Source organism: Erythranthe guttata, chromosome 14 (assembly GCF_056151865.1).
Source record: "Erythranthe guttata isolate IM_541 chromosome 14, IM_541, whole genome shotgun sequence".
In the NCBI taxonomy this organism is placed as follows: Eukaryota; Viridiplantae; Streptophyta; class Magnoliopsida; order Lamiales; family Phrymaceae; genus Erythranthe; species Erythranthe guttata.
In genome coordinates, this window is record NC_142546.1 from 4222863 (window position 1) to 4294304 (window position 71442).

The 71442-nt window shown below is 33.6% G+C and overlaps 8 protein-coding genes across 8 annotated transcripts; 4 read left to right on the top strand and 4 right to left on the bottom strand.

The window, feature by feature from the left end:
• The first annotated feature begins 1055 nt into the window (after nucleotides 1–1055).
• On the top strand, nucleotides 1056–2372 carry LOC105960334 (Glutaredoxin family protein). Its single transcript, XM_012984498.2, has one exon. It carries the CDS (start codon nucleotides 1365–1367, stop codon nucleotides 2079–2081), a length of 717 nt encoding a protein of 238 aa, XP_012839952.1. The 5' UTR covers nucleotides 1056–1364; the 3' UTR covers nucleotides 2082–2372.
• Nucleotides 2373–6493: 4121 nt separating this feature from the next.
• Nucleotides 6494–7631, bottom strand: LOC105960084 (uncharacterized). The gene has a single exon (XM_088813649.1). The coding sequence runs from the start codon at nucleotides 7571–7573 to the stop codon at nucleotides 6659–6661; it is 915 nt and encodes a 304-aa protein (XP_088669775.1). The 5' UTR covers nucleotides 7574–7631; the 3' UTR covers nucleotides 6494–6658.
• Nucleotides 7632–13502: 5871 nt separating this feature from the next.
• On the bottom strand, nucleotides 13503–16232 carry LOC105960095 (Protein kinase superfamily protein). The gene is made up of 3 exons (XM_012984269.2): nucleotides 15687–16232; nucleotides 14509–15595; nucleotides 13503–14031 (listed from the first exon to the last, which is right to left on the bottom strand). Exons 1-3 carry the CDS (start codon nucleotides 16082–16084, stop codon nucleotides 13726–13728), a joined length of 1791 nt encoding a protein of 596 aa, XP_012839723.2. The 5' UTR covers nucleotides 16085–16232; the 3' UTR covers nucleotides 13503–13725.
• A 2970-nt stretch (nucleotides 16233–19202) lies between these two features.
• Nucleotides 19203–23206, top strand: LOC105959680 (pentatricopeptide (PPR) repeat-containing protein). Its single transcript, XM_012983822.2, has 2 exons — nucleotides 19203–20470; nucleotides 22175–23206. Exons 1-2 carry the CDS (start codon nucleotides 19712–19714, stop codon nucleotides 22946–22948), a joined length of 1533 nt encoding a protein of 510 aa, XP_012839276.2. The 5' UTR covers nucleotides 19203–19711; the 3' UTR covers nucleotides 22949–23206.
• A 4974-nt stretch (nucleotides 23207–28180) lies between these two features.
• LOC105959689 (asparagine synthetase [glutamine-hydrolyzing]) lies at nucleotides 28181–32566 on the top strand. Its single transcript, XM_012983831.2, has 13 exons — nucleotides 28181–28757; nucleotides 29535–29673; nucleotides 29780–29875; nucleotides 29964–30105; nucleotides 30194–30384; nucleotides 30487–30648; nucleotides 30734–30814; nucleotides 30929–31150; nucleotides 31241–31375; nucleotides 31466–31546; nucleotides 31657–31743; nucleotides 31839–31946; nucleotides 32035–32566. Exons 1-13 carry the CDS (start codon nucleotides 28678–28680, stop codon nucleotides 32269–32271), a joined length of 1761 nt encoding a protein of 586 aa, XP_012839285.2. The 5' UTR covers nucleotides 28181–28677; the 3' UTR covers nucleotides 32272–32566.
• Nucleotides 32567–38613: 6047 nt separating this feature from the next.
• Nucleotides 38614–44671, top strand: LOC105959699 (PHD finger transcription factor). The gene is made up of 11 exons (XM_088813569.1): nucleotides 38614–38911; nucleotides 39503–41839; nucleotides 41936–42068; nucleotides 42178–42260; nucleotides 42361–42608; nucleotides 42923–43009; nucleotides 43121–43220; nucleotides 43369–43579; nucleotides 43694–43835; nucleotides 44105–44162; nucleotides 44260–44671. The coding sequence occupies exons 1-11, from the start codon at nucleotides 38861–38863 to the stop codon at nucleotides 44404–44406; spliced, it is 3597 nt and encodes a 1198-aa protein (XP_088669695.1). The 5' UTR covers nucleotides 38614–38860; the 3' UTR covers nucleotides 44407–44671.
• A 10743-nt stretch (nucleotides 44672–55414) lies between these two features.
• Nucleotides 55415–56743, bottom strand: LOC105959706 (putative pyridoxal 5'-phosphate synthase subunit PDX1). Its single transcript, XM_012983845.2, has one exon. The coding sequence runs from the start codon at nucleotides 56568–56570 to the stop codon at nucleotides 55638–55640; it is 933 nt and encodes a 310-aa protein (XP_012839299.1). The 5' UTR covers nucleotides 56571–56743; the 3' UTR covers nucleotides 55415–55637.
• Nucleotides 56744–63313: 6570 nt separating this feature from the next.
• On the bottom strand, nucleotides 63314–64759 carry LOC148764964 (uncharacterized). The gene is made up of 2 exons (XM_088814227.1): nucleotides 63980–64759; nucleotides 63314–63775 (listed from the first exon to the last, which is right to left on the bottom strand). Exons 1-2 carry the CDS (start codon nucleotides 64626–64628, stop codon nucleotides 63456–63458), a joined length of 969 nt encoding a protein of 322 aa, XP_088670353.1. The 5' UTR covers nucleotides 64629–64759; the 3' UTR covers nucleotides 63314–63455.
• Between the last annotated feature and the right edge of the window lie 6683 nt (nucleotides 64760–71442).

Sequence of the window (71442 nt, forward strand, 5' to 3'; positions counted from 1 at the left end):
TGTAGATTTCTTACATTAACGTCCTTTTGTATGGGTGGACGTAAAAAAATTACAAACTGCAGGGGACTAGATGTAATTTTTAGAAAATAAGGATTTTTTGTAATTACTTACTACCTCATGGGTGGTTGTAATTAATTACCACTATTATATAGTTCATAAAGTTGGATAAATACAAGGTTCAAGTCCCTTTGCTAACGATCGTTAGGTCGAGCTTGTCACACATGGTTAGCCTAATGTGGTTTACGTCTCTCGTATGGTTTGCAAGCTATTACACGAGAGTGTAGGTTTACCCAGCGCACCTATATGATTGAATGTGGGTTCCTTCATTACAAAAATAAAAATATAAAAAATAAAGTTGGATAAAATAATACATACGGTAAATTTGGAACCGTGAATGCCTAAAATTATTGGGAGCTAAAATATCAATTCTAGATAGACAAAGGCGGAATTAGGACTTTTCGGTTGGGGGTCGAGAATATGAGACGCTTAATTAATATGTATTGGGAAGTTTGCGTAAATTGTTAGGGATATTTATGAAGAAAAATAAAATTACAAAAATAAGTAAATATTTAAGATACTAATAAAATAAATTATAGTACAGTATCTATGCAATGTGATCATTAGAATACCTTAGAGTAGATATTAGTAATGTACGAGGATTAGTTGAATGAGTAGAATAAAAATACTAAAAATCTCATAATAGATAGAAATTCGATAGATTGAATTTAAAACATTGCAAAGAACGTAATCTGACAAATGACAAATAGTTTATTGTTTTATGTTAAATTATATTTTTCTTGAGTTTTAGTAAAGATTATAAATTGAGATTGTGAGCAATAATTATGATAGTTAAATTTTAAATAATTTTGGTATGAGACATAATTGTTTTCTATTATTGCCTTCTTTAGTAGATACGCGTGGAGCTCAACTGCCTTCCAGAATGCAATTACCATTCCTACCCGGTTACCCTAACCCGAAACCCGAACCCAAACCCGACCCGAACCCGTTCGTATTCCCGATCCCCCAACTTTTATCGAAGAAAAAGGGAAAGAGTAAAACGAAAGAAGCACTTAATTAAAGTGAAGAAACGGTGGGGGTAAAAAAAAAAAAAAAGAAAGCTGCCAAAAACCACCACCCGCCATACCCAAACCCTCCCCCACCGCTTTTCCAGCTTCTTCCTCCATTATCCATTTCCCCCAACAAATCCACATTCCCCCTTTTTCTTCTTCAATAATTTATTATTTTTTTTTTCTGAGAAACAAAATTGAAAATTAAATAATCAAACGGATTCGATCTAATTGAAATTTACAAGAACAATTTCCGGTGGTGTTTTTCGGTGGTGTTCGATTGAAATCTCTGAACCCATGTGGCTCAGAAGATCCAAAACAAGAGCTCGTGTCCACAACGCGCCGGCCCCCAAATTCGCCTGCTCCTCCTTCAAGGATGTCCACACTCTCCTCCTCGACGATGAACCCGCCGGCGGCGGCAGCCCTGGCAGTAGTCTCGAATCGCCAACGAAGCCTTCAATCTGCCACCGCAGCCGTAGCGTTAAAACCCTCATCCGCACCCTATCCCAGCCCGCACCGCCGGAGGAAATCCGGATCCCGGGGGCGGAGCAGACGGTGGTGGTGTACTTCACGAGCTTGCGGATCGTCCGGCGCACCTTCGAGGATTGCAAGGCCGTCCGATCCATCCTGCGGGACTTCCGCGTGTCGATCGACGAGCGGGATCTATCGATGGACTCCGGATTCATGGACGAGCTCCGGTCGATCCTCGGCCAGTCGCCGGAGAAGAACTCCAAATTGACGCTGCCCAGGGTATTCATCGGCGGGAGGTACGTCGGCGGGGTGGAGGAGGTGCGGCGCCTCCACGAGAGCGGGGAGCTGAAGAAGCACGTGGAGGGGCTACCCGCATCGGAGCCAGGCACGTGCGGCGCGTGCGGAGGGTACAGATTTATCCTCTGCGACGAGTGCAGCGGGAGCCACAAGTACTACAGCGAGAAAGGTGGCTTCAGGAGTTGTACCTTGTGCAATGAGAATGGTCTCGTCAGGTGCCCTTCTTGTTCTTGTGCACCCCTATGATATGAAGCAGCCCTTTTTTCCCTTTCTTCTTCTTAGATTATTACATGTTAACCTCTTAATTACTACTAGTATTAATTAATTAATTAGTTAATTAATTATGATTATTAGGGTTTGTTTACAAATCAATTAGCTCTTTCCATGCAGCTTTTAATGTGAGATAAGGGCTTTGCTTTATTCTCTCTTTTATCTTTTGTCTCGATTTTTCTACTTAGTTCTTTCCTGCAAAATTTTGTGGCAAAAAAACATTAATTAAAAGAAATTTATCAAGAAAACAGAGTTTAATCATCATAATCATGTATGTTGTGTTTTCGAGTTTTTGGAATCTCGAGAAATTGTTAGTGACTTGTTTGTTTCGAAAGACAAATATTTTGGATTTGTGAGCTCGATTCGATAGCTGGCTGTATGGATTTGTTGTTATTATGAACTAAACATGTAATTGTTTGCTTTTCGTTTCTTTAGTTGCGACCAATACTTGCTCGATGAGTCCGTATTGTTCTGTTATTTTCGCTCTTTACGCTGCCGTTTTTTTTTTCGTTTAGTAAGTTTTCTTGGAAGATGGTATAGTAATGCTAGATATAGAAAGATGTGTTTTTACTACACATTTTGATTTGAAGATTGCTTCTTACCCCGTCTCGACTCTGTTTCAACTTTGAGATTTTATTTATTTGTTCCTCTCTTTTTTGTTCGTTTTTTGATGAGTTGAACGCACAAAAAAACTCCTGCGTGTTGGATTTTGATTACATATGCATGTACTTGTTGAAGCTATGAATTTGAGAACCGATGTACTATTCCAAGATTTTTTTTGCAATGAATACTCTAGGCGAGTGATTTTACCAGTATAAATGGGTTTCGTTTGTGATTTAAGTTCGAATCCATATGCTGGAGTTGAATGAAAATTCTCCATGAAATCGAAGTGAGCTGAAGCTAACTCTTGCGGTTAGAAGATGGTTATTCTATTCCAACAGTTGGCTGTTTTATTTAACATATTTGAGTCAGCACAGTTTAAACCTGGAATTTCGACTTTCAAATGTGTGCTCAAGCCTCAATTGAATCCTAATTTAAATTTTTACGCCATACGCCTTTGGAAAATCTACTTCTGGAACATCCAGCCACGGTGGGGCCTCAGCCCTGATTGCAGGCATAGCTGGTGGTGCTTGGCGGTAGCGGTTGGGAGGAGGAGCAACATGGCATTCTCAATCGGGAAATAGAGGCTCGAATCTTGGAGGCATGGTCGTGTAGTTTGGGTGGGACTATCTTCGAGCTCTGTGGAATCAACTTATGCCCGTGTGGAGCAACGAACAAATGAACATGTCAGCCCTAATCTGATCGAAATTACGAAAATAAATCGGATGCTTGGATAAACGCTGAAAATTTATTTTTTTGACAAAATGTTTGACACACAAACGACACCGTTCAATGCACCTCAAAATGTTTTTTGTGTGCACCGGATACCCTTGTAAATGACTAGGGCACTGAAATAACTTATAGATACATAATTGGTTATTTGTAAAATATATAATAAATTAGGGTAAATTCTACTTTCCCTTGCACAAAAAAACGAAATCTCTCGTCTCAGGGCTCCCATCCCTTGGCCCGACAAAGATTGATGGAGGAATGTAAATCATGGTAACTAGCGGACCCGGCCCGTTAAGATGGAGCTTCAACATATAATTAACGTGCACCAGAAATTCTATGATGTTTGAGAAGAAATGACTTTAAAATTCGAATTCCAACGCTCCCAAATTGTGTTCCGAAAATCAGAGTAACAACAAGTTTGATTTTCAAAAATTCCTTTGAAGCTACTGTAGAACTAAAATCAGTTTCAACAAGGGTTCTAAGAATTGAGAAAAATTAATTATTCTAACAGTATACAGCCTATTCTATAATTTTTATGAAGAAACGAAATTGAAATTCGAAGTCAAAATACCTCAAATCGAATTATGAAGCTGAATATCTTTGACAAAATCGAGCAATCGTCACCAAATTAAACGGGTAGAAATTTTCACCGAATCAAAGCTTCTATAGCGGGCGTTCTAACGCTATACCCCGCTCGCTGGAACTCCACCGGAAGGATCGTCAAGTCACCATCTTCTCACCACCGACAAACCTTTAGCTTCTTCTTACTTCTTATTTCTTCCTATGGTTTTTGATACTCAAACCTACGTCATTTCCTTGATTGCCAAGTTTCTAATTTTATTATTTCTACTTGTGCATTTATCTATTAATAACACTTCAACCACTTAATTCTCACTATATTACTATATTACTCTCATTAATGAATAAACTTCAATAATATACATGTATAAACTATTATTATACCACATAATAAAAATTAAGGGGTGCTACATTTAGGATATATATTAACAAATATTTGGCTGATTTTTTAGGATATGTCAAAACAAAAAAATTGAATTATTAGATAATATAAAAAAACAATATTACTATCTTACCCCTAAAATGAGGGGAAAGTTAAGCTAGGATTTATCAAGAGTAACCTTACTTTTATTAATAAGATATCTCAAGAGCAACTTTACTTTTATTAATAAGATATCCCAGCCACCCACCTTCCACACACACAAAACAACCCACCTCCTCATTTTTCTTCTTTTATGCACTCTCCTGCCCCTTTTGGCACCTCCTCATTTTTCTTGTTTTATGCACTCTCTTGCTCTATTTCTTTTTTATCCCTCCAAAATTTGATTCTCCATTTCGTCCAACTGAAGGAGATCCTAAAATAGTGCCTTAGTTAATGGCAATGATGGAATCTGATTTGCAGGTTGAGCCATCAAATTGACGATTGGTCCATTTCTTCTTTTATGCACTCTCTTGCTCTTGCTTTCTGTTTCTTTTTTCTCCCTCCAAATTTTGATTCCCCACTTCGTCCAATTGAAGGAGATCCTAAAATAGTGCCTTAGTTAATGGCAGTGATGAAATCTGATTTGTCTGTGTTCAGCCATCAAATTGACGATTGGTCCATTTGGGGCCTTGTTTAGGGCCCCTGTCACGGACTTGTTCCCTTAACAAACAACCGTGCAGAAGGAAGAACTTAAGAAGATAGTATTGTTTGAATGTCTTGAATTTGTTGGATTTTTGTTGGATGATTACAAATGAAGTCTCTACACTATTTATACCAGGTCACCTCCTTAATGGACGGTGGAGATCTATTTGATCTAACAGTTAGGAGTTGTTCACTAGAACACTCCAAATGATCAACAAATGGAGGGTTTTAGAAAGTTTTCTAGAACTGAAATGCTAAATCCCACACTAATTTTACCAAATCATACACATAACTAAAATTATTTTTCTCTCTAAAATCTTCTCTTCTCCTTCCTCACCCTTCTTCTTTTTCCCTAATTTTTTTTTCACAAAACCACACACTAAAAACGTCCCTAACATTCCAAGTTCGAATTTAACAAAAATCTTCACATGTTCAAACTAAAATAAAGTTGAAATTTGAGGAAAAAATTCGAATTGATATGATTTTGAATAATTAAAAAGACTTAATGAAATTGAATAAATATTAAATAAAACGAAACTCATTTTTTATGATTATTCACGTAAAAAATTAATGTTACTTGGATAAAATCATTTTAGAGAGAATACGAGTAAATAGAGATTTTTTTTAATTTATGTGTGGGATTTAGCACGCCCCTTTCTAAAATCCTCAAAGAATCTCTACCAATCCCTGTATACACTTGCGCCAACTTGAGGCCTATTCTATTTGGGCTAAGTTTTGGTGTTCTTCTCAACCCAAAGGAAACTCGCAAAGGATTGGGCCAAAACTGGCGGATCGCGACACCCATTGGAGTTGTCCTAAGATTAATAATATTATTATTATCAACTACTCTATGAGTTCCATAATATATGTCACTTTTGAGAAAAAAATTCTTCCATATTAATCAGTCACTTTAAATTTCCAACACTTCATTAATTACTTAATTTTCAATTTGCTCTTTTCGACACTCCTTTTTTTTTATAAATTATTTATCTCTCTTATTATTTATAAGACAATGTCATTTTAATCTAAAAGCATACATTTTTATAAATCAAGACACATTTAATGAGATTCTTAATTTTTGTACAAAGCTAAAAAAACAACGATTAAAACAGACCGGTGGGAGTATCGATTTGCAATTGATTGTTAAATCCTCTAAATAATAATTGGAGAAGAACATATTTGAAAATTCGCTAGTCTCGCACGTTTCTAACTTTTTTAAAACTGCAAAATGTCCCATAAGGTGTCCGGTAGGTGTCTCGAGTGTCGGACACAAAATAAATTCAAAACGCGAATACATTAAAAAAAGTTGAAGTTTCCGTACTTCATAGAATATAACTGATCCAATTTATTTTTATTTTTTAATAAAATTAATGTGGTGATGGCATTAATCATAAGTAAACAAGCACAATAGTACTAATTAATTAACCAACTTCTTCTATTTTCCAAAGTTCCTTACAACATGTCTGAAATTTCTTCAGAATCTCATAATTAAATAAATAAATTAAAACAAAGATTTTTTATAAAAAAAATAAAAATAAAAGTAAAAATAAAAAATTGAACCGGTCGAGTTAACTCAGACTCAGACCTTGTCATCATTCGGGCGGCGGAGATCAATTTCCTCTCTCCTACGTGTCAAAATCCCAACCGTAAATACAAACCCTCTGACCACCCTGACTACGCCAATAGCCACCGTCAGATAATACAACCACCACCCCATGAAGTCCGCCACCCCAACCTCCGCCATCAGCGCAGGCACCACAACCAGCGCCTCCACCTCCTCCCTAAGCCGCCACCACCACAGCCCGCCGTAGCTCAGCCCCACCGCCGCCTTCTCAACCCACCCTTCCTTCCTCCATCCACCGAACATGGTGTCGTCCACCACCGGCTTCACCACCGTCCACCTCCAGAAAAGAATCGTTTCGTGCAGGCCGAAGAAGAAAGCAATTCTCAACAGAAAGCTGCTCTCCTGCCCGAACCCGGAGCCGTCTATTCCGGCGGCGATGCTCCCTTCGATACCTAATCCGACGCAGACTTGGAACACGAAAAGCAGAAGCCATGCACCGTACAAACGGCGTCGTTCTGATGGCGGCTGATCGGCGCCGGAGATGGAATGGTGGCTCGGCCGGAATATGAATTTTCCGGTTAGGGCGTACGTTAGAGACGATACGGTGATGAGAGAGACTAGGAAGTGGAGGACTGTGGGTTTTTTGGAGTATAGAAAGAGCGAGCGCAAGAAGGAGGTGGAGGTGGGCTCCGCCGCCGCCGCCGCCGCCGCCGCGTCCGCCTCCTGGGGGTAGTTGTCGGTGGCGGAGAGGAAGTATTGGGCGGTGGAGAGGCGGGCGAGGAGGAGGAATGAGAGGGGGAGGAGGAGACTGAGGAGGGTGGTTGTCAGAATTTGGAACGGAACTCTGACGGCGGCGGCGGCGTCGCAGCGGCGCCACCTGATGGTTTTCTTGGCATCATTTGTTTGATGAGTACTCTCCGACGAGTCCATTGTTATTAATATATCCTATCCGTTGAGATTATATGAAAGTGATTGGTATTTTTTGAATTAAGATGACATTGATGGGATATATATATATATATATATATATATATATAAGAATGAAAATAGAAGTGGTAGCCACGACTTGGTTTGGTTTGTTGGTTGACAGTTGACATAGGAGAATGTCTTAAAGGAATAAGCTTCCACTTGTGCTACATTATTATGGCTTATGATGGTGGTGTACGTAAAAGCTTTTATAAACTGATTATAAGCTTTTAGCAGTTTTCTTTTTGCTTTTGCTTCTTTAAAAATAAGTATTCTTAAACTATAATTTGTATTAAGGTGGAGTTTACAAAAACTTATTTAAAAGCAGAAGTTATGGATTGTGAGTTAAGTAGTTTTTAAGTGTTTATTTCTAAAAGTTGGGAGTGTTTACAAATTTACTAAAAAAATAACTTAAATAGAAAAAACAGGGTCACGAGTGCTTAACAAATTATAGTTTAAAGATGATTATTTTAAGAGAAGCAAAAGTTGTTTTTGTAAACACCTAAAAACAGATTATGTGATAAAAAAAAAAAAAAGCTCATAATTTATTTCTAAAAGCTTTTGCAAACACCACCGAAAACATCGATGAACCATGTTTTTCTATTTAAGTTGGTTTTTCAGCAGATTGGCAATAACTCTCGATTTACAGAAATAAGTACTTGTAATCAACTTAACTCATAATATATAACTTTTGCTTTTAAATAAGAATTTGCAAACATGCACCACCTATGTTATTATTATAATATAAAAGAATAATATAGTTTCAATAATAATTATGGTTGGTAGGGGGAAGGCCAATCATGCATGTAAGTTGTGAAAGTCTTCTCTCAACAAAATATAGAATCAATAATATATATATATATTGTTAAAAGCTATGGTTGGTACGTACATGTTGCACCCCTCTTGAAACATCCTCATAATTATAGACTTCATTTTTCAAGTATTTTTTTTAGGACTTTAAACCAAACTATTTTTTTTCAATTTGGATGAAGTTTTTCGGGTTTTGTAATAGAAGTCGTCACTCGCTCGTTCATTTACAAAAATACCCCACCATTTATTTACTCGTTAAAAGTTCTTGGGAACCGTGTGGGCCCGTCTGTGAACATCGCGACCACATTTTATGACGACTGTAGCGCGCCCTAGGACTGTCGAAGTTCTATGTCAATTTTCAGAAATTCGTTGCAAGTTTTCAAAATTATATTTCACTATCAAATTTTAAGTCACTTCCATAATAAGCTCGCTATTAACTTTCAGACAATTTCCGAAATTTGGTATTAGTTTTCATATTTATATGTTAAAATGCTCAATGATGAATAGTTCACTGTCAAGTTCCAGCTTATAATGTACAGAAGCCTACTGCAATAGTTTCTTAGAATAATCAATTTAAAAAAAAAAAATATCGCCAATTTCCATAAGTTCGTATCAATTTTGAAAAACGACAGCCAAACTTTTAACCATTTTTCATGAGTTCGTTGTCAATTTTTAGCATTTTTCTAAAAGTTCATTGTCATATTTTGTTACAATATTCAAAACTTCAGTGTCCAATTTCAGCCATTATTTCAAAGTTCACAACCATATTTTGTTAAAATACTTAATTTCAGAAGTTCACCCCCAATTAATTTCATCCCCAGTCCAAATAATTAATGTCAAATTTTAGTCAATTTTCAAAAGTACGTATTTTTTGTTAAATTAATACTTAAGTCTCATAAGTTCACTGCAAAATTTTGAACTGGTGCCTTTTGGAAAGTTCAGCGAGATATTTTATTAAAAAAAAAAAAAACAAAAAAAAACAAACTTTTTCAGAATTTAGCAATCAATGTTTAGTCAATTTTCACAAGTTTAAACTTTGACAGCACATAACTAATAAGCAATAACAAAACAATAAAATTTGATATTTTGTTACAATCCAGTAGAGAACAAAATGTAATTACGTATGATTATACAACATCGATACAAAGATTAAATTAGGGGTGGCAATCAGCTCAACTTGGACCAGATTCATGTGGATCGAATCAAAATGAACTGGATCCACCTTCGACTAGAGTGGATATATCGAAGTTTGACAGCGGTCCGGATTGCAGCACCCGAGCCACCCGTAGCAGTTTTTACTCAACTGAACATGTGCGCCTTAGATTAGATAACGATATTTAGTTCATATATGTTGTTAACCGGACTAAAAATAATGAAACGTACAATTTTATATCCGAGGTTTAATTTCACTACTATAAAGTATAAACAGTTCATCAAAATTGGGCCATCATTCTTTGGGCCTTGTTAATATATTCCTAGGGAAAAAGAGTACCCTAACCCAAAGAATTACAAAAATTAAAAAAACAAAACTAGGATACAAGTTGAATGAGATAAGTAAACACATCGTATCATTTTATAATGTGTATGAAGTTAATAAATGACAAACCCAATATAATTAAATAATTTCATCATCCAATCTCCAGATTATTGGTACATGCCCGGTTCTGATTATAGGCGAAATGGGCGGTCGTCTCGGGCCCCCCGATTTTGAGAAAAAATTAGGGGTCTCTAAATAATATTTTATACCTTTTATATATACTAGTTATAGTATTAAATGATATCTAAAATACATAAATAGTTCAACAATTTGAATAACCATATGCTATATTGTTTCACATAGTTTAAGTATTTGTTCAAATTTTTCACTTATTATTGCATTTGATGTGAATGAAATGTCTTAGATCAATTATAATTAATTAGATATTGAGTTCTTCTATCAAATTTTTATCTATTTCAAGATTTTAAGTTTTTTTCAGCAATCTTTGCATTTTTTTTTAATATTCTACATTGTCTACCTCTAATTTCAAAGAGTTTCGACAAGCTTAAAATATACTATATTTAAAATAAAATTTACAAATATTTACTTGTTCAGTGATATTTATATGAATATTTTCAAAAAAACTTTGGAAGCTCTGCCCTGAACCCCGTAAACTTTCGGTTTACCTTAACTTTATCAATATTTCAGTCATATTTTCTCTAAAAATCTTAACTGCTAATAAAAAAATTCTTGTCCAGTTGTGTTCCTTAATGAATTAATGTTTATATTATACAATACAAAACTGGGGTCCATTTTTACAAATTCTTAAAACTCACCTAGCACCCTCAATTTCTCACCCTCCATTGGAATTTACATAAATTCTTGATATTTAATGAATTACCAGTAACATTAGTCAAGGGGGATCACCAAAAAAATTCCGAGAAGTCTCACTAAGTGCCGAGCCCAAATATTTTGCCCAAAAACCCTTATATTTCTCTGCGAAAACTTTTTGGGCTAAAAATCGGAAGAAAATATCGGCGATTTTGAATTAATTGCACACATTAAAAAGAAGAAGAAAAACTCGAAGTTTTTTTATGTTGAGAAGAACAATTCGAAAAACCGAAATTAGAAAAACATTTGTAGCTTTGTGAATTCATAGTGACGGTTTGTTTGTTTAATAGGAAAACTGTACTTATGTCCAACTTTGTCAATTCAAAGGACAAACTGCAAATAATAATAAAATAAAAGTTAATGAGAAAACACATGATGGCATGTGCTAACTTTGTAACATTATTATTCTCATCACCACCTTCTTTAATTTGTTGCGAGCTTTTGTTGATTTTCCTTGTCTAAAGATGCTTACCTAAGGAATCTTAGGCAAATTTTCAACTAAACTTATCCAATTCTTAATTAATTATTACATACATGTACATGTATTCAATCCCACCATCAAATCATGTGTCCTTTTAATCATCTCCCGAGTTAATAGATCTTGTTAGTTACATTTATTCATTGAGTCGAACTCTGGTCATTTACTCTCCAGCTGTACCGCTTCTAACAGATTACAGCCGCTCTCCTGAAGTAAGGTCAAATTATAAAATAAAAACTCCTTTTGTGTAGGTAATTACAATCAACCCTTTAACTATAAATATTTTTACACGTCTTTCCTTACAGAGTCAAATTTAGTGGAATCTTCTAGATTATGTGGAATATTCTTCAGTTTGTACCATTTTTGTCTCATTCCAACTCCACATTTTGAAATAAGATTATCATAAGATGTCGCTAGGATTGTAAATATCAAATTGTGGTGCATCTGAAACAACTTATTTGCACAAAACGAGTATAAACTAGAGAACATTCCACGGAATCTAGAAGATTATGTTGAATTTGACACCAAAATATAATTTACAAACTTTTTTTTTCTTTCAATAAATAGGTTAAATTCCAAGAATGGTTTATGAAATTTATTCAATAAAAAGATTTGTTGTGCACTAAAAATATTAACAACTCAAAACTTGAAAAGTTGATCCAAATTGTGACATAAAGCCTAAATGGGTGAGAGGTTAATTAAATTGGCCGACAAAAATAAGTAATTTAAAGGAAGCACAACAACAAGAGGGGCCAAAAGGGACCCTCCTTCCGGTCCCATCAACTAGCCACAACAAAGACAAAGTAAGGTGCGTTTGGTTGAAAGATTTGAAATTAATGGATTTTTAAAATTAGTTAAAATAAAAAATACAGTCTAGGACACGAGTTAGCGAGATAGAGTAAGAGAGAGAAAATAAAAGAAGAGAAATGTATCTGAAAAGTTGGATAATATATTTAAATAGAATATTTTTTAAATTGGAATACATGTTATTTTTTTATTATAACTCTATATTATTTGAAACGATTTGGTGTAATATGTTTCGTGTGTAAATGAAAAATAAGTTTAATTTACGCTTTGAATTGGAAATGAGTAATGGTTAATGTGTGAAAGAAAATATGATTTATTTAATATAAAAATTATGTATAAATAATTATAAAATTAAAAATTAAAAAATGGTTTGACCCCGGTGAAACCGGTCCAATTATAATCCAGTAGCTTGTCCTGATCAATGTCCGGTTATGTTTTCAAAACATTGATTATTACTACAAAACATTACATCTCTTTTTGTTAACAAATATCTTCCCACGGTTAAACTTTTTGAGTAAACTACCCCACCATTAAGAAGTTTTTGTGCTAAAAAATGCATCACAATTTTTTTTTTCATTAATATTAAGGAGCATTTTTTTTCCGTGCGATGCACGGGATAACATTTCAAACGTGAAATACTTGTTGATTTAGTAAATGACAATAACAATTATAACAAAATTTATTTGTCATATTGGTAACAACATCAATATTTATACAAATTTAATAATACAAACTGATTCCAAAAAAAAAATTATGTAAACTTAATTCTCATAATATAAAATTCATTATTAAATAAATGAAACATAGAAAAATTAGCGAAAATAGGCTAGAAAATAAGAGATAAAAGTAATAAGAACAATTAAAAAGATATAGGAGTAGTGAATCAGGATTGTGCTAGCCGAAATTTCGTGTGAAAGTAATTAGAAAAAAGTGACTGCGAAATAAGAGATAAATATATATATATATATATATATATAAATATTTTTTTCTTACAAATATACTATTAGAGTTTCTTACTTTTATATAAGATAATATATATTTTTTTAGCAATTATAATATATATAAAAAAAAAAAAAAAAAAAAAAAAAAGAAAAAAAGCTAGCCAACTAATTCCCTAATGCATCCAACATTCAACCTTTTTGGTCTCTCTTTGTGCTGCCATGTCTACTCATATTATTCAATATTCACACACTCAAACATATTTGGACTCATTTACTTTTCACCTAAACACACTCATAACTCCAAGAATCGTGCATAAAGCGTCGACACTCGTGTATCTGTTATTTTTCGAGTAGTGTAGTATTATTGCCCCTAGAAAAAGTCCACACTCGTGTATATGTTATTTTTCGAGTAGTGTAGTATTATTGCCCCGCTAAAAAAAATACGGGAAATATACGACCCCCCCAAAGATAACATTCCGGCTCCGCCACTGCACACAAGTACACATAGTGCTGTCTAGAAATTTTCCATTACATTGTGTGTTAGAAAAGGACAAGAAGAAAATGATAAAACAAAGAAACATGTTAAGTACTATATGGTACAATAGTTTTCTATCATGTATATTTTTTTCATTGCTATTTTCATTACAAAAACTCGTACCGCAATTACTAAACTAAGTAGACAACAGTAAAAAAAAATAAAAACAATTACTTACTACTTAGCCGTGGAGTTGGTGTTATTGTTATTGAATCGCGAAAGAGTTGATAGAATTTCCGAAAAATGTGGCCGTTTTGAGGGGCAATCGTTCCAGCATTTTATCATAAGCGATCGAAGAATCTGCGGACAGGCATCGGGAATTTCTGGCCGGAGCCCACACGCAGCTATTCCGACTGCAGCTTGCACCGGTGAATAAGCGGAATAAGCAATCTCACCACACACCATTTCCCATATTATCATTCCATAACTATACGCATTACTCATCCAGCTCTCTGTCACGTTTTCTGGATCACCCGAAATTATCTTTTTCAAGAAAGCAAGAAAAGAAAAGTTAGATACTCGAATCTTGATTAATTTACATTCGTCGCACAATCTAAGCAGTTAGGCTAAAAATACCATGCAGTAATTCATGTAGATATGCATATGCATTTGTTTATTACTAATAAATGATCGATTTAGAGTAACTTTTCGACCATTCTTCTACGTTTATTTACGTTTCCGATTTTCAATAAAATGCTGCCGAAATTAAGAAATCCCGTCATGTCAACTTGAGTCATGACAGCAAATTAAATTTCACTTCTCAACATAGCAAACAAAAAACAATGTAGATTTCACCAAACCTTCAATTATAGCATGCAAATTCATCCGATAAAATCATACTTTCAATTAGCCAAACAAGTCGCTCTCATAATATTCTCCAAGAAATTCAAGATTCCATCCAGTATATACATGCAACATACATCTAAGAAAATATACCAACATATAATATATATAGTTTACCTCCGGAGCAAGCCACCTATAACCATCGGTTTCGTATTCCATAGCCTCACTAACACTCTTGCAAGCAGCAATTATTCCCATATCGCCCAAACAAGCATTTCCACGTTTATCCAACAAAATCCTCTGCGTGTTCAAATCCCGATAAGCAACTCCATGATCATTCATAAACTTAATTCCCTCAGCAACATCCGTCACAATTCTCAAAACCTCCTTCGTTTGAATCTTTTTATTCTTCACTATCAATTGATGAACGGATCCTCCTTCCATCAACTTACTCACAACACACAGCCCGTGATTATCGTCGAGAAAAACCCCGTGAAAGGGTAGAATATTCTTGTGCCCGAAAGTCATCAACTCCAACAAATCTTTCCTCAATTCGAACTCGTAGGAGTTTCCTTTATCGCAGCCCTTGAGCTTCTCGATCCCGACTTTTTTACCCTTGTAAACACCCTTGAACGAACTCGGTCCGATTTGGTCGGTAATTTCGACTGCATCGTAATTCAGCAACCATTTCCCAATTCCGTCCCTACCTGATATCACGGTTTGCCACTCGTCTACAGATATTACGATCGAGTCATTTGGCAAAGGGGTTTGCAGATGGAGTTTTAAATCTGAATTCTCTCCGTTTCTGTAATTCGGGTCACCATTACAATCCTCTTCAACGTCTCCGAGATCCCTCCCTTTAGTGCTCTCTTCTTGGCATCCGCAGAGTCCGAATGGGAGTTTCATGGTGCTGCTTTTCGGTTTCTTTGAGGCGGATTTGAGTGCATTTTCGATCCGAGTTTTGAATGATTTCTCGTGTCCGGTTTGGATTAACAGTGTGACGATTCCGAGAGTGAAGCCCTTCTTCTCGAAGATCTGTAGATTTTTGCAGCAGACCGAGGAAGTGTCGAGTGCGCCCGACACGGCGGGCGATGAAATGGCGGAGTTACATGCAAATGTGAGCTTGAATACAGAGCCGTTTGTGTTGGTTTCTTCGTCGGAGATCTCTTGGATCATTATCGCCGGGTGGTTTTCCTCCGATGCTTGTTCGATCAATTTGATGTGCAGAAACACGTCTTTCATTTCGAAGCCGGCGTGCGAGTAGCTGTGAATTGGGGGGAAAAAAAAAATTGAACGCAATTGAAAACCCCAATGCCGGAAATTGAATGTGAAAAAAGGGGGAAAATCAATTGAACCTGATCGGTAAGGAATCGTAATGTTTGCGAAGATTGGAGACCAATTTCTCGGGGAGTTGGCTGCCGGGGTACAGCTGCGTCAAGCTCCGTACAACGCCGCCCCACACGTGTCTCCGGCAGCTGGAAGGGGAGGAGAGCGGCGGCTCGCGGGCGGAGTCGAGGTTCAGAGTGTTTTTCAGTGAGGCGATGGCCTCCGACACGTTGCGGCTGAGCCTCTGGAAGCGCTTCTGGAAGGCGGAGGAGTCTCGAATCTCTGCGGCGGCGGCGGCGAAGGGGGAGGAGGAGGGGTTGTTTTCCGGCGAGCATTCGGATCTGCCGTGGGTACGCATTAGGACTTGCTCCACCGCGTCGTCGTCCGTGCTTGCGCGGCTCGACCAGCATTCTAAAGCAGCAGCCATGGCTGGTTTTAGAGAGAGAAAGTGAAACAAAGGTTAGAGAGATGAAACTTTTAATGCGAACAGTGGAATACATGGGAGTTTTGTAATGCTGCTGCTGCTGCCATTTATTTTTCTGTCTGACATCAAACACTACGCTACACTACTATTTATCAAATCAAAAAGATAAAAGTTTATTTATATGTTTAATAAATACATATTATTTAATTAATTAATTAATTAAATAAAGAATGAATAAAAGAAAAGTCTGAAAGTCAACAATTACTGTGCAAGGGTAAAGGACCATGGATGGGAGTTTGAAAAATCCAAGGTAATTTGTTTGGGCGTATGTCTTTTCACTGGTTTAAAATTTTAAATATTGAGAAAATACAATTAAATATTTTAGATAATAAATATATAAAAATACGAACACCTTATTTATAAGCCCGCCAATCGGTATTTATTTTTAAAATGGTCCAGACAATAAATTTTTTTACAAAAAAAATCCACACATGCTCCAGAATTTGTAAAATACTGAAATAGCTCCTTATACTTTAATATGCTCCAATTTCATCATTCAATTTAATCTAACCTCAATTTGACCCTAAATTTCACAAATTATTCAATTTTGAGCCAACACCATTTTTATGGACAATTCTGTCACCGTCGTTGACCGTTGGTATCCAATGTTGACTTTTTTTTCTTCCATGATTTTTCCGTCGGTTTTCGGCGTTGACATTTTTTTTTCTTCCTGATTTTACCGTCACCGGTTTCCGGCGTTGACTTTTTCGATTTTTTTTCTTTAACATTTTTTTGCCCTCATTTAAACATCAATATTGCTGTGATTGACAGTAATATTAACTATATTACTGTTAATTATAAAATTAACTATACTATAGTTTAACACAATAATATTGTTATATTAATCTCTAGCACAATAATATTAACACAACAAAACTCATTATTATTGTGTAATAAAGTAATATTAATGTGTTGACCATTCAATAAATGTAAACATAATAAAAAAACCAAAAGAATTAATATTACTATGAGTGACGGTAAATTACTATAACAACAGTAATATTACATTCAACTACACTAATATTATTGTGTTTACAATAATATTACAATAATAGACAATAATTTATTTATTATATTACCATAGTAGTTAAACTTGCGAGATACCGCGATATATAGACAGTACGGCCACAATCAAAACGATACAACTCATAATATGTATCGGCATGCATACATACCGTTAAATATCGCGAAATATCGTATCGTATCGCCATATCACAATACAATACGATATTTACGATATTAGTCAAAATATTAAAAAAAATATATAAAATTTAAAAATATTAAACAATTAAAAAATAAAAGAAAAAAAGAAGAAAACGAAATATTCACATTATCAGGCCCTGAAAACGAATTTCAATATTATTTAATATTTTATTTATATATATTAGATCCAAGAAATTTACACGCCAAGTTTTATATTGATAAGAAAAAATAGGAAAAGGCCAAAGTTGGAGTTGATGAAGTTGAAAAGATTGATGAACATGAGAATGAAGACACTCGTTTGAAATTTGTGGATGAAAAAAAATTAAGTTACCTTGATTTTGAAGATTATGAGTGATAGATTAGTTCTTTACAAATTAGGGATTGAAATTTGAAATTTGTTGATGTTATTTTTATGAGCAATTATGACTTATGTCCTATTGATGATATATTTTATGATAGATTATTTTTTTTAAGAAATTAAGAATGAGTGGTTTGACTTTAATATATATATATATATATATATATATATATATATATATATATATATATATATATATATATATATATATATATATATATATATATATATATTATTTTTAATAGTTGGTTAAATATCGTACGATACGATACGATACACGAAGGAAAACGATACGCCAATATTTTTCCGATTCGATAACCATGAATATTACAATAATTTATATATTTATTTATTTTTATTTTTATTTTTTTAATTTTTTTTAATTTTTTAATTTTTTTTAAATTAATATGTTTACCGTACTGAAAATAATTACATATAACTACATGTAACTATAGTAAACTATATTATTTTGTCGTTCTGTTCTTTTTATTTACCCCATATTTTTAGTCGATAATTATATACACACACGAATACTGACTTATACAAAAAAAATTATAAACCAACAACAAAAACTTACAAATTTCAATATTTATATTATAAATCACCTCAAAACCAATAAAATACAAATCGAAAATACACAAAAATATGCATATGTAACTGCATGTTACTTATATGTAACTACTAATGTACAGGAATGTATACAGTCAATTGAACAAAGCAGATGTAACTTCACATCGACACTTTCAAGGAAATGATCAATGGCCTTCATTAAGCTGCAATTGCAAAATCAAAACAAAAAATATTTTAGTTTAAATCAACAAACATCAAAATACTCAAAAATCAACAAACATTAAGAGAGAGAGGGGGGGGCATAAATGCGAATTTTAGATCAAACCGTCAATGACTACTCACCTCAAGCGCCTCCTACCAAAACCCTAGCTGCCGCTAACCACCTAAGGTTTTGCGCTCACAAATGCAAAAAATATAGAAATAAATCTGACAATATAAAAATGAATAAAATTGCCATCAAAATATAGATCTCGAGGAGAGGAATCCAACGGTGGGTAGCCTGTCAAATTCCGACTGGCGAATCACAAATTACAGCTCTGGAAAGACCGTCGTCGAAATACGCCGACTGAAAAAAGATTGCAGTAATAGATCCAACACTCCAAACTAAATGAAATCACCACCAAAAGAAAGAGTTCGACTAGAGGAAACGATAGTTGAACCATCGAATTCCGACCACCAAAGAGAGCGTTATGACTTCGGGAAGCAATATCGTCGGTTAGAGACCTTGGGGGGGCGAGATTTGGATTTGGGAGTTGAGAGAGGAAGATATGGACCGATATGAGTTGACTATGATTTAAAACTGATTTAAAAGGGTATTCTGGGTACTTTAGCGTGGGTTAGAGTATATGTCAAATTATTATCCAAATAGAGAGAGTTACAGTAGGATGTAAACAACATGATAGTTAGTCAAATATATTTTCGAAATTAGGGGTCTCCAAAAAAAAAAAAAAAAAAAAAAAAAAAGCTGTTATTTTTGAAAAATCCCCATCACTTGAATTATAATTTCACCATTATGAATATATTATTTATTATAATTTTGATTTTCATGTATTTAAATAATTGCCAATGAATTATGAGCTATCGAATTGTTAAAATATCGGCTTGAAAACCTTGAATCGTGTCTGAAAATTTAGCAGCGGGTTTATCTTCTTCGCCACCAGAACTTTGTTCATTTATTTAGGTCGCTTTCTCTTCACTCCATCACAGAGAATTTCTGTGACAACTTTATCCAACAACATATGTTCATCCCTTTTCTCTCTCTCTCTAACTTCGTCTATGCTCTCCCCAAATGATAGTTTCTTCTCTGCCCTAATAAAATTCGATAAGAGGAATCAAATATCCGAGTTCTTCTGAGAGTAATCACCACTCTATTTTCCTTTTCCCCCAAATAAAATTCCTAGGTCAGCCGAGCATATCTTAAAAAAAAAAAAAAAAAAAAAATGGCTTCAATCGGTGGAATTGCCGCCGTCGGCAACTTGTGGTTGACCAAGTGTTCGTCTTCGAAGCAGTGCATTTTTCTCGCAACCCTTAAACCCAGAAACCCATCATCATCCCACACAGGAATTTCAATTCGCGACAACCCAAATTATTACTACTCCGTACTCGAGAGAAGAATCAGCAGCAAAATAATCCGCCGTCGTAATTTAGGAGCCCGTAATTCAGTTCAATTGGACGCGGCGTACATCACAAGCGAGGACGAGGACGAAATGGGGGAAGGGTTTTTCGAGGCGATCGAGGAGCTGGAGCGTATGGCCCGGGAGCCCTCGGACGTGCTCGAAGAAATGAACGACAAGTTATCGGCCCGCGAACTCCAGCTAGTGCTCGTTTATTTCGCGCAGGAAGGGAGGGATTCGTGGTGCGCGTTGGAGGTGTTTGAGTGGCTGAAGAAGGAGAATAGGGTCGATAAGGAGACTATGGAATTGATGGTGTCGATAATGTGCACGTGGGTGAAGAAGTTGATCGAGGGGAAGAACGAAGTGGAGGATGTCGTTGATCTCTTAGTTGATATGGATTGCGTCGGTTTGAAGACGAGCTTTAGTATGGTGGAGAAGGTGATTTCGCTGTACTGGGAGGCGGGGGAGAGAGACGGGACCGTGTTGTTCGTGAAGGAGGTTTTGAGGAGAGGGATATCGATGCGTTTGGATGGTGACGAGGGGAAAAAGGGTGGGCCCGCCGGATACCTTGCTTGGAAAATGATGGTATGTAGCGAATCACTCACTCTCGCTTGATTTTTTTGTCCGTTGAGTGTTTAGTGCTAATTGTTTGTGTTTGTGTAGCTCGTTGCGAATGGCTCCGATAGACGGATTCTAATTGTTAATGTTGTTGCTTTGTTAGTTAGTAATGTACTAGACAAGGGTTGTGTTCGACTTTTATGTTTGCTGACTTGTGCGCCCTTCTTTTGGATGAAACATGGTTGGCGTGATAGATTAGTGACAACACAATACACAATCGATTAAAGAAGAAGAATCAAGAAATGATGTAAAGATAAGAGAAAATGAGTAGATGAAATTTGGTAATTAAGTTCACTTACGGGTAAGATGAGAATAGTGAGCGGTAGGATCCACGGTTAAAGAAGGTGTTTAGGGTGGTCAAGGACGAGACTAACTAGTAGTAGCATCGGAGACAAAAAGCTAAACATGAACAAGTTCGGAGTTAGTTAAACATATTATGAGAATTAATAGGAATGGAGAAGAAAGGAATATTCTTAAGGAAGAAAATATATATTTTTTGAGGGTAGATTACGGCCTCCCCTGATGTAAGGTCAAATTACGAAAAAATCACTATTGTTTGGGTAATTACAACCTCCCCTCAAGTATGAATCTTCTTACACGTTTACATTTGCAGTTTCAAAATTAGTGGAATTTTCTAGATTATATGGAATACTTTCCAGTTTGTACCCATTTTACCCCATTCCAGCCCCACATTTTGAAATGATCATAAGATGTGTCACTTGGCTTGTAAATATGAGTATTGTGGTGCGTCTGTATTGTGGTGCGTTTGAAACTCTCTTTTTGCACAAAACGAGTACAAATTAGAGAACATTTCACAAAATTATAACATTTTGTTGAATTTGACACCATAAGGGTGCACGTGTAAGAAGATTCATAGTCGATGGATGGTTGCAATTACCCAAACAGGAAGGGGTTTCTTCGTAATTTGACCTTACCTCAGCGGGTGGCCGTAATTTACCCATTTTTTTACTAATAGGGTTAAAGCAGTAATAACTCTTTTGACCTTCTCCATATCTGAAGAATCCATGAATAGAAATTAACTTCTTTTTTTTCTTTTTTTTTATAAGAAAATGAGAAATTAACTTACTACCCTCAACATGAGGACTATATATATCGAGGTGCCATGGTTATAATTGAGATGACTGAACTGCATTTAATAAATACAAAATAACAAAACTAATTAATAAACTTAAAACAATAGTTGGGACTAAAAATGGGGTATAAAGTGTCAAGTAATATAATTTTTAGTTGGACGAAACTCGATAGTAGCTAAAGGGAAAGAACCGGAGAAGAGTGCAACTTATCGTAGCTATGCCTTTAGGTACAAACTATGTTTTAGTTGACAAAAGATGTTCGGTTTTTCTTCTTTTGGCCATAAAACGAGGGTCTGGGAAATCCTCTCCAAAAATCTTCCCTACTACCCGGTTTATTGAAGTGATTATGATTTTCTTTGTTTTATTCTTACTATTAGTTAATATTATTATTTAAATTTATCGATCTATATTATCGTAGTATTCCTTAAAATGGAACAATTGGCTGAAACATACTATAGTTATCCCACTAGAACTTCTTCATTTGACTAATCTTTAAGCATTTATTAACAATTCTCCGTTTATATTTGTTTGAAGAGTTGGTCAATTCTCACGGTCAAGACTTTTTTTGCTGTTTCAGGAGGAAGGAAGATACAGAGACGCTGCCAAATTAGTGATTCATCTCAAAGAGTGCGGATTAAAGCCAGACGTGTACAGCTACCTGATCGCAATGACAGCTGTCGTCAAAGAGCTCAACGAATTCGCAAAATCCCTCCGCAAGCTAAAGTCCTTCACAAAAGCCAACCTAGTCGCCCACCTCGACCCGGAAAGCCTCCACCTCGTCCAAGATTACCAAAACGACCTCCTCTCCGACGGCCTCCATCTCTCCAACTGCATCCTCCAGGAGTGGGGCCCGCAGTTCCACGGCGTGGTCCACGAGCGCCTCCTCGCCATGTACATCTGCGCCGGGCGAGGCAGCGAGGCGGAGCGGCAGCTGTGGGAGATGAAGCTAGTCGGGAAAGAAGCCGACGCTGACCTGTACGACATCGTGCTCGCCATCTGCGCTTCGCAGGGGGAGACGGGTTCGATCGGACGGCTGATGGCGCGCGTGGACTGCGTGGGCGCATTGCGGAGGAAGAAAACACTTTCGTGGCTTTTGAGGGGTTATGTTAAGGGGGGCCATTTCAAGAAAGCTGCCGAGACTGTTGTTAAGATGCTGGACTTGGGTTTTTTTCCGGAGCTTTTGGATCGGGTTGCGGTTATGCAGGGGCTGAGTAGGAGGATTCAGTTGCAGGGGAATGTTGATACATATTTGACGCTTTGTAAGCGTCTTTCGGATGCGGGTTTGATCGGTCCGGCTCTTGTTTATGTTCATATGAGGAAACATAAGCTTTGGGTTATTAAAATGCTTTGAGTTTTTTTGTTGGAGGGAGCTTATATATATATTATATATATAGATGTATCATGTGTGTATAATAAAATAGGATGTTTGTATAGAATAAAGAATCTTGCAAGATGGTGTGTAATTTTGGGGACTGAAGTATGTGCCTGTTGTTATGTGGTGCTGTTTATATTCATATAATGGTAATAAGAATAAGGTTTGCCTTATTACATCCCCTCTTCAAATTTGTAATAACAAATTTCTTATGTGTTTAAATGTGCTTTTACAAAAGATGGCATATTTTTACACTCAAAAGTGCATATCTCTGGTTATTTGGGAAACAATATTCAAATATTTCTCATTCTCTGCCATGGCAAACTATTTGGAAATCTACGGTCAGTCTGCGTATTAAATTATTCGTATGGCAACTCTCTCATAATTGTCTGCCTACATCTGAATTCCTTTTTAGAAGAAAAGCTCTGAGCATAAATACATGTCTGCTATGTGGAACCTCTCCGGAAACCATCGAGCATCTTTTCTTGCAATGCCATACACTCCAACCTCTTATTCGCAGAATTCCGTATGTTTCCTCTTAAACTAAATCCCATTTCTAAAGTCTTTCTTATATCCTTTCGGAAAAAAACACTAGTCCTCTCTTTATCAACTTTACACACTTTTTTGATTTATCTGGAAAGGTTGTAATAACATTATTTTCAATAATATTCCAATAAATATAAATCAAATTTGGTATCTTTTAAAGAACAGTTTCGTCCCCAATATATCACCTAAACCTAACAAAACTACACTTGGTATTCGATGGCAGCCTTCAACAGTTAATTGGTATAAACTGAACATCGATGATTCAGCTCTCGCAAATCCCGAAAAAGTTGGCAAGGTGGTATAATACAAGATAGTATAGGGGCATTTGTAATGGCATTTGCACTAAATTCTCAGAAGTGGTGGTTTACTTTTGCTATCTGAAACTTAACTGAAACTTAACAGCATAGTGGATGTATTAGCTCATCCTTAGATACGGATGAAATTTTGTTATATGATAGTTGCCCCAATTTTTAGATTATCATATGTATCGGGATCTTTTTTCCGTGTTACATCTACTCCTTGTAATCGTACCATGGTTCTAAGTTCTTAATATAATATCGTTTTTTCTTGTTCAAAAAATAAATTACCTATTAAAAATTAGGGTAAATTATCGACAACTATTGAGATAAAATATAACAATTTACAAACCCCGTGGTATTGATTTTTACAGTTACTCCGTTATGAAGTTATGAGTATCAAAATCTTGAGATTCCAAAGAATATTCGTTCTGAATTTTTTAATTTACCACCAAGAGTAAATATAATATTTTGTCTTGCCTCGTAGATACTGGTAATTTATCCATGGTTAATTTGCTTGTATAAAAATGATAATTTAAACAATTCATGATATGCCGATAGCTAGAGTTTGTAATGAACTGCTTGTTTCAAGTGGTATTTTTTAATTACCAAATACTACAAGAATTTGTAAATTATTTTGTCTTATTATTTACCCTAAAAGTTATAATCAGAAAATTATATTTCTTGATAACAAATATCTTTAGAAATTAAAATGACGTACATGAATTCAAAGTAGAAAACCACAAAGTCAAACAGTCAACTTGTTTATCCAGTCATTCATGATTCATCCAAGAAGATAAACATGAATCTGGTCCAAATTTATTTTGTCAGATATTCTTGGAGTTGCATGTTTCTTTTGTTTCTTGTTGAAAATATCTTATTAAATCTCATCTTTCACTTTTTTTTTAATGTGGTAAATATTTTTGGTATTACTCTTGCCATAATTCAACAAGAAACTATTCAGTAATCTTGTTGCTCTAGGAGCTTTCGTTCGAGAAATAAGTTTTATAGTATCAATAACTTCATTCTATTATGAGTTCCCGTAATACTCTCAATTATATATTCATCAGTCAACATCTCTGAAATTAGTTGTTTTCTTCAAGGGTTTAAGATATATCCAACATCCATTTTGTCATAATAATTCAACTCATTTTTTTAATTTTTCAGTTCTTGGAATTTCATAAATCAGTAAGTTATTAATTCATGTAAATTTAATAATTATTAGTTTATAGATAATTTAATATCTTACTAAATTAATAGGATGATGTGGATTTCAAGTTCCAACTGTATTAATTTATAAATACACACGTGTGTATGACTCGGTATATGATTTATTGCACCTAATCAAATAAGAGCAGTAAAATTGCAATATGGAGTTGATATTTCGTGAATGTAGTAGATCAAGTGATTTTGTAGAAGCTAACTAACAAGTAACAACAAATATTAATGGTATGGGTACAACCATACGAATATATACCTATCAGCCGACCCATTTTAAAACTAAATATTCGGTTGTCAGCTATCATTCGACAAAAAGGTTAGATTTGAAGTCTTGCGCACTTGAAATATTTTAAATGCGTGGCGGTGGAATTCGAACTCAGAACATTTTCATTTGGCCTGGCTCTGATACCATATTAAATGACCATCTCAACCAAAAACTGAAGCTATTAGTAAAATGTATCATTTAATATTAATATCTTCAATACCCAGCTTTATCGACTATCTCCAAAAGTTCTGGATAGATAGATGGATAAAATTATAGACTACGAAGATTTTGGATTGCGTAATGCTGACTCAGCCTCTCTACAATGGGGGAATGGATAAACAATAACCAATAATGTATGTATATGTGCTTTGAGAGGAAAATGGTCCATTGAGTAACTTTTTGTTTTCTTTTTTTCTTTTTTCTAATTATTATTCTACACTAGCATTTTTCTCCCGTGCGATGCACGGGTTATTATTTAAATAGTGAAAAAAAAGAATCAATTTAATACATAATAAGAAAATATAGTACACTAATATAGTAAAATTTTAAAAATGTAGTATTATTCATATTTATATAATATTAGTTTTTTTTAAATCTTACCTATTAAGATTTATAATACAAATAAATTTACTAAGATTTAACAAATCGAATTTGTAGCTTTATCAATTAAGATTTGAGATATATTGATGAAAAATAGGAGATTAATAATTGTTAAAAATTATAGTTAGAAATTAGTAGAGAAAAATATTAAAAATAAATAATTACAGAAATACCATTAGGGTTTTTTAGGGTTGCCCAGCGTTTCTTTCTTTTATATATAAGATTTTAGCATTATAAGTCAGATGAGAATTGCAAAAGTATAAAAAGAAATTACATTTTCTATTTCACTTTGCTTTGGACACGTAATTTTAAAAAAAATAAAAAAGACAAATAAATATACGGTTGAACCTCAATCAATTAGTACAGTCGAGACTAGCAAATTCTATTAATTTAATGAAATATTAATTTATCGAACTAATAATATAATAGGCTTTTATCGAGTTGGATCATAAGAAACTATCGTTTAAGTGAAATTAATTTATCGAGGTTATACTGTAAGAGGAGAAAATGATTTGCACGTGGCGGTCTCTCTCTCCACAGTAATATTAATAAAATTTAAATAGATTTGAACCTTGTTTTAACTTTTTATAAGTAGAAAAACGCCGCCGCTTAAAAGTAGCTATCAATGACTTTAATAAGCAATTTTTTTTTTTCAAAGAAAAAGAAAAAAAATAAAAAGAATAAGCAATTTTGATTCTCAATTTTATTCCTATTTAGAAGTTCAATTTTATACGTAACATTTTCCCTGATAGAAAAATTAGGTACTAACCTTGCCAATTGGAATTGGCTAATTTTTTTTCTTACGTAATCTTCTATGTTAACATTTCCAATAACTCTTTTCATATTATTTATTTACGTTTGGATTAAACATTATATTTCACAAGAAAATTTTGGAAGAAGAATTCGGGAATTCAGTATTTGGATTAATCCATTGAATTTTAATGAATTTGTTGTTATTTATTTGAAATCTTTAATTTAAAATCCGTGCATTCAAATCTTAGTAACTCATTTTATATGATTTATATTCGATAAACTTCAACAATTAATAAATTAATAACTCAATTGCTTATGCATATATATATATATATATATATATATATATATATATATATATATATATATATATATATATATATATATATATATATAATAACTTATGACACTTTGCACCCTCAAAACATGTTTCATTATTCAAAGTGCTCCCTAGTCTATTTTCTGGACATAATTTTCTATCGTTTACTTAGTTTTTGATACTCAAACATGGTCATTTTTGTCTATTCAGTTGATTTTTTTCTTTAGGGATGTGAATTGCTAATGTATTTTCGAGCAAAAATGACTCTGTTAACTATCAGAAATTAGGTCAATGATGATAATTCTGGCTGAAAAATTATAAACTAGGGTGCAATTTAAACGATTAAACATATTTGAAGGATGTAAAGTACCATAAATTATTTTCAAGGGTGCAAAGTGGCAAAATAGTACATTCTAAGGGTGCAAAGTGAGATTGAGCATAAATATATATGACCAATACACGTTTCCTACATTCACAGCTATATATATGTGTAAATATGTAACGAACTAATGATTCATGATTCTATAAGCTTATGGCAATGTACTATATACAGTATAGTTTACAATTACATATAACCATGCTTGAGTCATAATTTTAAGTTTGTTAGAGTTGAATACATTAAATATTTTGTAAAGGAGTTGAATAGGCTAGTAATACATGAATATTTTTAAATTTTTACTGATAATTGTAGAATTAAATCACATTAAGTAGTTGAGATTAAAGGAACTAGGAGAGCAAAGTTGTTCACGGCTCAAGTGCTAATTAATGGTCCTGAGATATCTGTGAACAGAGAATACATGAACTAGGCCGGGAGGTGATCCGGCGGAAACCTTTCCGACGCTTAAGTCAGACGTGCGGATAGTAGAAATAGTTGAGAGAATACGAATTGCAGCATTGCTCAGATAATAGGACATCTGACTTGAGCATCGGAGATGGTTTCGCCGTATCAACCCCCGACCTAGTTCACGTGTTCTCTGTTCAGAAGTATCTCAGTACCATTTAGCACGTGAACAATGATTCACTTTCCTCTTCTAGATCCTTTAATCTCAACTACTTAATGTGATTTAATTTTGACATCATCATTTACATAAGAATTGAAGAATTGTTTGGAGGGGGGCATGGCCCCTTCTGACCTTATACTAGCTCCAACCACTAAATATATACAACCGCCAAATATAACAATTAATTAGCATCTACAAAACCCCATTTTTATACGTTGAAAAAATATTCTCTCTCTCTCTCTAACCTCCCATGCAAAACTTGCAATATTGAGAAACTAATTTGTTATTTTTGTTACGTTAATTAAAAAAGAAAATAGTATATTTTAATTAACGGCCACGCAAGCAAAAACACGGCCTCTTCCAGAACTCACTCCTATAAATATCGGTGGAAGCGGTGCAATACAGAAAATAAAAGGAAAAACAATAAACAGAAAACTCAGATTATTGAGCATTAACTGCTAACGTGTACATCTCTCCCATACAATTTGCCCCCACATTTCCCTCTCTCCTCTTTCTCTCTCTTCTCTCTCTCTCTCTCTCTCTCTCTTCATTTTTTGTTGTTAGAGAGCAGTTTTGTATAAGCTTGAAATTAAAGGATTGATCCAAGGCATTGTTACTGTTAATTTGTATTTCTCTTATATATATATATATATATATATATATATATATATATACACACAGATATATATATAGAGCTAGATTTCAGCATGTGTGGAATACTCGCGGTTCTGGGTTGTTCGGATGATTCTCAGGCTAAACGGGTTCGCGTTCTCGAGCTTTCTCGCAGGTAATTTTTTCTTCTTTATTTACTTTTTATTCAATTTAATTTACCCTTCATTTTTGTTAATTTGAAATTGAAAAATTCGTATGTTGAAATCCCGGAATCCAAGTCTTCTTTTTCAAAAGATTCTTTTTTTTTTTTTTTTTTAATTATTATTATTAATTAGCTAACTTGATTTTTTTCTTATGCGGAAACTTGTAGAAGTTGATGACTGAGACTCTCCGATATTGACATAATTTATTTCTTATTATTGTTTTTTTTTTTTCTTTTTCTTCGCATTAATTAGTTAGGTTTGAAGCAAACGTGATTAAAAACGAGCCCGAATTTTAATTAGAATGATATTGGATCCAAACTCGACCCCCTGGCTCCGCCATGATTTTAAGTTCGAGTGGGCTGAATGCATTAAAAAAATTATTAGGGGAGACCCGTTAATGCTATTGTATACAATTCTTTTTATATTTCTGTATTAAATTAGTAGTGATTTGAGAAATGCTGAGGGGTCATTTCCCCCTTTGACCCTATACTGGCCCGACTGCCACGACCCCTGTTATCACAATCATATGTAATCCTTTCACGTCAAATTAATCTTATCAATCTCATCAGCATTCCCAAACAGAGGCCTCAAATTGTATAATTACTTAATTGAAATTCGCAAGAAGATGACGAATTACAGCTCCAAAAATTTTACTATATTTTGGTTGTTTTGACAATAGTGATTAATTAATTTAGTTTTCCAACATGAATTGAACTTTTTATCTGCTGTTGTGGTGATTAAATAAATAGATTGAAGCATAGGGGTCCTGATTGGAGTGGATTATATCAGCATGGAGATTGTTATCTCGCGCACCAAAGGCTTGCGATTGTCGATCCCGCCTCCGGCGATCAGCCCCTCTACAACGAAGACAAAAAGATTGTCGTTACGGTACGTGAATTTATACACACGACAAAAAATCGTGTGCTTAGATATTGAAATACACGACAAAAATTCATTATTCATTGATGTTATATATTTACATTTGAATTTTTAGGTGAACGGCGAAATCTACAACCACGAGCAGCTTCGTCAGCTATTGCCCAACCACAAGTTCCGTACCGGAAGCGATTGTGATGTCATCGCACATCTCGTTAGTATTTTTTAATTACTTTTTTTTTTTATCGAAATATAAACCGATGAACGTAAAATTTAATTATTTGATAATTTTTTTTTTTTAGTATGAAGAGTACGGAGAGAAATTTGTGGAAATGCTCGACGGAATGTTCTCGTTCGTGCTGCTTGATGCTCGTGACAACAGCTTTCTTGTGGCTCGTGACGCAATCGGAATTACTTCTTTGTACATCGGTTGGGGACTTGATGGTAATTTTTCACAATCATCTATGTCTATTTATGAAAAAATCGAATCAATTTAAATTTAAATATAAATTTTTCTTGGTTATATATTTAGGCTCGATTTGGATTTCGTCGGAGCTAAAAGGGTTGAATGATGAATGCGAGACGTTTGAAGCGTTCCCACCGGGGCATTTGTACTCGAGCAAAAACGGAGCTCTTAGAAGATGGTACAACCCCCCGTGGTTTTCCGAATCCATTCCTTCAACTCCGTACGACCCTTTACTCTTGAGGCGTTCTTTCGAAAATGTGAGGTTTTTTCGTAAATTTAATTCTAGATTAATATATCGAAAAAATTATAGCTTCCTAATTAAAAAAAAATGTTTGGGTGAAAAAAAAAATCAATTTCAGGCTGTAATTAAGAGGCTAATGACCGATGTGCCCTTCGGCGTTCTTTTATCGGGAGGGCTCGATTCTTCGTTAGTTGCATCTGTTACCGCCCGTTACCTTGCGGGTACAAAAGCGGCCAAGAGATGGGGCCCACAGCTCCATTCTTTCTGTGTTGGCCTTGAGGTCAGTTTCGGTATTAATTTTTTTTTTTTAAATTTTAATCATTAATACACTGCTAACAGATTTCGCTACACTTGTTATTATGTAGGGATCACCTGATTTAAAAGCTGGAAAAGAAGTTGCCGATTATTTGGGCACCGTTCATCATGAATTTCATTTCAGTGTTCAGGTAAGCAGCTTCTTCCCACTCTGTAATGCTCTGTATTTATTTTTTATTTTTTATTTGTTCTTGAATAAATTATTACCGAAAGAGTTTATATACGCTAATTTTATTACAATGAAGGATGGAATTGATGCGATCGAGGATGTCATTTATCACATCGAGACATACGATGTAACGACAATAAGAGCAAGCACTCCCATGTTCCTCATGTCACGTAAGATAAAATCGCTAGGGGTAAAAATGGTAATATCCGGTGAGGGATCCGACGAGATTTTCGGCGGTTATCTTTACTTCCATAAGGCGCCTAACAAGGAAGAACTTCATCGTGAAACTTGCCGAAAGGTAAAGCAACTAATAACCATCTTATCTTCCGAAGTTCAATACGTGGGAAAAAAAAAAAAGAAAAAATCGAAATAATTATGAATCGTGCAGATAAAAGCCCTTCATCAATATGACTGTCTTCGAGCGAATAAGGCAACTTCTGCATGGGGATTAGAAGCTCGAGTTCCGTTTCTTGATAAGGAGTTTATCGATGTTGCAATGAACATTGACCCCGAGTGGAAAATGGTACTTATTTATTTCATTTTAATTTATTGACCTCCTATTTAATTTCAACCTAATGTTTTATTTTTTTAATATTTTTTTTTAAATTCGCAGATAAAACCCGACCAAGGGAGAATGGAGAAATGGATTTTAAGAAAGGCTTTCGATGATGAGGAGAAACCGTATCTTCCAAAGGTATATATTCATTCAATTACGGGTTTTCGTAATAATATCGCACCACTAGTAATTCTTGATAATTATTTTGTCTTAAACATACTTTTTGGATTACCTCGTCTGGCGCGCAGCATATTTTGTATAGGCAAAAAGAACAATTCAGTGACGGAGTCGGCTATAGTTGGATTGATGGGCTTAAAGCTCATGCAGAACTCCATGTATTTTTTTCTATTTTCACTAAAATTACTACCCTTCGTTTTCTTTTCTTCGTATGAATTAAACGTCTTATGTTGTGATCAATCAAAATTAATAGGTTACCGACAAAATGATGCGTAACGCTGCACATATTTTCCCCCATAATACCCCCACCACAAAGGAGGCCTACCATTACAGAGTGATATTCGAGAGATTCTTTCCGCAGGTACGCTTTTACTAAATACAATTCTCAGTTACAAAAAAAAAATTCAGCTTTTTTGCTAAATACAGTTGTCGATTTCGGTGATTTGTAGAATTCGGCGATGCTGAGTGTTCCGGGTGGAGCGAGTGTAGCATGCAGCACCGCTACAGCTGTCGCGTGGGATGCTTCTTGGTCGAAGAATCTAGATCCTTCCGGAAGGGCCGCCGTTGGGGTCCACAATTCCGGGTATGAGAAGCATTTGGCCAATGGGAATTTGACACCTAAGATCGTTGACTCTGGTCCACTCATGAATGGTGTGGCCCCTCCTGGACTCACCATTCGGAGCTAGTGTATCTATCTATATATATATATATATATATATATATATATATGTGGCATTAATTTGTAGGATGTAATATAATGAAGCTGAAATAAAGAGCTCTGTTTAGTACTTGTGGGTCAGTACTAGATTTTTGCGATGTTTTTTTTGGTGTCTTTTTCGAGTTTATTCGAAAAAAAACCGAGCGTTTGTGTGTCTTTTTTCTGGGTGAACTTGAACCGTTGCATCTCCCTTTTTCAGGATATGTGTATATTCGGAAATATATGTTATTCGGAAATGTATGGTGTTAATTTGTTTTGTGGTATACTCGTCGATTCAATTGTTTTTTACCTATTTTCGAAAAATCCGACCTGAACTATTGTTTGGTGTTTGATTTGTTTGATTTCGACTCCTTATCATTAGTTTTTTAGTTTGAATGGGTGCGTTTGGATAGAAGGATTTGAGAGTAAAGATAAAATGAATTTAAAATGAAGAATCGCCTTCATTATTGGATCTATTTTATATATAAAAGAAAGAAACGATGGGCAACCATAAAAAACTCTAATAATATTTCTTTAATTGTTTATTTTTAATATTTTTCCTCTACTAATTTCTCACTATACTTTTTAATAATTATCAAAATTAAAACTAACCCATGAAAAATCCTACCTTATTGCTACTTATGTAATTATTTATTTTTAATATTTTTCTGTACTAATTTTTTAACTATAATTTCAACAATTATTGATCTCCTAATTTTCATCAATATATCTCAAATATTAAGAGATAAAGCTAGAAATTCAATATGAATAATACTACATTATTAAATTTTATTATATTAGTGTAGTATATTTTCTTATTATGTATTAAATTGATTTATTCTTTACTATTTAAATTTATTATGTATTAAATTGATTATCTTTTTTTACTAGTTTTTCATAATTGTTATTGTTTATTTGCATTCATTTCATATAAGATGCTAAATTATATTTTAGTTTTAACATAAAAGAAGGTAAACTTTGAGTCGTAAAATATTGGTTGAGTCGTGAATATTAAGGTCCATCATTGTTGTTTCGCTCAATTGAAGCTGGTTTTCGATGGTTGAGCACCTACGAGAGAGACTTTCTAGTGCTTTCTGAATAACATAATTTTGTGAATAAAACTCGCATAGATGCTCTGTTTTGGTATTCAATATTACTATCTCAATAATAATTTTGTTGTTAACACAGTAATTTAAAGAGAGAAAAAAAGTCAACGCTAGAGACCGGTTGGAAAAATAAATTTAGAAAAAAAAAAATTCAAAAAAGAAAAAAGAAAAAGAAAAAAATCAACGCCGGAGAACCGTGTGGTCAATGCCGGAATCTGGCCGGAAAAAAAAATTGATTTTCTTTTTAAATTATGAAAATGGGGGTTAATGTGATATATTTGTTCAAATCCAATGTCAATGTGCAATATTGATGAAGTTAGAGTATAATGGATGAAATTGATGAAAATTATATTATGAAGGGAATTTGAGACAAAAGACATAGGGATGAGTTTATTTGCAAACCTGCTTTTTATTTGGACATATGTACACGTAAGTCCCTTGTTATGAGCATATGTACCATTTTCCCAATAATAAAATGGTATAATATATGAGAGCTAGAAAGTAAAAATTACTTGCTAAAGCATTGTTCCAATAATAAAATAGCATATCGACAAAACGTTGTCAACATACATAATAAGGACAAATTAGAGATTATTGCTTTATTAGTGAAAAACTCCTCACTCATTAGGGTTAAATTAGAACGGATCCACACATTTTTCATTAGGGGCCTTTAGCAATAAATTTCTTGGATGGATAATAAATGGTGATACGTACAACCTTTAAATATTTCTTTGTGATAACCCATATAAATATTAATTCCTATACTACCCTTCTGAAATTATAAAATCTCCTACCCAATGATCCACGTTTCTCGCTTTTCTTAAATAATGCCTAAATATTAGCGATTTTTTTTCAACTCAATATCCCAGTTCCTTAAAATCAGCCAACTAATTAAAAAAAATAAAAAAATCAGCTTAATATACTCCATAAAATCAGCCAACAAATAAAAAAAAAAAATTGCTTCACATACAAAATCTAAACCAACTTGCAGACGTAAATTTTTTTTTTTTAATTATTATTATTATTTTTTAATATTTTTCTAATATTTTCTTCAATTCTTTTAAACGAAAAAATTGATTTTTTTCCCGACAAATTTACTACGCCCGAATCATAGGTGGAATTTACAAGGGGTAGGGGGGCTGTTAACCCCCCAAGATTAAAAAAAAAATTCTGGCACTGTATTTTTTGAATATTACTTTTGACCCCTAAAGTTTTTGCAAATATGTATCTTAATCCTTAATTTTTTTTCTTCTCCATATATATATATATATATATATATATATACATATATATATCTCAATTTAATATAAAAATATAAAATAAAATGGTGAAAACTAGTATTATTTGAAATAAAATTTATGAATATTTACATATTTTTGAATTTTTTTTTATCAATAACTCTAAAAATTAATATGAAACGATGCAATGAATCCCCAACATACTAAATAAGATACATTATTAGAATAATTTGAATTAATTTAGATTTTTTTGTCATGCTTAAAATACGATAAAATTATAATATATAATGACATTTTGATTAAAACATATCAATATAAACTTATTTTTGCAATGTCTTGTGAACCTAAATTTCTTTTCGGGCCGTTGCCCCGAACTTCAAATTTTTAGCTAGCCCTCCCTGCGCCGAATATGACTATAATTGAATATGACTATAGTCATATTTTCTTAAATTCTTTTAAACAAAAAATTGATTTTTTTTCCCCGACAAGTGTACTAAGCCGAATATGACTATAGTTAAATATGACTATAGTCTAATATGATTGTATGTGACTATATCAACTGTAGTCATATTTTTTTCTTTATTTTGCAATTTTTGCATTTTCAACTTTAAATACCTGATTATATAACGTAGTACAGTCATGTTTACCAAATTATCTAAAGAAACAAAGGTCGCCTATTATTTACGAAAAAATCCAATCAATATCCACACAAAAAAATCGCAATTTTGAATCTTATTATTACAAGTCAACTTGTAGCCACACAAATACATCAAAAAAAATCACGCGTATCAATTCTTCAACTAAAAACAACCATCATCATCATTATTAATTAGAAAAAAAACCTACAGATCTTATATATGACTATATACGACTACATATGACTACATAGCTGATTATCTCCAATTAGTCTGCTTTTAGACAACTAGTTCGAGAAAAAAAAAAATATCAATTAACCGTGACTTTAGTCATATTATGTCTGTATTTCTTCAATAACAGCGACTCCAATGTGACTACAATCCTAATTGCGTTATGAGTTCCTCAAATCTTGTCGGCGTTGTTTTAATTGCATCAATCCGGTACGGGTTAGTGGTGAAGAGGCGGAGGCAAGAGTGTTTGGAGTATTTAGGCGGCGGCTGTGGCTTGCATCTAGAACAAATAAAATGGAATTAAGAAGAAGAATGAATTACATTTGGTAATATTGTCGGGTTCTCTTGAATACTTCACCTGATAAAAATAAACAAAGTTTGAATCTTAAATCATGAGAAAACACACACACACACACACACACACACACACACACACACACACATATATATATATATATATATATATATATATATATATATATATATATATATATATATATATATATATATATATATATATATATATATACACTGTTCCAGCCAAGCACTCGAGAAACTCAACCTTCTTCTCAATTTCAATTCCTCAAGATTTCACATTTGCATCTCTGGGATTGTCGAAGAGGGATGTGTAAATAGAAGATCTTGCTCCGTTTGCAAAAGTTCAGGGTCGCCATGGTTGCTCATAATTAATTGGCTCAAGTTTCTACAGATTGAGTTCTCAAAAGAGATGTTGAAAAGGTACGACAATATAGATATAATCTGGAGGAAGGAGCGTGATTTTTTTATGAGAGAACGAGAGAGAGAACAAAAGAGAGAGAGATGCAGACATAAAGAGAGAATTAATGTAATCTTACAATCACGTGAGAGGTTATGGAAAGTAAATATTGCAATTATTTAAAAAAAACTACCTATAAGGGTAGTTTCGGCTTATCACATTTGTTGAGGGAGTTTCACTAATTAAGATTGGATTTTGAGTTTGGGCAAAAGTCTTAAAAGTCAAATGAATTTTTACGTATAATATTTTAACAATTAATATGCGTGATGCCAATATTACCCTTGTGTTAACACTAAACCTAGATTTGGTTAATCAAATATCAAATTCAACCGTTCCTTACCCACCCATATACTCTTCCACCTCCTCACCGCCGTCATCAATCTGTTGTCGTCGCCGTATGTCCCCTCCACCTCCATGCACACCGACGATCAGAGTGCAATTTGCAGCTGTCAAGGTAGAACGCGGGCTGTAGAGTATTTTGCGCCCCAGGTTTTCAGGATCCAACTTGGACGGAAATCTGTTGTGTATGCGATTTACTAGTACGAAAATTTTGCATTTTTTTAGTTTGATGAAATCGCATTAGGAATATTACTTTAGACTAGAAGCATGCTAATTTTAGATTTTACGGTTGAGTTTGTTATGAATTCTTTTAATTATGTTAATGATTTACCGACTTGAAATTATGCTTTAAGCTTATTGCCTTTTTTTTCCCAATTCTATGAATCTTCTAATGTGTTTAATATTTTTGTAGCTGAATTGGTGGTTTTTCTAGTTGAATTGATGTTTTTTCACTTGAATTTGTGATTTTCGTAGGTGATTTTTGCGGTGTTTCCGAAGTTCAATTGGTGAAATCAATTATAAAGACGTGATTTATAAAGAATTGTGCCGTGTTGAAGAGCAGGACATAAAGAAGGTGAATTGGAGAAGATTGTATTTTTTGTAGTTGTATTTGCTTAGTTTTATTGAAGTTTTACTGGAATCGAGGGTGTTTTTTTTTTCTTGTAGTTTCAATACCTTTGTAGTTGTTTTCGATAACTTTGTAGTTTTCAAATTTTTATAGTTGATTTCGGCAATTTTATAGTTGATTTAGATTTTTTGTAGTTGCTTTCGTTAGTTTTTAGTTGTTATTTTTGGTAAACTTGCTATTGAAAACAAATACTTTTCGTAGTTGTTTTACAGTTTTTTTATAGTTACTTTGGGATAAAATGAACAAAAAAATTAGTTGTCTATAGTAATTTTACTGTTCATTTCAATTTTGGTAAACTTGTTGTTGAACACCACAATTTTGTAGCTGTTTAAAATGCTTTTATAGTTGATTCTGGAAAAATTTGAAATACAAAAAAATGAAAAAAAATTAAATTTTAGTTGATTTTGGAAAAAAATTGCAGTTGATTTCATATTTTTTTGGTTAATTGTTAAAAAAGAAAACCTGATTTTCTTTCAAATCATTAAAATAAATAAACGAACAAAATTAAAAAAGAAAAGAAAAATACACTACAATGATGGGTAATGAGTAGTGAATACATGAAGAGTAAATTTGAAAATAAATGAATGGATGAATCTATTACTAATAAGTGAAAAGTGGCTGAACCCATCGTTACTAAACAAAATGGTGGGGGGTTGTTTCGCTAATAGTCCCGACAAATTATGGCCTCCCCGATGTATAATAAGGACAAATTATGGCCACCCCTAATGTATGTTCAAATTACGAAAACGCCCATTATATTTCAGTAATTACAATCACCCTTCAACTATGTACTACCTTACACGTCTACCTTTACGGCTTAAAATTACCCGTTGAATGAGGGATTTTACATAAGACAATACGTAATTGAGGAGTAATTGTAATTATTAAAACACGATGATTTATTTTTAATAATTTAGGCTTACCGCTTACCTTAGGGCTGACCGTAATTTTGCCCAACGTAAGAAAAGAAGAATATTATTTTGGATAATTAATAAATACATGAGTTGGCACCAACAATACTACACACTAGCAAAAACTTGGGGAGCAAGGAAAGGAGAATGTACAATAATAATCGAAGCAAATTAAATAGTCAAACTCTCATATATTTAAATGGAAAAAAAAAAAAGAGTACTAATCCCTAGAATTGTGTAACAATCTTTTTCCTATTATTATAATATGTCATTATTCTAATTTATTTTCCTTGCACGATCATCTCATTTAATTAATACTTTTTAACTTACCAAATTTATTTGATATGTACGTGCGCATAAATACACACATAACACACATATATTATTAATATAAAAAAATAAAAAATCAGACACGTGCTTAGATACAATATATAATTTTAACATTATTAAATCGTTTCCTACCTTAAATCCAATAGATATACTTGGTAAATAAACTTATTTTTTTCTTTGTTTTTATTTAATAAATTACTTTAGAGAGAGAGAGAGAGAGGAGAGAGAGAGAGAGAGAGATTAAGCAGATCTGTTAAAGGAAATTAATAAAGGGAATTAATTATTAAAAGAGGGGTTTCAGCAAATAATAAAAAAGAATCACAAAACCCCAATGCACCATCACAACTCCGACTCAAAAACCCCAAAGGAAATAACTTGATCTCCAATGGCGGCCGTAACAACACGTCGAAAGCTGCTTCCTGATGATAAAGTTGAGGTATTTTTTTTTTTATTTTTCACACGTCCTTCTCTCTCTCTACGGATTCTGTATAAAATCATCTCCTGTGCCAATTTTTGTTGGGCTCTATTTTTTAATTTTTTTTTTATTTTTTTTTTAAATTAGTAAAAAGGTTTTGATCTTGGGGTTTTTTTTTTCCTTTTTCTTCTCTCTGTGTGAGTTTTTTTCATCTACATTGAATTGTTTATGTGCTGTAACGTCAATTTTCCGATTTTTGTTTCTTAATTTTACTTGCATTACTCTCTCTCTCTCTGGGTTAAAAGGTTGTATTTCTTGTATTTGCATGTCGATTTTTCTCTGATTTTTCATGCACCGGGCAATTGGGATTTTCTTTATTCGGTTTATGCCGACATGCAAAAATTTAATTCCGGGTGTGAATCTGTGTATGGATTACATCAATTGTATTTGTATCTCCTTTTTTTCAGATTCTGTATATATATATAACCTTTACTCCCTTTCTAGTTATGTGAAATATACTATTTTTAAATTCTGTATACACTTATTTGTTTCTATTTACGTCATTTCCGTAAATTCCGGCTTAATTTTATTTTTTTCCGAAATTTGTACTAGGTGAGGAGTCTCGAAGATGGGTTGCTTGGTTCATGGCACGCCGGCACAGTAATCACCTGTCAAGATTCGATTCGTTTAATTCGTTACGATCACTTTCTCAGCGAAGACGGCTCTTACAATCTGACCGAAGAGGTAAAAGTGGGCCCCACAATTGATGGAATTGCCCCCACTGGCCCACCACAGAATCACCGTGGCTTAATAAGGCCTCTGCAGCCTTCCCCTGTTCCTGGTCCATGGTTCCTACACTACGGTCAATGCGTTGACTTATTCTACGAGGAGGCTTGGTGGGAAGGTGTGGTAATCGACCACGAAGATGGATGTGAGCATCGGAGAATATTCTTTCCCGACATGGGCGATGAAATGGAAGGGAGAATTGATAATTTGAGGCTGAGTAAAGATTGGGATGAGTTTACCGGAGAATGGGAAGTTCGTGGGAATTGGGTTTTTCTCGAATTGATTGAGGAAGTCGAACAAGAATGGCCTTTGCCCGTTTCTATTAAGCAGATTTGGTACGAAGTGAGGATGAAGAATGGATTTGAGAAGCTAAGGGAGTGGACTTGTTCTGGTGCTCGTGTTTGGAGAGAGTTGGTTTCGCAGGTTTTGATCGATAATTTAAAGATAACCGTTAAGCAGATCTTTGTCGAATTGAATTCATCTTGGAATTCGGGACAATCTCTGGTGGAATTTAATGAATCGGCTTTCGACTTTGTTATGAAAAATGAGGGACTTTTTAGTAATTCTCTTGCAATGGTGCCCGTTGAAGCTACTGCCCCAACTGAGTTGAATGATCAAAGTCATGTTGAGGTCCAAGAAAAGAACAAACAAACTCGAGCTATTTTATCCCGTAATCTTGATCGAGATTCTAATGATCATGCTGAAGCTCCTGTTTCGAGTTTTGAATTCCCACAAACGAAGAAAAATAGACTAGTGTGGCAGTCAGTTGTACCTAAATTGATTTCCGGTGCGGAGTTTTGTCCAAACTCCATTGATGAATATAACCAGCAGTTTATATTGACGAAAAGACCCTCACCTACAGTAATTATGAGTGTTCGTAAACATCTGTTGCATTTGGGCTGGAAAGTGGAGTTCACAGTCGATAAGGGGGTACTTAGATTTCGTTACCTTTCTCCCAATGGGGAATGTTTTTATTCCATTCGTCAGATTTGTTTGAAGCTTGACCAGTCAAATCACGAGTTGGAAATTCCAGTGACTTATACTAAAGAAATCATTACGCCTCCATTTGCTGAAAAGCCGAAAGCTTCGAGTGAGCTGGCCAAGTTGGACACAGATGATTGGGTCATCGTTGAACCTGAGTATTGCCCTGAAGCGGTGAGTGATTATTATTTATATGGCGTAACTAAGAAAAAATTAGGATCCCAAAATAAGGAGGGGAAAACAAAATCATTGAAAGCGAAGAAGCACTTGTCTGCTACTGGCTGGTCTTTTTATTACAAAGTCAAAGGATCCGGTAGGGAATTGCGGTACCTCTCACCGGCTGGAATGTTATTTTACTCCCTTCTTTCAGTCTGCAAATGGTGTGTACAAAATCCAAATAATTTAACGGATTTCGAGAATCAGTCTCATCTTCCATTGCTTGCTGTGGAATCATCATCCGTAAATTTACCTCCACCAAACGAAAAATTCAAGAATCTACCAAATGAGTCAAAGGGACCAGCTCAATCGACTGAAGGTGAAATTTACAAAACAAGAATTTCGAGGAAGAAGAGAAAGCACGATAAATTACGTTGTAGTGAAGATATTGAAGATTCATCATTGGCCAAGAGTGGAAGGAAAAAAAAGTCCCGTTTATCGAATAAAGTAAGAGAAGATAATACGGACGATGATTCGTCAACCCATGAGAGGCGATCGAGTAAAAGGGTTCGTGACATGATAAATTCTTCCACTCAGCAAACTCCTCGGACAATCTTGTCTTGGTTGATCGACAATAATGTGGTTTTGCCTAGAGCAAAAGTTCATTATCGAGCTCGAAGCGGTCTTCCAATGGCAGAAGGAAGAATATCACGTGAAGGGATTAAATGTTCTTGCTGTGGAGAAATCTTTACGCTTTGTAAATTCGAAGCGCATGCTGGCAGCAAAAACCACAGGCCGTGTGCGAATATTTTTCTTAATGATGGCAGGTCTTTGCTCGAGTGCCAGCTGGAATTGAGACAGCATAAGAGCAACAAATGTTCGAATTCACGATCGAGCAAAAAAACGAAGGGAGGCGAAAGTGGTAATAGAAACGATTACATTTGTTCTGTGTGTCACTTTGGAGGTGAATTAGTTCTGTGCGACCGATGTCCCTCTTCGTTTCATATCCAGTGCCTTGGTTTAAAGGTATTCCTTTTTTTCTTGATTGTTAGTATTAGGTAACTGTTGAGTGGAATCTTGGAAAAATATTCTGTTTGCTGATTGTGTTGTTTTACTCTACAGGAAATCCCATCTGGCGATTGGTTCTGCCCGTCGTGCTGTTGTAAAATTTGTGGGCACAGCGGATTTGGTGAAGAAAACGAACAAGCCAAAGATTCTTCTTCTGCAGTTGTTTGTGGTCAGTGTGAGCATCGATGTAAGTTTCCTATATGTCTTTTTCCCGTGTTTGTTGGACGTCTAATACATGAGCTAAATTTAAATGCAATCTTTATATCATGCTCTAATTTGTTAACTACTTTATGTAGATCATGCGGAGTGCCTCAGAAATAAAGGAGTATTAAATTGTGATCCCGAAGGGTATTGGTTTTGCCAAGATAGTTGTCAACAGGTACCTTAGCTTTATTTCCTTTTACGATTGTGATAATATAATAATATCGAGATGCTTGTTGTGTGTTGTGTTTTAATACGATGATATATTACTTTTGCAGATATTTAGTGGTCTGCATAACATTCTTGGAAAATCATTTCCTCTGGGGGCTGATGACTTGTCATGGACTTTAGTGAAATATAAAAAATCGGAGTCGCATGATCATAATAATACGTCTGATAACGAGGGTTTAGTGGAGAATTACAGCAAGCTTAATGTTGCTCTGAGTGTGATGCATGAATGTTTCGAACCTGTCAAAGAACCCGGCACTGGGAGGGATCTGGTTGAAGATGTTATATTTAATAGATGGTAAGATCTCTCGCGTATATCTGCGTTTTTATTAAAGTATTTTTGTATGGTTGATTACTATTTAAGAGTTGGAGCTTATTACATCTTCCCTTTTTAATGCGTACTAGCGTTTTTTGTTCTTGTAGTTTAGTCCTACATTTGATCGGGTTTTTTGTATACATTGGAGAATATGCAGGGGACGCTTGGTTTTATTTTGAGAATAAAAATTAAAAACGAAAAATGAAAACTGAAACGAAATAGCAATTTCGTCTTTCTATTGCTCTCAATCAAACACAGGAAAGGCGTACTAATTATAATATGAATTTCTTTTTCAGGTCAGAGCTAAACCGGTTGAACTTCCAAGGGTTTTATACAGTACTATTGGAGAAGAACGAAGAACTGATATCAGCTGCAACAGTGAGGTATCTTATTATGCTTTAACATTCTCAAATTTGCACGTGTTTGATTATATTATATTAGATTATATTATTTTCTTTCAGAGTAACTAGAAAATCCCATGTTGTTAATTCCAGGATTTACGGCAAAACAGTAGCAGAAGTCCCTCTTGTTGCTACACGGTTTCAATATCGTCGGCTTGGCATGTGTCGGATTTTGATGAATGAACTTGAGAAGGTGCGGTAAACCTGTTTTTTTTTTCTTTTTTTTTTTCCGAGGGCATTTAGATGTGATTAGTGTTCATACCATCTGATTAATATACGATGAAGACGAAATAACAACTGCTGTTACTGACTAATATGTTTAAATCGATTTTGGTTTACAGAAACTGGCGGAATTGGGAGTAGAGAGGCTTGTTCTGCCAGCTGTGCCGACCGTACTTCACACTTGGACAACTGCATTTGGCTTCTCGGTTGTGAATGAATCTGAGAGATTAAAATTTCTCGACTATACCTTCCTCGATTTCCAGGGCACAGTTCTTTGCCAGAAAAACTTAACCAGCAATCCTTCTTTCTCTCCATCAAGCCCATTCACAGGTACATTAAACGCTCAAAACTAGTAACAAGCGATAATAATCAATCTACTTCTCGATTCTCTATTTTTCAAGAAAAATTATGCAACGTCTCTCAAGAGAATTTCAATTTCGGCAGAAAAACAGGCGAAAAGTTGCGAACTTGTGAAGGAAAATGCCAATATGGAGGTGGATGGAAACAGTGCAGTTTCTGAAGTCGTTCAAATCGGACAAGCAGAGGACATTATCAACATTGTAGATGAATTATCTTCTATTACATGGTAATGCAATATTAAAACGAGAAATATATGTTGCTAGTTTTCATATCGATTTAATGTGCTTGTATGTATGTTGCTCCTTCGTTTCAAATTAACGGTACATTCGGAGAATTTTTTTGGTTCTATATTATTTATTATTTTAGAATTCTAATTGTTCGATGATTACATTTTTCCCGATTTTTCCTTCTTGGCTCCTAAATTCTCTAGAATATTAGTCCTTACATATAAAAAAGAGTAATTAGTCAGCTAATCATTGCGGTTTTATTTTTCAGCACTGCAACAGTTGCGGAAAATGAAAACGGCAACTGCTCATCTCAATCGGCTATTGAGGTACTTGATATCGGCCGAACAATTTGAATTAGATATATCGATCTTATAAAATTCAAGCACATTTTTCGGAAATTTTTATTGTGAATTATGTGTACAGGTTGATGGATATACACCGTCCAATTGCTTACCTGGCCGGACCGATATTTCGCTTCAACACCCAGTAGTAATTAGCAATGTCGGACAAGAAAACAATGGTAGGGCGGTTCTCAAATGCTACAAGCGAAGGAGAGTATCAGCTTGTTGAGGGTAATTTGGTAATTTATTCAGGCGATAGGGATCATAGCTCCGTTTCTAATATGAGGTCTTTTGTCATCCAGAAACTCCAAGCTATATTCCATGTAAATTACGTAATTTTGGGAATCAGCTGAGTGATACTCGAAAGCTTATGTTAGTTTTATGCACAGATGACTGGCTAATGTACACACTGATCCTGCTGATTTTCAATGTCGAGCAGGATTTGTTTTTTAATTTAATGTATAGAAAAACGGCGTGTTCTAAGTTTCTTCGTATCTCTCGGTATAATCACTGTCCTATTTATTGGCAGAGCTTGCGTTTTAAGAGTGTCGGCTAATCTCCTTTTTGTCTTTTTGCTTCTTTTAATCCAAATTTGAAATCAGATTATTGCAGGTTAAGTTTTATTAAATGGACTCAAAATCAACGGAAGAAATGAATGATGGCTAGAAATAGTTAACTATGCTTAATGTGTATAGATCGATCATAACTCGAATTAGGCTCGATGGAAGCTCAATTTGATTTCTATTCAACCCGAGTGCCTAAAAATAAAATCTCACGTTCGTTGATAGTTCCCTAGCCGAGCTCAAGCAACTCCTTGTTCGACTCGTGAACACAAGTACATTATTTACATTTTTTATTTCCATTCTTGATTTTTCTTAAACTTCTCTTTGTTTCACCTTTCTTGATTTCTTTCAAGTGGGAAATCTCAATCAATAGTGGAATCAAATATCTTCCTAGTCACTTAGACATGGAGTACTTCTTCCTCTTGTTCGCTTTTCTTTTTATCATAGGCGACTTCTGATTGAAGTTCGGGAGATTACCGTATAACTCAACAATTTATTATTCAAAATTGAAGTAACATAGCGTAGTGTATGGGTGTAGATTATGTTTGAAATTCAAGCTCTTCAATATGGAAGTATGGTTAGTTTTTTCATACTTGATGTCTAGTTATTATGTCTTGGGATTTTAAGATTTTTGTGCCTATATTTTTGCAGACCCTCATGGGAGTATAATTCGTACACCCGAGGAGCATGTGCTACATGCAATCGTATTTTCTGTGAAAGTGGTAAATATAATTTTGTGGGTGCGATCGAGTGCATGTTATGGACTTAATTCCATTACTTCAAGTATTGATTCTTGTTTGTTCTATTTTACACTCTTGTTTGTTCTATTTTACACTCTAACTATTTTTATTACATCAAGTTCAAAAGTAAAACCAATGCTTGAAGAAGAAATTTAGTGACAGGTTTGTTGCTATTTGCTTTAGTGACAATAAACACGTCATCTGAACTTCAGTTGAGATGATTCAAGTTGTATTAGAAAACCAACTCATATTCTCATGTGTTTGGTTTTATGAGATTTGAATAGTAATATGGTCAAGCCGAGGCGTGAAGTTGAATCTTCTATGCATGAAGCTACTAAAATTTGTGCAAACATGGGCGTTGACGCGGAAAGACCAATACGGAATTATAATGCGGGCCGACATGCAAAATCTCTTGGCACAATAAGTGAGTACATATTGTTATTTGCAGGGTCTATAGTCGATTTTCACATGAGAAGAAATATGAGAGCTTTAAGAGCCGTAAAATACGCAAGAAAATAAAATTCAAATGATTTTCAATCTCTAAGGATTTGATTGGACGAAAATCTTTGCATATCATCCATACTTAACATGATCATCTTTGATTGAATCAGTTGTTGGATTAACAAAAGAATAAGATTCTACCTGATTCCTACTTTCCAAAGTTTCAACTATTTTATAGTGGAGTGTTCATTCATATGCTCATCACCAAGTCAAGCAAAGAAAAGCACCCATTGAGTTTTTCATTCTCTTGCTATATTCGAAAATCTCTTCTTGGTCTTTCCCTTGTGTTATATTGTTGGAATTTTAAGAAGAGAGTTGTAATCTCTTTAGAGAACATTCTCCGTGTGCTGTGAAGTTTCTGAAGCTAAAGAGTGAGTTTCTTGTAAGTGCTTGAATCGAAAATTTTTGTAAGCACGTGTTGTTGAGTGCTGAAGAGTGAGTCTCTTGTAAGAATGTTGTTGGTGCAAAAGACGTTAATGTCCTTTAACTACTTTGTACTGTGCGGAGGATGCGAGGATTTCAAAGACGTTAATGTCTTATCAGTCAACTACCACCTGCTCCGCATGTAGGGAGCTTGGGATTGGCCTGTCTTGTCTAGGGCTTGAGTGTTTTGTACTTAACGGGCCTTTAAGGCAATTGGTTCGTATCGATGTGGATGAAGAGTGTGAAGAATCTGAAACCTAGGCGATGATGCCAACATCCCTATCTTTGTGAATCTCGCTTCTTGCCCGATGGAAATTGGGCAAAAGTTTCCCACACGGTAGATTTCGCTCGAGCAGTAAAATCTGCGCACATGCGTCAACGTCCAGCTCAATCCCAATGTTATCCTTTTTCCCGTCGGAATCTGGACAACTAAAACGTGAAAGTTGTAGCCCTTTAAGTTGGATTTCGATGCCGATTGATTCAAGTTCATTGGACATCACATGAGTGAGTTATGATCAAAATCAGGCACACTGCCAACGGTGTAGTAGGATTCCTTATTCCGAACTTGATTTTCCTTCCAAATTTGTAATTTTTACTCAACATACAACCTTTTATCTCCGTTAATCTACTAAATAAATAAGAATACCAAAAGAACATGAAATCAATAAAATAGCAAAGAAACAAACACATGTAAAATTCTAAAAGTAATGAAATCTGGTGCAAAACATGCACCCAACAAATGTATTTCGAAAAAAAATCCATTTTTTTTTTAGAATCAAGCAACATTTCCGACTCTTACGAAAAAAATTTAAATTGGAAAAAAAGAAAAAAAACAAGGCACAATTGGAACAATTTTCGGAAATTTAATTGGAAATATCCAAAATTTTATTGGAACACTTGGAAATGAAAAAAAGTGACAAATATATATATATATATATATATATATATATATATATATATATATCCTATTAATAAAAGTAAGGTTGCTCCTGCTAAACCCTAGGAAATTATTCCCGCTCATTTGATAGTTATAAATTATAATTATCATTTATTTAATTAATTAATTTTAGGTTCACAAAACATTGCAAAAATAGGTTTATATTGCGAATTTTTAATTAAAATAACACACACACACACACACACACACACACACATATATATATATATATATATATATATATATATATATATATATATATATATATATATATATATATATATATATATATATATGTAATTTTATCATATTTCAAGCATGACAAAAAAAATTAAATTATTCTAATTATATATTGCACTTAATGGGATTCATGGCACCGTCTCATATTATTTTTTAGAGACATTGATATAAAAAAATCAAAGATCGATAAGTAAATATTCATAAATTTTATTTAAAATAGTACAAGTTTTAATCATTTTATTTTATATTTTTATAATAAATATGATATATATCTATAATTTATATAAAATTATGGAGAATAAACAAAAAAATTTAAGGGTTAAGACATATATTTACGAAATGGAGAGCAAAAGTAATATTTAAAAAATATAATGTCAAAATAGTTAAAAAAAAAAAAAAAAAAAATTCTTGGAGGGTCAACTGCCCCCCTGCCCCTTAGTGGCACCGCCAGTGTATATATAAATTATAATTCCTATTCCAATCCAAACAAATTCAGAAAAATTAAAAATTCCGGAATGAAGATACTTGTTCTAATGTTGGAAAAGTTCGAATCAAAATCGACGGAGTTCACAAATTTCGTTCCGGCTTGCACCGTTACAAAATCACTCTATCAAAAAAAAAAAAAGTGATTATGAATTTAAAATATACGTCCTAAATCTAACTTCTTTCATCGAAATGGAGACTAGATTTTAGTACTTGATAAAAGAGAATACTCTTAGGGTCCATTTGGATGGAAGGATTTGGGGAAGGGATTTCAAATCCATAATAACAAATCCCTTGGACTTGTTTGGATTGAGGGATTTGAGGATGGATTTCAAATCCACACCCCTTCTTTTTAGTTATGTTTTGAGCAATTGAGGTGGATTTCAAATGACTCCAAAATTGGAGTCATTTCAAATCCCTTCCCCAAATCAAATCCCTCCCCAAATCCTTCCATCCAAACGCACTCTTAGGTTACGTTTACTATAAATATCTTCAAAAAGCCGTTGACCATCGATCACTCAGGTGGTGTTCACAAAAACTTATTTAAAAACATAACTTATGGATTGTGAATTAAGTTAGTTTTAAGTGCTTATTTATAAAAGTTGAGGGTGTTTGCAAATTTACGGGCAAAAAAAATTCTTAAATAGAAAAATAAAAAAATAAAAAGCTTCTAAAAAAATTAAAATTAAAGCACAAAAAGGAAAAAGGATTTTGTTTTTCAGGCGTAGAGAATACACACGCAGACATATATGAGCACCATTCAAACTCAAAACCCAAAACAAATGCCTTTTTATCCACAATCAACTTCAGCCGCAGAAAATCAATTTAATTATATTTTTCCCAAATTAATTAGTAACCTTTTTATTTTTCGGATGGGAGTTCAGAATGTGACTTCTGCTAACTCTAGTACCAAAAAGCATACCATAAAAGAACAAAATGAAAAAGAAGAGAACTTTTTTTTTTTTGAAAGCCTATGGGCTAGTGGAAAGAGGAAAGAGCCAATATATATATAATAAAATAAATAAATAATAATAATAATTTATAATAACAACAACACTAGGGGTGGAAATCGGACTGAATGGATCGAAAATGACTTTTTCGGAAATTTTTCAAAATGTTTCGGAAGTAAAGAATGGTTTCCAATTTTCGTTCCAAAAGAATCGTGCGAAAATTCATTCCGATTACGGAATGCTTCAGAATCGGCTGAATTTCGGAAATTTCCGAAATTACATTAATTTATAATCTCTTGTTCCAGATTCATAATGGAAATTTTCACAATGTTTTTCTATTTTTTTCTCTTAAATTTTGCAAGAAAATGCAAGAAAATTCAAAAGAAAGTTCGACAAAACGGCATAAATAAAAACACATGTAGGAACAATAAATGCAACATCAAGTTTATGATACCAATTAATTTTTTATAAGGTTTTAATTTACTAGAAAAAGTTTCATATAAAAATTAACATAAATTATATTATGGAATTACAAAATATATCATATATATTTCGAAAAACCATAGAAATATTTAGAACTAAAATCGGATCGGAAATCAGAATTTCCGGTGATTTTATATAACCATTACAATTCCGTTTCAAATAAATTCGGAAGAATCGAAAATCGAAATGAAAAATACGGTTTCAAACTCAGATATTTTCGGATCGAAGTTGGCGGAATTCGAAAATTCCATTATAATTTACACCCCTAGACAACCTAATAACAATAACAGTAAGCAAGAGCTAGGCATATTTTTGTTTTTGTTTTTTTAAAGAGGAAATCATGCAGTAGTTTGCAAACTATATGAGATATGTAAACTATATTATAAGCTATGTGTGACAAACTCAACTAGTGTTGACGATAGCGGTTTCCACATTAATTAGAGTTCGCTATACTTATCCGAGACGTGTCCGAGAGGAACTATATGAAAAATAAAATTTTAAAGGAAAAAAAGAAAAAGAAAAAAAAAATAGCTATCGGAGTTCTCAACTCTCACCTTGTGACCTAAAAATGGCAAATTATATCAAATATTGAACCCATGTGAATTGGGGTGAAATGAGTGACACAGAAAAGAATAAGTGTTGGCCCTTAGACCATGTGATTTCAAATTAGGGTTTCGCCATATTGCGACACCAATTATTTTGATAACGTAAAATACAATTCATTTGGTACTTAACACCTAAGATTTTTAGAGAGCATCTCCTAAATTTAAAAAAATAATCTTAAAAAATTCTAGGTGTTAAGACCAGATGTAAATCTTAAAATTTATCTATATCCTATTCGGCAAGATTGAGATTTTCTACTGCAAAGTCTTCTCTGCAATGCTCGAAACTCAAAAAAAAAAATTCTTAGGTTTAATTTAGTATTGGTTTTTAAAATTAAAATTAAAACTATTAATGTATTAAAAAAAACACTTATTCGTTTCTGGTTTAATACTAGTAGGGTTTATTCAGATTTATTTCAGCAGAGAGAGAAAAAAGAAGTGGATAGGTCTTTTTGTGAACATTCATTAGTTAAATATTTTAACGAACATATTTTAAATTGACATTTTTCCTTTTTGTTAAACAATGAATATATATTGTATACAAACTAGAATTTTTTGTAGATCACGAGTATGGTTCATTTATTTTAGGTTAGAGGAATCACATGACTTCAATTGATTAAAGTTTGAGAAATTTATTGTTAAAACAAATTAAGTAATTAATTAGTGTTTTTACCTAGACATGGCCACGGGTCGGGTCTGACCCGGACCCGGCCCGGACCCGACCCATTGACTGCCCCGCCCCGCCCCGGCCCCGACCCGTTGACCATGGACCCGGACCCGGACCCGGCCAAGTATGGGTCGGTTTCGGGTCACGACTTCTTGGACCCGAGACCCGCCGGGTCTACCCGGCGGGTGGACCCGAAGACCCGGACCCGAGGGCCCGGCCCGAGGACCCGTTGGGTCCACCCGGATTTCTGATGAAATAATCACCAAAAAGGAGCTTCTGGGTTTCGAACCCGGGTAACCCGAGTGGATTAGTGAGCACTAACCACTCGGGCAAAGTAACTTATTGCAATATTAATCTTAACTATAAATATATAATTATAAATAATACTATAAAATAATTATACCAATTGAATAACTAATGTTAATAAATTATTAATTGTCTGGTTCGTTATCTTTAATATTAAAAATCTCACCTAATAACAAATACATATATATTTAAAAATCTCCCCTAATAACAAATGCATATATAAATAATTACGATTTAATTTAAAAGAAAGATTGAATTTTGAAAATTTTTTTAGTTTTGAAATTATGAAACATTTCTCATATTAATTATTATTAAATAATTTTAATTAAATAATTAACAAATGCAATATAAGAAACTTTTAAAAAAATATATAGAATCACGGTTCAATACATCAAAACATCTATTATTAATTACTATATCAATATAATCTCCACTATTGAAAAATATAAAGTATTGAATCAATTCAATATATAAACAAATGCGTTGACTTATTACAAATTAACTTATGTTATTAAAATCGATAGTGTGAAAAAATCGATTGAAAAATAAAATAATATGTTTATTTAAAAAAATAGATTATAACTCATTTCAATTAATTTAAATCGATTTACCTCAATTATTGACAAGAACTTATTAATATTATTGAGGATTTTATTATAAGATAATTATTTAAAAATATAAATGATGTTTGTTTTAACAAAAATAGATTATATCTCATTCAATTAATATTCTTACTTTAAAAATAACATTATATATGACTAGTATAATCAAAATATTATAATGTGATTTCTCTTTAAATAATTGGTTTAGTTTGTAAAAATCGTAAGAATTAAATCGTAGATCATATGATTTAATCTTTTTTTTTTTACATTTACATTTTATTCAAATATTAGAATCGAATCGAATCGTAAGATTTAAATGGATTAATCTAAAGTCCTTTTAATTTTGATATTATATTTGTTAATAATGTAATTAAAATTATTTAATAATTATGAATATGATAATTAACAATCCATTTAACATTATTTATTAAATCATTTTATACTGTGTTTATATGGTATATTTATATTTCTTGCAAGTAATTTGCCAAATATTTATCTTGTCACAGTGGTTCGGATTCCTTTTCAAGTGCGTTACAACCTAGGTTCGAACCCCATTTGAAGCATATTTTGGAAAAAGTTTCAAAATCCGGTTCGGACCCGGCCCGACCCGGAACCGACCCGGACCCGGGTGGACCCGAGTGGACCCGCCCCGGACCCGGACCCGCCTCCTCGCGGGTCGGTTTCGGGTCCTCCAAAACTCGGACCCGGACCCGACCCGACCCGGGGCCGTGTCTATTTTTACCTGAAAGTCGAATCTTCAGAGAAACATATAACTCTAATAAAATAGTGTAGAAGAAGATGGAATAAGAGTAGAGTTATGGTGAAATCTATTATCGGTTTGAAGATAATTTAATTTTTTTAATTTTTTAATAAAAAGTTAAAGAAAAGTAAATGACGAGTTGACACTTTAGAGATCCTCAAGATGACACTCCAATTCCAGAGTGTCATCTTAAGAATCTCTAAAATCATAAGTGCCACCCCATTGGCACATCATTTGGAGATTTTTCGTTAAATTTGCATAGGAGATGATTTTTTAATAAAAAATTCAAAATATCCTGTGTGACATTCTAAGTATTAGAGATTGAGTTTAGCATTGGAGATGCTCTTAAGCCTGTTTTGATAGACTTGATTAGCCTTATATTATTCATACTATACAAGTTTAAAATTCAATTTGATAATGGGGTTGGCTATTTGGACTCCACTTTTTTTCCTCACTATACTTCACCAATTTTCTTCTTTTAGTTAAAAGGCTAATTTGCTCTTTTACCTTTAGAAAAATAAAATAAAAATAATACATTTTGAATACTCCTAAACCCACTGCATCAACACTACAACATACCTTACAAAATGTTTTTTGAGTTTGAGAGAGAATTTTTTTTTCTTAATTTTTTTTTTTTTGCTTCAATAAACCCTACAAATTTAAGAAATATACCAAATAATGCAATGTGGAATTAAGAGACAATGATTTTGAGGATTCTTCTCAAGATAATGCAAGAGAGACGAATATTTTAGGAGTCAATGTCCCCTTTTTGTTCTTGTTTATGAGTTTGAACTTCGAGTTTAAAAAAAACACCATTGTTTTCACGCAGTGTGATTTTTTGCAATTACATACCAAAACTTGTGAAACTTTTCGGTACCGAAACGTTACCAAAATTTATGCACCGATAATTTGCTAAATTTTCTGTACTGAAACTTTTTCAAAATTTTTGTACCGAGATTTAGGGACATTTTATGTGTCGAAATCTTGACCGTGTACGTTTTTTGATTGTTTACCGTGGGCTTTCAATGGCGAGAAGGTAAATGACAAATACGGCAAGTTAATGACCTTTCGAGGGCGAAAATACTTCGGGGAGAAGGTGTACTGCTATTTTCTCCCATCCATTTTTCTTTCTTTTGCGGGACAAAATTTTGGCGGGGAAAGAGGGTATGGGTGGGACATAATTTGGGGAGTTGGAGTGTGGAGAAGATTTGTGTTTATTTTTTTATTTTTACGAGGTGTTTTGAAAAATTGAGTAAAGTAAAAAAGACAATATATATATTAATTTTTTTTGAACTAACAATATATATATTTAATTTGATGGTGTAAAAAGAGTGGTGGGTTGTAACCAATGTTGTTAGAACCGGATTGAACCGGCCGGTCGGACCGGTTCGACCTTGACCCGGCAATAAATTAAGTGATCCGATCTGACATCTAAAACCGGAAAAATAAAAAACTGGGGTCAAATGATCAAAATCCGGTTCGACCGGGTAAAACCCGAGAATCGACGAGTTAGTCAAGAAACCCGGCTTTCGGTCAAAACGTCTCGATTCACCGCTGAGTTGGTTATTTGTGGCTAGATTTGAGCAAACCTTCACAAACTTAGTAGTGAGTGGTCGGATCTAGTCATGAGTGGTCGAAGGATTGTCGGATATGATCATGGGTGATCGAATAGGGGTGGTCGATTGCCGGATTTGAAGAATAAAAAATGAAAAAAATATAGAGTATAAGCAATAAAATATAGTAAAAAAATATAGTAAAAAGTGAGGTGAAGTAGATAAAAGTGAGAATGTTAAGTGAGAGTTTAAAAATATACATAAAATAATATTTTTAAGACATTAATAAAATAATGGCATATTAAAAAAATCAAAGACCCGATTGAACCGGTTCGACCCTATAATGGTCGTCCGGTTCTATAGCCAGTCCGGTTCTAAAAACATTGGGTGTAACGAAGAAAAATGTGAAGTCCAAATAGCCACTCTCTTTGATAATATATGATAGGCTTCGATAATTTACAGTCGACCCACAAAATTAATTATATTGATTAGCGGATCAATCCAAAATAAATTGATGTGATATTCACCAAAAGCAATAGTTTTTGAATCTTTTTGGGTGTAATTTTTAGTTAGGACTTAATTGATATTTGTTCTTATAAAGAAGCAAAAACCAATTTGAAAACCAAACCATTATTGGGTATGCGCCATGTATAATTTAGGTGTTATGGGAGATGAAATAAAGTCTCTTTTGGGTGCTTGTTTGATGAAAAGCCACCTTACCCAAAACGTGTCTTTTTGTTAAATGTGTTGTGGTACCTCATGAGTGACACATTTTAAGGTTGTTTTAATGTCCGTACATGTTTGCTTGGGATGAACATCTACTAGCGCGCCATTTCTATACTACATCCAGTAAAGTTGCACCACGTGAATTTTTAACATTAATCTATACACCAGTATGAGCGTGTGTATGTTCGCGTGCTTATGAATAGTAAACATCTACTTTGATTTTTCATTTCATCCGGTGCAGCATAGTATAAAACCCTATTAGCGAAACTTACTTACGGCAATAATGCAGTGTTCTCGAATATATAATAAAAGTTTACTAGGACCATACAAATTTTTACATAATCTCTACATAAAATACTATATTTTTAAGAATGATTGGGGGCACAACTTGTTTAGAAAAACACAACCACAAATACATATCAAGAAAATCCACATGACGAATATCATCCAAACAAATGCAATTTTAGCATATCAAGAGATAATCATCACATCACAATTCCATCCAAAATCCAAATTAGTAATTATTATTATAATAATAACAATATAATAATAATAAAAATAAAATAATAATAATAATAATAATAATAAGCAACATCACAATTCACACCTACTGCCAATTGCCATGCAGATGCCACCACCCCTACTCATAATAATGAGAGAGAGAGAGATTCAAAATTCCAATGCAAAAATAAGGAAAAGTCTTTTTCAAGTAAATAAGATTGATTTCAAGTTCAACATAGGGCCTATCAAAAAAAAAAAAAGTTCAACATAGGGATTGATGAAATATGTATCTAAAATTATGACCCAATTTATAATAATAAAAATTTAAAAGAAACAAACAACACAATATCAACCCCAAAACCCAAACCCGAAATATAACCTAAACGGATCCAAATACCCGACCCGTTTTCGTTTCCCCGACTTTCACTCTGACCTATTCGCATACCTCTCCACCTTCGCATCGTTCAGATTGATTCCAACCATGGCTTCCCCGAGGCCGCAGCTCACGTCAACCAGCACCTGCGGGTCACTGTAGTGGGTCACAGCCTGGACTATGGCCCGGGCCCGTCGGGCCGGGTCGCCGCTCTTGAAAACACCCGACCCGACGAACACGCCGTCGCAGCCCAGCTGCATCATCAGCGCCGCGTCGGCCGGCGTCGCCACCCCTCCGGCGGCGAAGTGGACCACCGGGAGCCTCCCGAGCTGCTTCGTCTGCATCACCAGATCGTACGGCGCCTGGATCTTCTTCGCGAAGGTGAACACCTCGTCGTCGTCCATGTTCCGGAGGACCCGGATGTCGCCCATCACCGACCTGACGTGGCGCACCGCCTCGATGATGTTCCCGGTGCCGGCCTCCCCCTTGGTCCGGATCATGGCGGCGCCCTCCCGGATGCGGCGGAGCGCCTCCCCGAGGTTGCGGCAGCCGCAGACGAAGGGGATGCGGAAGTTGTGCTTGTTGATGTGGTTCTCGTCGTCGGCGAGGGTCAGCACCTCCGACTCGTCGACGTAGTCGATTCCGATGGCCTCCAGGATTTGGGCCTCCACGAAGTGGCCGATTCGGGCCTTCGCCATCACCGGTATGGTCACCGCCTGCTTGATTTCCTTGATGAGCTGCGGGTCGGACATGCGGGCCACCCCGCCCTGCGCGCGGATGTCGGCAGGGACGCGCTCCAGGGCCATGACGGCGCACGCGCCGGCCTCCTCGGCGATTCGGGCCTGCTCGGCGTTGACGACGTCCATGATTACGCCGCCGCGGAGCATCTGGGCTAGGCCGACCTTGACGGAGAAGGGGGATTGCTTCGTGGTCTCGGTGATTGCGCCGTTGCCGTACACGGTGACGACTCCACTTCCGGCCATTATTTTTTGTGATTAACTGATTGATGATTTCTGGAGAGTGGGTTAGAGAGAGAAAATGGGAAATTGTAGAGAGAGAGAGAGAGAGAGAGAGAGAGAGGAAGGGATAGGGGAAGAATGGGTGGGAGTGAAGGGTTAAGTAAGGGGCGAGTGAGGAGGTGGAGATTGTGACTCAAGTGGCTAAGGCAATACAACCCTTACTATTTTTATTTTTTCTTTATTTATTTATGAGTAAATTACGAAAATGCCCATGAACTTTAGGATACATAACGAAATACGCCCCCCACCTATCCGTAATAACTAAAATCCCCCTCTGATTGATTGTTCATCGAGTTTTTTTAACAGAAAATGTGTACATTCTATTATACCTTCTATTAAATAGGTGATAAATAAAATGGAACATCTTAAAAAAATATATATATATGTGTGAAAAGTCGCACTGTAATGGGTTGGTGTAAGACGTAAACAAACCTCAGGTGGGGGTCTTTTTTTTAATTTAGCCTAAGGTTTGGAGGGTTTTTGTAATTTAACCTTTATTTATTTTGGAAAAAAATTATTTATTATTGCCATAAAAATACTTGCTATGTATGTGTGATGATTTTTGTTTAGGAATTTTATTTATGTGATGACCTTTATTGGATTTTTCATGGCTAAAGTGCTACCACCAAGGTGCAAAAAAACAAAACAAGATTTGCAAGGCTGAAAGTGGCAACGTCGGTTTAAAATGTTATTAGCAATGATTAATTAGAGATTCTCCTGATTATTTTTTATTTTTAATAATATAAATAATTGTTGATATTTATTAGGAAAATATGTATTCATGCATTCATCAAGGCAGGTCATCTGAAGCTATTTCGTGGTTTAGGTTAAAGGGGGTTATGATTTATGCTGAGTTTTTTTTTTTTCAATTACTAGAATCTTAATTATATTTTTATTTAAACTATCCACGTGTTAATTATTCTATGACATTCGATTTTCCTATTAAAACAGGACATCTGGTCTAGATTTGCACTCTTAAAATATTTAACATCAATAAATAAATAATCTCTTTTAAATAATATTTTTTTTCGAACTCGACTTGGGACAATGTGCTAAGTTAATGATTTGTTAAATTTATAGGAATTATTAGTGAGAACCATACAACACATTGATTTGGGAATACTACCATGGATAAAACCCCTTTTTAAATATTAGTGAAACCCCCTTAATCATTCAATCAAATCAATTTTCTTAAAGGTGCTATGCAATATACATAATTTGTCATTAATGCTATATTATTTCGAGATTTGGCTTTGATCAGGACAGATTTACATGGCCCAATAAAGCAAAGCCCAACAGAGTTGGCCCACGTCCGAAGAAGGAAATAAGACCACATGGGACCCGGGCTTATTTGCCTATTTCATCGGATCTTTATAAATGGCCCAAAACATTGAGCCCACAAATCTAAGGCCCAAAGAAAGAATATAATGCATTGTCAGTAGAGACGAACTACGAGACCCTCGATGAGCTGGAGACCTAACTCTTCGACGAGTTGGAGATCTCTAAACGAGCTAAAGATAGCTCATGAGTGCCAAGTGCCAAGTGCCGAGCCCCGAGCGACGAGCCAACGAGGGCCGAGCTTCGATCGAGTCGACGAGCCGACAGGCACCGAACGCTGAGCACCGGGTCACGAATCCCGAGAGACGAGCCGACGAGCTGAAAATGCCACCTCATACTTAGACACTAAGAATAGAAAGTATCTTTATAACTTAACCACTAAGACTTATTGTCATGGACTTGAAACAATTCCTTGATCGAATTGGATGAAAGCAATGGGATCCGGAAAGCCTCTCCTATAAATAGAGGGTTCATAAACCTCAAGGTAAGTATTCTTGATCTCGACACATCATTTTCTCGAATATAATTATCTCCGAATCTTTGAGGTGTTCTAACTTCGGCGTCGGAGTGCTAACGCCGGGAGCACCTCTCCCCGTCCCTTTTGTAGGTCCGCGACGAACATGCCTAATATGGAACGGATTTGAAGATTCGAGATTCCCCGAAACGGAAAAACCCAACCGCATCAGGCCTAATTATCTTTCGCCATTCATACACAACCCACCTTCTCTTTTCTCAAATTTTCTGGCATTCTCTCCATCGCCCATTTCTTCTTTTTTCTCTCTGTCTTGTTGACTAAAATCCATGGCGGAGCAAGAACTACCATCCACCATTGCTGCCACCATCCACCCCTAAAAATCATAGCAGGGGCCGGCGACTTTGGGAACAGCCTTAAGAACGCGCTCGTGGAGAAGCTCCATTCCCTCAACATTGAAGTCGAAGACCTCGACACCACCAATACTACTCCGTTGGCGAAGAAATCGGCCGTCACGTCAACAAAGCAGCGTAAATTGACTCCTTCGTCGAAATTTGTGGCCTCGTCGCCCGCCGCACCGATGTCTACACCAACCCTCACCACCAGCGACACCCTAAACGCCAAATCCATCGTCAACTGCAACGTCCTCATAGTTTCCGGCATGTCCACCGCCGTGAAAGTCGCGACAGAGATCCTTACCACCTTCCTTGACATATCATTTAAATCCCCCAGTCTTGATTACTATAGGTTCTCGGAATGGGGGTTTTTGTTTTATAATTTTTAGTTGATTTCGATTTTTTATAATTGGTTTCGATAAATTTGTAGTTGATTTCGACAATTTGTTATAGTTTGTTTTTTGTTAATTTGTAATTGATTTTATATTTAGTAAACCTGCTGTTTTGAAAACAACTATTTTTGTTAGTTGTTTTACAATTTTCTTATAGTTGATTCTAGGGAAAAAATGAAAAAAAAAAAGTTTATTTTGAAAAAGCGGAAAGTAAGAACAAACTGAAATTAAAAAAAAAAAAAAAAAAAAAAAGAGAAAAGAAACTAAACTGTAGTTGATTTTGGAAATATTATAGTTAGATTTTATAAATATTATAGTGGATTTCAGAAATTTTGTAGTTGATTCTGAAGAAAAAAAAACTGAAAAAAATGAATTAAAATATGTTTTTTGAAAAAAAAAAAAGATTATTATTATTTTTAAAATATTTTTCTAGTATTTTTAAATAAATAAATTAATTAACAAAAAAAATTGGAAAAAAAAAGGAAAAAGACAAAGTAGTGGGTAATGAATAAATGGATGGTAAATTTGGGAATAAAGGAAGACGTCTCTCACTAATAAAAGAAGAGAGGCTGAACACATATTTAATAAAATAATGCTAGTGAGAGTTGTCACTAATAATCCCTATAAAATAATACATAGGTTAATATTCTTATAGACACCATCTAATATATAAATTAATAATATATAGATTAAGTTTTGAAATACATGATAGTTTACATTTATGACAAATCTACAAAGACTTACAATACATAATTTGATTTTTTTTAAAGTTGACGGTATCATATACAATCTAATTCCTCAATTTTCTTAATACAGTAATAACTTCCGGTGTACTTTTGTCATTGTTTAATAATGTTGTTCTAAGAGCTTCCGTCCAAGAAACGGGCTTCATAGTATCTTTTTTAGTTTCTTCTTCTTTCTCATTTCCCATGATGCTCTAAATTATTTATTCATCAGTCAACAGAAGTAACATTGTTTTGTTCAAGGTAGTTTAAAGGATATCCAACATCCATTTTGTTATGACAATTCAACTCATTGAGTAGATTTTGTAGTACTTGGATAATTTCACCATCTGACGGTTCGTTCATATTTTTTTTAATATTTATTGAAAATAATAATAATAATAATTTTATAAATTAATAAGTTATTAGTTAATATATAAATTATTAATTATTTATTTACTGATAATTAAATTATTGCTAAATTAATATAATTATGTTGGTCTAGGGGTGGAAATTGGAACGGAATTTTCGAATTCCGCCAATTTCGATCCGAAAATATCCGAATTTGAAACGTTTTTTTTCAATCCAATTTCCGATTTTTCCGATTATTTTTTGAACGGAATTGGTTTACATATAAAATTATTGGAAATTCTGATTTCCGATCATATTGTATTTCCGAAATAATATATATATATATATATATATATATATATATATATATATATATATATATATATATATATATATATATATATATATATATATATATTATTTTTGAATTATTTTTCTATTCATGTTTTGCAAGAACTATGGTTGCTTTGTTACACCGATTATCTTGTTTTTACAAGTGTTTACATTTCATCTTGTTGACCTTTGCTTTGGATTCTTGCCTTTTGCCAGAAAATTACGAAATATAAAAAAAAAAATACTAAAAATTACCATTATTTCCGATTTTGGAACAAAAAATTAAGAATTAATGCAATTTCCGAAAATTCCGAAATTCCGCCGATTCTGAGGTATTCCAAAATTGGAATAGATTTTGAAATTCCGATTTTTTTGGAACGAAAATTGGAAACTATTTTTCACTTCCAAAAAAAAATTGGAAAATTTCCGAAAGAGGCATTTCCGATCCATTCCGTCCAATTTCTACCCCTACTAATAAGTAATAACGATTATGTTATTTATTGTTTATGATGAACTTATTTGTGGGCTGAAAGGCCTAAATTTAAATTAAATTTCATAAATTGGGCCTTTTCTTGAATAAAATGAAAATATATGGGAATGGAGCAAGTAACCTCAGGTTTGAGCTTGGGAGTAAGCAATATTTTTTTACGTAGGCCCATCATTCATACATGTGTTTGGTTGCTATAATTTGATTATTTTCAATATTAACTTGTTATATTATTGGAATGAAAAGAATTGTGTAACGCGTAACAACTTATCTAGCAACAAATATTATGAAGGCCACTTTACAAATAAGTCAATCAATGGGTACTTATTTATATGTGTTCAGATAAAAAAATTTTTTTACAGAAAAATTCATACATTATCCAGAGGTTTGTAAAAGACTAAAATAGTCTCCTTAAAATTTAAATATGCTCAAATTTCATCTTTTAATTAATTTAATCTCAATTTGACACTAAATTTCGTAAATTATTCAATTTTGATCCAAAACACGATTTTATTTTTTTGCCGCCTATCTCCGGCGTTGACCTTTTCGATTTTTCTTTTGAATTTTTTTCTTCTTTAACACCCCCACCCACCCCACCCCACTAAACATCAATATTGTTGTGGTTGGCAATAATATTAACTATATTGCTGTTAAACACAGTTAAATTAACTATACTATAGTTTAACACAGTAATATTAATATTCAATACAACAAAAGCCATTATTATTGCGTAATAGAGTAATATTAATATGTTGACCTTTCAATAAAGGTAAACCTAATAAAACTCCAACATAATTAATATTATTGTGGTTAAAAGTAATATTACTGAAACAACAGTAATATTACCGTCAATCACAGTAATATCATTGTGTTTACAGTAATATTACAATAGTAGACAGTAATATTATTACGTTACTCCGTCAACAACTCAAACAAAACAAAAAACCCCAAAAAAATAATAATGTTGATGTGGTTGACAGTAATATTATTGTGTTTACAGTTATTTTACTGTCAACGACAGTAATATAATTACGTTGACTTGTCAACAAATCAAACAAAATGAAAAAAAAAAATATTGTCGTTGACTCTAATTGTACTGTCAACCAATATTATAAAATTTTGGCTAGTGGTTAATATTGTTTGGTTTATATTTATATAAAATAAATGACAATTAATTGACTACAACCAATATGTTGAGTATCGGACGGAGTACAAAGATAAAGGAATTGATAATTTCTTAATTGCTTAATTCCCTTTTGCACTCTAAAAAAGATTAATAGCACTTTGTACGCTCGAACCATAATAAACCATGCATAGTGCATCCCGAATATATTTTTAAAACTAATAAATGTAATTTAATATTTTTAATGATATTTTTTTAGGATGTCAAATATCAAATCAAAAAAATTGTATATTCATCAATCCTTTCGAACGTACAAAGTGGAGAAAAAATATGTTTCATGGAATTATATGTTTTATCACAAAAAGATATTTCATGAAATCCGTTTGACGATTTGGTTATCAAATTATTTGAATTATGTTTTCTTCTAAATATTTATACTAAATATTTTCATCAATTACGATAAAAGATCCATCCTACAAATAATTGGGTGAGAAAGTTTTATTTTATTTTTTGTTCGTAAGCAAAAATAGCTTTTTCAGCAATAGAATGTGATTTGTGTTTTACTGCACTTTGTACACTTAAAATTAGGTTGGAGGTAGAAATAAATAACAATTTAATTTATTATTTTGCACCCGATAACGAAAAAAAAAAAGAGCCCAACAAAATATGAATTACGCTTATTAAGTCTTCAACATCCAATTAAGGGTGCACTCAGGGACATACTTAGGAGTAGACTGGGTGTGGCCCCTGCCCCCAAGATTTTTTTTTAATATTTTATTTTATTTTATTTGTTTATTATTTATGTATTAGTTGATTTACTGTTGTCCTCAAACTTCTAATTATATACATTTTAGTCCATAAAAAGAAAATAAAAATCTTCTCTTAAATCACCCCATATTCTAGCCACCCACCCCTCAAGAAAAACCCCTTGGGTCCACCCCTCGATGCATTGTTAATGATTCATTGCATTTCAAGGGCGCCAAGTGTTGTCAATTCTTTTTGAAGGGTGCATAGTACCAAAATGCTGCATTTCAAGGGTGTAAAATGAAATTAAGCCATTTCTAGTAAAAAAATCAAAAGCATGACACAAAATCTACTTTGATAAATTGTTTTATTATTATAATAAACTATCAAATTACAACTTTACAAAGAGAGATGCCAAAGGCAAAAAGAAAAGAAATAAAAATAAAGTATTGGTTCGAAAGTAAAGTCAAGAGTCAAAATTTAAATAATTTTCTAAGGGATGCTAATAATCAGAAGCTCATCTAACAGCTGATCAAGAATTGTGGATGCAAGATCATTCCCAATCTCCTTCACAATATTCTCATCTTTTGATATTTCATTTTGCACCCAACTTAGTTTTATTATTTCAATTGCAGCCACTTTTCCTAACTCTTCCCATTTTTCTGCATAATTCTTGTCTCTGTTCCTCAACTTTTCTTCTTCTTCACAAAATCCATTGTTAATTACTTTTTTCTCCTTCGAATTTCCGCAGCTGTCGAGCTCTTCGGACAATGTCCTCCTCATTTTCGAATTCAACAATCTTGAAGTATCGCCTGTGACACGAATTTGATTTGATGTAAGGCCACAACTCAATCATAGCTGAGAATTATAAAATGTGGCAAATTTTAAATATTTTTTGAATTTTTGTTGATTCATATAAAAAAAAATGACAATAATTTTGTGACGAAAAATAAATAAACTATAAAAGAATAATCAAGAATAAAAATACTGGGCCACAAAAGGAAAAGAAAATTAACCTGAAGAAGCACTTTCTTGATCATTGGGAAATTCAAGAACAGAATTCGGGCTCGATTTTTCCGAGTAAACTTCTGTTTCGAAGCTATAATCTCCACTCCCCTTCTTCTTTCTTGTTTTTTCCGACTCTCCACACGAATTCATCAAAGGACGAAGCACATCGCTTGAATTCTCAACACGAAAATCCGAATTCACTCCTCCTTCGTTTTCTTTATTATTATTTTCATGCAAACTCTCCCTTCTCTTCACGCGGTTACTCTTCTTCTTGCGTAATTTCTTCCGTTCGACCTTCGATTCGTGTTCGAAGCTGAGAATGAAGTAATTCTCGTCTTCGAGCTCTTTGTAGGCTAGATTAACAATATTATTCCTACGACGCCTCACTTGAGGCGATCCCGATTTCTTGATCACCGAATCCGAAGAACTAATCGAAGGGCTTCCATCAATAGGCTCGATACGTAACGGAAGCGTATTTAGTCCCATTAACCTAGCCACAATACCGGGATTGTTAAATGCACCGCCAACTAGTGAACTCGTTTCTCTCTCTTCTTTGATTTGAGTATCGAACGAAGAAGAAGAAGAAAAACTAGTGCTAAAACAAAGTATGCGTCGCAAAATCTTCGATATACAAGATGAAGAAGAAGAGGGCTTCATTATCTTGTTTTGATGGAAGAGAGAAATTTTTGAAAGACTAATGATTGGGGATCAGGAATAACTAGAAGAAAAGTGTGAAAAGAAAAAGAAAAAGGGAATTAAAAGAAGTGTTGAATTTTGAAATGGAGAGAGAGAGAGAGAGAGAGAGAGAGAGAGAGAGAGAGAGAGAGAGAGAGAGAGAGAGAGAGAGAGAGAGAGAGAGAGAGAGAGAGAGAGAGAGAGAGAGAGAGAGAGAGAGAGAGAGAGATTTTTGAAAAAAGGAGGAAGAATAAAGGTGGCGGGGTTTTGTTTTGAGTTTGAATTAATGGGAGTGGGAGGGACAGAGAGAAGAAGAAAAAAGGGGTTGTTAGTGTTTGTTTGCCACGCCTATTCTCAATGGTCAATTTTTGTGCTGTTTGTCGTCCTCTCTCTCTCTCATATTATTATTACCTTTTTTCTTGCAATAAAGCAAACTGAGAATAATTTTGTCTATATGATCTTTTAATGGGGGTCCAAATCTAGTAGTTTTTGTGGATCTTGTAATGCAAATCTTTGGACCATGGTGGTGGTCTAGGGATCTCAATCAACTGCTGTAACTTGGGTCCCCTGTATGGGTTGGCTATTTCTATGATACACCCAGTGTTTTTTTTTTTTTTTTTTTTTTACTGTTGATGATCTAAACACACTAAGGTCAGTGGGTTTGTATGTATATGAATAGTAAAAATGTACTCGGCGTATTTCACCTTTGTGTAGTATAGATTAGACCGATCCGGGTCTATATCCAAAGAAATCGAATGAATTTGAAAGTAAGATGAGGATTTTTATAATTTAGACATACCTCAGAGGCATCGTGTTGGATTGTCATGGTGAATTGATTTGGATAGGATTACAATTAGTGGCGGACCTATAGAGGAGGAGGGTGGTTGTGCCCCCAAGATTTAAAATATTTTCTAAGGTATTTTTTTTTTGATGAATAAAATATTTTCTAAGGTATTTGTAAGTACTATTTTATAAAAATGAACTCCCAGCCCCACACCCACTAAGTTTCAGTGAATATAAATTTTGGCCCTTCATTTTTTTTGGAGGTTTTTTAATCATAAGTCTCTCTCTGGTCAACTATTTTTATAAAGTTGATATATCTCTTTCGTCAATAAGCTTATTCATTTAATATGTATCATAAATAAAGGCGATATTAATTTCTATGACAAAATTACCCCAAACCCTTTAAACTCAATTCCTAATTATAACCCCAACTTCATTTTATCAATTTTGACCACAAAAATTCAATTTTTAACTTTTTTTTTTAAAATTTTTTTTGCTATCAGTTTCCGGCAATTACTTTTTTTTTTTTTTTTTTTTTTATCTTTTTTTCTCCAAATTTTTTTATCCATTCTTTTTTTATGCTTGGCACTGAACATTGACCGTAATCATACTGTCAACTGACATAAATTGTACTATCGTTGACAGTACAATTATTGTAAACACAATAATAATACTATCAAACACATCAATATTATTTATTTTTTTGGCTTTTTTTAATTTTTTTTGATTTGTTGACAAGTCAAGATAATAATATTATTGTCGTTGACGGTAAAATTATTGTAAATACAATAATATTACTGTCAACCACATCAATTATTTTAGTTTGACCTTTTTATTTTGTTTGATTTGTTGATTAACGTAATGATATTATTCTCTACTATTGCAATATTACGTAAACACAATAATATTTACTCTGTTTGACAGTAACATTACTATCGTTATAGTAATACTACTGAGGTTGACATTAATATTTAAATGTCAACCAAATCAATATTTATTCTTCTGGCTGTTTATTATGTTTGTCTTTGTTGAACGTTCAACATATTAATATTACTCTATTTACAATAATAGTAATTTTTGTTGTGCTAATATTATTGTGCTAGAGGGTCTATATGAATATTACTCTGTTAAACATTAGTAAAGTTAATTTGACTGTCAACCACAACATCAAATCGGCCTGAAAAAAAGTCAACGGGGCCGGTCAGCTGCGGCAGAAAAAAGAAAAAAAATCAAAAAAAACCAACGCCGGAAACCGGCAAAAAAAAAAAAAAATCATGCCGGAGACCGGCGGTTAACAGCGGTGACGGATGAAATTGTAGTTAAAATTTGGTTAAGAGTGAAAATTGAATAATTGATGAAATTTAGAGTCAAGTTATGGTTAATGAAATTAAATGATGAAATGGGAGCACATTAAAATGTGAGAAGGCATTATAGTTTTTTACACATCTCTGGATATTGTCTGGATTATTTATAATATACCTTTATTTTTTCTCTATGCTCTTATTTAAATTTGAATATTTTCTTTTTTAATATTTATTGTTAGAATATAAAATATTATTATTTAAATTTAAACTATTTTAATAACATCTATAAATATTTTATTATTTTTCCATTTTTAATGAATTCCTCTAAAAATCAAGGGCATCCCCCGAGATTTTTAACCTACTCACCATTGTATTATTATGAAAAAACTTTAGGTCAACCTAGGGGTGTAAATGGGTCGAGCGTGGCTGTTTTGACGAGCTCAAGTTCTCATTGACGAGTTCGAGCTAGACCCGGATACGGTTCAGTTCAGTTCCGGTTTCGGTTCCGAACTGCCGGTTCCGGTTCCGATTTTGGAGGAACAACAAAAAATTCCGGTTCCTTGATGTTCGGTTCCTAACCGGTTCCGGTTCGGTTCCCGGTTAGAACCGGTAGAACCGTCCGGTTCTTAATAATATTTTTTGTTATTATTATTATTATTATTATATATATATATATATATATATATATATATATATATATATATATATATATATATATATATATATATATATATATATATATATGGGAAATTAATATTTCTATATATTTTTTTTAAAACCGGTTCAAACGGTTAGATGCGCGGTTCTAACCGTCGGTTCTTGGTTCCAAAAATGAGGAACCGGAACCGAACAGGTTTTTTCGGTTCCGGTTCCAGTTCCGACCCCGGTTCCATTTCGGTTCCGGTTCTAACCGAACCGACGGTCAGATCTAGTTCGAGCTCTTCGAGTTTTGTCACTTGGGCTCGATATCGAGTCGATTTTGACGAGCTCGAGCTCGAGCCCAAACTCATTTTTTTTTTTATTTATATATTACTATTATTATTATTATTATTATTATAAAATATTTACATGATAATAAAAGATTATCAAATAATAATGAACTGCAATTAATGTTTTTTTTAATATATTATATTTCAATTAAAAAGAATATCTTGATAAATAAATTAAAAAAAACCGAAGGGTCGCGAGTTGACTCGTGAGCTCAAGAACAACTAAGAAGACATCGAGCTCGGCTCGTCAGAAGGAGGAGATCGAGCTCAAAAAATTCAAGTTCAAGTTAAAATTCGAGCTTTTGTCGAGCCAACTCATCAAACTCACAAGTCAACTCAACTTATTTAATATTTACACCTCTAGGTCCTCATTTGGATGTAATTTATCAAATTCGATCAATCTTATCAATCCCATAAACTTACCAATCTTTTCTATTTTCGAGGATAGGGTTTTTGTGCATAAGTCCATTACTAACCATTTTTATTATTCTAGGTTCACGGGTTATATCTCTTTCGTCAATAAATTCATCCCTTTAATATGTATTATAAATAAAGGAAAAAATGATGTATATGACAAAATTACTCCCAATCTTTTACACTCAATTCTTAATTATGACTACAATTTAATCAATTTGACCACAAAAATCCAATTTTGATTTTTTTTTTCTGAAACAATTTTTTTTCCGCCGGTTTCTTGCGTTGACTTTTTCGAATTTTTATTTATGTCTGCTTTTTTCCGCCGCCGGTTTCCGGCATTGATTTTTTTCAGTGATTTTTTTTGCTATAATTTTTATCCATTTTTTTACCCTCGCCGCTAAAACGTTGACCGTAACTGTACGGTCATAACAGTAATTGTACTGTCACTTATAGTACATTAAAGTAATTGTACTGTCGTTGACAGTACATATAGAGTCGACGACAATATTATTATTTTTTTGTTTTTTTTTTGTTTGATATGTTGACAAGTCAACGTAATTATATTACTGTCGTTGACGGTAAAATAACTGTAAACACAATAATATTCCCGTCAACCACATCAATATTATTATTTTTTGGGTTTTTTGTTTTGTTTGAGTTATTGATGGATTAACGTAATAAGATTACTGTCTAATATTGTTATATTACTGTAAACACAATAGTATTACTGTCAACCACATCATATTATTATTGTTTGGGTTTTTTTTTTTTTTGTTTGAGTGGTTGACGGAATAACGTAATAATATTACTATCCATTATTGTAATATTACTATAAACATAATAATATTACAGTGGTTGACGGTAGTATTACTATTGATAGAGTAATATTACTGTGGATGACAGTAATAATATTGTCAACCACATCAATATTAATTCTTTTGTCTTTTTATTATGTTGACCTTTGTTGAACGGTCAACATAGTAATATTACCATATTACATAATAATAATGACTTTTGTTGTGTTAATATTATTGTGCTAGAGATTAATATAAAAATATTATTGTTAAACTATAGTATAGTTAAAATCACTGTAAACCACATCAATATTGATGTTTAAACGCGAAAAAAGATGTTAAAGAAAAAGAAAAAAAAAGTCAACGCCGGTCAGTGGCGGTAGAAGCAGAAAAAAAAAAATTGAAAAAGTCAACGCCGGAAACCGACGGATAAATCAGGAAAAAGAAAAAAAAAACAAAAAAGTCACCGCTGGGGACCGGCGGTCAACAGCGGCAAAGGGCGAAATTGTACTCAAAATTGAATAATTTGTGAAATTTGGGGTCAAATTGAAGTTAATTTAAATTAATGGATGAAATTTGAACATATTAAAATGTGAGGGGCTATTTTAAACTTTTAAAAACCAATGTTGGATTTTTTTATAAAATAATTTTTTATTCTGAATCTCTTTATGAATAAGTATTCCATAACAAACTTATTTGTAATTTGACCTTCTAGAATAGGCATTCACTAGAAGTTCATTATACGTTGTTAAATTAAATAGATATTGTCCTTCAATTAAGGAGCGATCTTAATATATAAAGGGTAAATGTTATTCGTTGTAACTAGGGCTGAGAATTGTTGGATCGGTCGATTACTATCTTAAAAATCGATCCATCCGTTAAACCATTTTTGCTCAAATTTAAAAACTGTTGTCGACCCAACCTTTGTGAGTCTGTTGATGGCTGGCAAACCGAATATTTGGTTCCAGAATGGATCGGTTGATGGTTTATACCCGCCACCTAGTTCACTTAAATAAAATTCAAATTTTGGAGTAAAAATATCCACATTTTGCGTAATGCCACGGTGCGATCATCATTTATCAGTTCAAAATAATTAATAACAAGTTAACGAAAAAATATAATTAGGAAATTTAAAGTAATTTCAGACATGCACAAGATATTTAGTGGAGTTCTGCATACTTTTTGTTTAAGATTGGGCATAAAGAAATTGGTTGAGGATTTATGTCAAAATTTTTTTTTCCTTTATTGATTATTTTAAAATTTAAAATACTAATAATCTTATATATAAAAGAAAGAAATGTTGGGCAACCCTAAAAAACCCTAATGTATTTATGTAATCATTTATTTTTAATATTTTTTCTCTACTAATTTCTAACTATAATTTTTAACAATTATCAATCTCCGATTTTTCATCAATATGATTTTTTAAAATATTAATCTATATATTTGGTTATAAAACTTAATATGTCAGATTTAAAAAAAAAAAAAAAACCAATGTTATATAAAATATGAATAATACTACAAGATTAAATTTTACTATGTTAGAGTACGATATTTTCTTTTTTGTATTAAATTGATTTCTTTTCACTTTTGAAATAATATCCGTGCATTGCACGGGTAAAAAATGCTAGTTTTTATTATGTAGATATATGTTTTTTTACTATTTTAATAGTTGGTTAATATCTTACAATACAATACGATTAATGACACAATACAAGATGTGGAACAAACGATACATATGATATTTCCGATCCAATAGACATGGTTTTAGCCACTAAATTTTCATCGACCACAATATAATGGTTGATAAATGTATATATTTAACCACAAAATTTGATTTGGCTGCAAAAGTTAAGTTGATGAAATCTTTTTATTATCAAGCAATATTTGGTAGCTATATACATGGTTATCGAATCGTAAAAATATCTCGTATCGTTTTGCTCCACGTCTCGTACCGTATCATTATCGTATCGTAAGATATTTAACCAACTATTAAAATAGTAAAAAATATATATCTACATTATAAAAATATTATAAACATATAAAATTTATTATTTTTAAGTTAAACTACTCATTTCAAAATAGATATAAATTCAAGTTTCAACATCTTATTATAAAATATGAAAAAAAAAATATAATTGTTCATCAAATAACATCATCTAAGGTGGTGTTTGTCTAGGCTTATAAGATGTTTAAGAGCTTATAAGCTCTTCCAATGTGTTAGGTAATCTTATATATAAAAGAAAGAAACGCTGGGAAACCCTAAAAAAACCCTAATGATATTTTTGTAATTATTTATTTTTGATATTTTTTCTCTACTAAATTTCTAACTATAATTTTTAACAATTATCAAAATTGAAACTAAACCGTGAAGAATCCTACCCTAATGGTATTTCAGTATTTATTTATTTTTAATTTTTTTTCTCTAATTTGAATTATAAATCTTAATATGTAAGATTTCAAAAAAAACTAATATTATATAAAATATGAATAATATTACATTATTAAA

What these genes read in the sequence shown, in the direction of transcription:
- LOC105960334 (XM_012984498.2), top strand. Translation starts at nt 1,365, where the DNA reads ATGTGGCTCAGAAGATCCAAAACAAGAGCTCGTGTCCACAACGCGCCG.
- LOC105960084 (XM_088813649.1), bottom strand. Translation starts at nt 7,573, where the DNA reads ATGGACTCGTCGGAGAGTACTCATCAAACAAATGATGCCAAGAAAACC.
- LOC105960095 (XM_012984269.2), bottom strand. Translation starts at nt 16,084, where the DNA reads ATGGCTGCTGCTTTAGAATGCTGGTCGAGCCGCGCAAGCACGGACGAC. An exon ending in TACGATTCCTTACCGATCAG is followed by an intron (nt 15,596 to 15,686) that starts GTTCAATTGATT and finishes CCCAATTCACAG; the next exon opens with CTACTCGCACGCCGGCTTCG. An exon ending in ATAGGTGGCTTGCTCCGGAG is followed by an intron (nt 14,032 to 14,508) that starts GTAAACTATATA and finishes TTCTTGAAAAAG; the next exon opens with ATAATTTCGGGTGATCCAGA.
- LOC105959680 (XM_012983822.2), top strand. Translation starts at nt 19,712, where the DNA reads ATGGCTTCAATCGGTGGAATTGCCGCCGTCGGCAACTTGTGGTTGACC. An exon ending in ACCTTGCTTGGAAAATGATG is followed by an intron (nt 20,471 to 22,174) that starts GTATGTAGCGAA and finishes TTGCTGTTTCAG; the next exon opens with GAGGAAGGAAGATACAGAGA.
- LOC105959689 (XM_012983831.2), top strand. Translation starts at nt 28,678, where the DNA reads ATGTGTGGAATACTCGCGGTTCTGGGTTGTTCGGATGATTCTCAGGCT. An exon ending in CTTTCTGTGTTGGCCTTGAG is followed by an intron (nt 30,649 to 30,733) that starts GTCAGTTTCGGT and finishes GTTATTATGTAG; the next exon opens with GGATCACCTGATTTAAAAGC. An exon ending in TTGACCCCGAGTGGAAAATG is followed by an intron (nt 31,376 to 31,465) that starts GTACTTATTTAT and finishes TTAAATTCGCAG; the next exon opens with ATAAAACCCGACCAAGGGAG.
- LOC105959699 (XM_088813569.1), top strand. Translation starts at nt 38,861, where the DNA reads ATGGCGGCCGTAACAACACGTCGAAAGCTGCTTCCTGATGATAAAGTT. An exon ending in ATATCAGCTGCAACAGTGAG is followed by an intron (nt 43,010 to 43,120) that starts GTATCTTATTAT and finishes TGTTAATTCCAG; the next exon opens with GATTTACGGCAAAACAGTAG. An exon ending in TCCATCAAGCCCATTCACAG is followed by an intron (nt 43,580 to 43,693) that starts GTACATTAAACG and finishes CAATTTCGGCAG; the next exon opens with AAAAACAGGCGAAAAGTTGC.
- LOC105959706 (XM_012983845.2), bottom strand. Translation starts at nt 56,570, where the DNA reads ATGGCCGGAAGTGGAGTCGTCACCGTGTACGGCAACGGCGCAATCACC.
- LOC148764964 (XM_088814227.1), bottom strand. Translation starts at nt 64,628, where the DNA reads ATGAAGCCCTCTTCTTCTTCATCTTGTATATCGAAGATTTTGCGACGC. An exon ending in TCAAGAAAGTGCTTCTTCAG is followed by an intron (nt 63,776 to 63,979) that starts GTTAATTTTCTT and finishes TTCGTGTCACAG; the next exon opens with GCGATACTTCAAGATTGTTG.